This window comes from Apium graveolens, chromosome 4 (genome assembly GCF_009905375.1).
Source record: "Apium graveolens cultivar Ventura chromosome 4, ASM990537v1, whole genome shotgun sequence".
Classification (NCBI taxonomy): domain Eukaryota; kingdom Viridiplantae; phylum Streptophyta; class Magnoliopsida; order Apiales; family Apiaceae; genus Apium; species Apium graveolens.
In genome coordinates, this window is record NC_133650.1 from 310,447,513 (window position 1) to 310,519,601 (window position 72,089).

General features: G+C 32.6%; 6 protein-coding genes across 7 annotated transcripts; 3 read left to right on the plus strand and 3 right to left on the minus strand.

Moving 5' to 3' along the window:
* Positions 1-5,317: 5,317 nt before the first annotated feature.
* Positions 5,318-12,048, plus strand: LOC141721737 (putative protein phosphatase 2C 12). Its single transcript, XM_074524801.1, has 10 exons — positions 5,318-5,436; positions 5,743-6,017; positions 6,929-7,100; positions 8,718-8,871; positions 8,987-9,050; positions 9,480-9,587; positions 10,559-10,684; positions 10,785-11,023; positions 11,198-11,400; positions 11,478-12,048. The coding sequence occupies exons 2-10, from the start codon at positions 5,817-5,819 to the stop codon at positions 11,504-11,506; spliced, it is 1,296 nt and encodes a 431-aa protein (XP_074380902.1). The 5' UTR covers positions 5,318-5,436; positions 5,743-5,816; the 3' UTR covers positions 11,507-12,048.
* A 2,197-nt stretch (positions 12,049-14,245) lies between these two features.
* Positions 14,246-23,993, plus strand: LOC141721738 (phosphatidate phosphatase PAH2-like). The gene is made up of 11 exons (XM_074524802.1): positions 14,246-14,334; positions 14,843-16,789; positions 17,528-17,877; positions 17,982-18,055; positions 18,928-19,012; positions 19,933-20,019; positions 20,156-20,228; positions 21,953-21,996; positions 22,668-22,796; positions 23,125-23,220; positions 23,723-23,993. Exons 2-11 carry the CDS (start codon positions 14,992-14,994, stop codon positions 23,777-23,779), a joined length of 2,793 nt encoding a protein of 930 aa, XP_074380903.1. The 5' UTR covers positions 14,246-14,334; positions 14,843-14,991; the 3' UTR covers positions 23,780-23,993.
* Positions 23,994-33,667: 9,674 nt separating this feature from the next.
* On the plus strand, positions 33,668-37,250 carry LOC141721739 (protein WEAK CHLOROPLAST MOVEMENT UNDER BLUE LIGHT 1-like). Its single transcript, XM_074524803.1, has 3 exons — positions 33,668-34,036; positions 34,651-35,223; positions 35,335-37,250. The coding sequence occupies exons 2-3, from the start codon at positions 34,873-34,875 to the stop codon at positions 37,036-37,038; spliced, it is 2,055 nt and encodes a 684-aa protein (XP_074380904.1). The 5' UTR covers positions 33,668-34,036; positions 34,651-34,872; the 3' UTR covers positions 37,039-37,250.
* A 1,159-nt stretch (positions 37,251-38,409) lies between these two features.
* LOC141721740 (uncharacterized) lies at positions 38,410-47,653 on the minus strand. Its single transcript, XM_074524804.1, has 12 exons — positions 47,233-47,653; positions 44,673-44,847; positions 43,749-43,832; positions 43,377-43,618; positions 41,917-42,133; positions 41,627-41,791; positions 41,262-41,393; positions 40,947-41,057; positions 40,613-40,660; positions 39,462-39,540; positions 38,941-38,997; positions 38,410-38,744 (listed from the first exon to the last, which is right to left on the minus strand). The coding sequence occupies exons 1-12, from the start codon at positions 47,418-47,420 to the stop codon at positions 38,674-38,676; spliced, it is 1,569 nt and encodes a 522-aa protein (XP_074380905.1). The 5' UTR covers positions 47,421-47,653; the 3' UTR covers positions 38,410-38,673.
* A 3,986-nt stretch (positions 47,654-51,639) lies between these two features.
* Positions 51,640-56,907, minus strand: LOC141721741 (putative pentatricopeptide repeat-containing protein At5g09950). Of its 2 annotated transcripts, XM_074524806.1 has the most exons (4): positions 53,622-56,907; positions 52,795-53,007; positions 52,391-52,664; positions 51,640-52,292 (listed from the first exon to the last, which is right to left on the minus strand). In XM_074524806.1, the coding sequence occupies exon 1, from the start codon at positions 56,862-56,864 to the stop codon at positions 53,664-53,666; it is 3,201 nt and encodes a 1,066-aa protein (XP_074380907.1). In that variant the 5' UTR covers positions 56,865-56,907; the 3' UTR covers positions 51,640-52,292; positions 52,391-52,664; positions 52,795-53,007; positions 53,622-53,663. The 2 variants fall into 2 exon arrangements, with proteins under 2 accessions (XP_074380907.1, XP_074380906.1); XM_074524805.1 differs by having other exon boundaries at positions 52,391-53,007.
* Positions 56,908-65,023: 8,116 nt separating this feature from the next.
* LOC141720130 (secreted RxLR effector protein 161-like) lies at positions 65,024-65,689 on the minus strand. The gene has a single exon (XM_074522484.1). The coding sequence runs from the start codon at positions 65,687-65,689 to the stop codon at positions 65,024-65,026; it is 666 nt and encodes a 221-aa protein (XP_074378585.1).
* Positions 65,690-72,089: the final 6,400 nt, after the last annotated feature.

Sequence of the window (72,089 nt, forward strand, 5' to 3'; positions counted from 1 at the left end):
ATTTTCTTTATCAAATAGTGGAATTTTAACGGTTCTAACTTTTTGTGAAATCATTATGAATTTTTGAATAAATAAAAATTCAAGGAGTTGAAAAATCACAAAAGTCTAGGATCTTGATTTGTTCATTAATCAGAAGGCTCTGATACCAATTGTTAGGTCCCAATATATTTGTAGAAGGGGGGGTTGAATACAAACTATACCGTTTAATAGAATTTAATGCGGAATAAAAAAGTGAAACAAAATTCAAGTTAAATAAAACTATTATTAAACTTGAAAGGTGTTACAACAACGGTATCGATTACAAGAGATTAATCTCAAATTAATTATCACAAATCTAGAATAAATTCGACATGAACTTTTTCTATTTTTACAATAAAAAGATCAAATGCTAGAAGCAATTTGAGATTAAGTTCTAGGGATTTTGATCCACTAGATAGTTACACAAGAACAAGAGAATGATTTCTAGTGGTTTGGATTTAACTTTAGTTACTAGAAATTATTGATCTTGAATGCAGTTGAGAGATGAAATATTTTGCTGCTGCTGCTTTTCTTTTGTTCTTGAAGTGGTTTAGTTGTTATGTATGTCTGTTGAATTGTCAAGTCTCTTATGTCTGCTGCTCTCGTCTTTAAATTTAATCAACAGAACTCACTAGAACTGGCAAGACAATCGGTATGACAATTGCTTGAACTGGCATGACAATCGGCATGACAATCTGTTGAACTAGCAAGACAATCGGTATGACAATCTGTTGAACTAGCAAGACAATTCCATAGCTGGTAGAACTTTCGGTATGACAATCCATTTGAACTAGTATGACTTTCGGTATGACAATTGATTGTCATACTGGTTCAATTGATTGTCATGCTTAATTAATATTGTATATAAATCCAAAATTAATTCTGAAAATTCATAATATTAATTTAGAATTAATTAATCAATTAATTCAATTAATCAATAAATTAATCTTTGCAGATATAATTTATTTTCTTAATTAAATTATATGACTTAATTAATTAATATAGAATTAATACTACTCTTGAACATCAATCATTCTTCTGAAAATCTTCTTGAAATCACTGACAATTATGAATCAATTCCACCACTTCAATGTTGATACTCGATGTACTGTCTGGTTCATGAGTGACTAACTTCCGTGACATTTCTTCATGTCTTGACTTTGATAACATGATTTTCTTCAAATTAAATCCATATAATTATCTGATACCCTGACAAGATCTCTGTCACTTGATTAAATCCATAATCTTGATTTATATCACTGAGGCTTGATCAATTTCTTGAACTTCTTCCAGTGAATTAATTCCTCAAGTCTGTAGATGAACATTGTTTCTGAATCCTTTGACAGATGTTACTTTGAGAGATCTCTTTGACAATAGATCCACTATTTACTTGTTACATTCTTATTTGAGTTGAGTTAAATCCTCGAATAAACAAATAGGCTATGACATATACCTTTCACATCTTGTGAGCGTTATTGATACACAGAAGCAAGAATAGAGATTCAGTGAAGAAAGAACAGAAATGCAACAATCAAGCGGAAGAACATGAAGATATAGATGAATCGATGAGTATAAGCTCTGATACCATGTTACAAAGATAAATGTATGTATATGTGTGTAAACAATCAAGAAGATGATATGAATAATGAAGAAGAAGAGTAACTGTATATTTAATAACTAACTAATTCTCTTGAGTTGTCATCTAGCTGGTATTGACCTGAGCTGTCATTGACCTGAGTTGTCTTGTTTAGTATCAGATGGACTTATATATCTAACATTAACCATACAAGATAATTTAGCCATAAAATGAGCTGCCATTTTTACTTGTCTATTAACATGGCAAATAGAAAGGTCTGATCGGTTCTTAAACTTCTCCTTACATTCTTCCAGGACGTGTCCAAGCTCAACCTGATATGTCTCCTTCTTCTGCAAAGCATGTACTACCAACTCAGAATCACATTCAATATTCACTTGCCGCAATCTTGTTTCTTCCGGCCAAAGCACAGCCTCATAGATCCCTCTAACTTCTGCTTCCATCACTGAGACTTCCCCTGTTATATATCTTCATAATCTTTTCTTTGACAAATTGGCCTTTATCATTGTGAATTATCATACCCAATGCATATGTCCTTTCACTGTTCTGCATTGAAGCATCCACATTACACCTTAAAAACTTCCGAAGGTTGCCACTTTACTTGATCAACTACGTTCGTGTTGCTCGTACCTGCATTACAATAAACTTTACGTTTATTAGCATCATTCCACTCTACCACAAATTTGCTACTATTCTCCATAGTAATAACATGTGATAAGATCTTATTTTCCCACACTTTTTTATTTCTGGAAAATTATATACCAGACAAAAACAGTAGCCACCACTTCCAACTTTCATGCATCTTCCTTACTTATTATATCTAGCATCCAATCCGAAGCTAATTCAACATGTTCCCATATATATCAATATTCAATTTGGATCGCTGCCAACAATCTTTAGCAAATTTACATTCACAGAACAGATGACGTACATGTTCGACGTCAACTTCACATATTGGACATAAAATTGGCGTTGTAACCCCTTTTCCTCTTAGAAGAATTCTAACTGGCACATTGTTCTTGAAAAACCTCCAAAAAACATTCTGAGTTTGTGAGGTAACTAGAGGTTCTATAAACTGCTCCACCCCTTATCGTTTGACCCTTCCTCTTCACTTGTGTGGTGAGAAACCCAATACTGATATGTTGTTTTCACAGTATATGTCCCCATATTGGAACAATCCAAGCTATCATATTCATAACTGAAATTTGAATGACTCTTGTCTGGAGAACAAGTTGGTTATCAACGTCTATAAAATGTTATCAGAATGGAAGTATTGACAAATATTTTCATCTCTATTGATATTCAAGTGAGTGTCCTCCACACAAAAATAATTTTACCTTGTAGCCAAGGATCTTTAACAAAATTTATATCTTTCTCATCTCCTAACACCCACATGAAACCCTTCCAGATAAAATTTCTTTCACCTCCTAAATACCTTTCCAGATAAAACTTGAGTCAGTCTCCTTGTTTACTTGCAACACATGTTGTCGTGGAAAGTAACGAGTTTTGAACATACGAGCCACTAGGGAATTTGATTTTTGACAAAAGTTCCAAATTTGCTTGTCGAGAAAAGATATATTGAACCTATGCATGTCACAAAATCCAAGACCACCTCTACTCTTTGCAGCGGCCATTTTTTCCATCCTTACCATCTGATTCCCTTACTATTATTTTTTCCAGAACCCCACCAGTAACCATTCATTAGCCTCTCCATTTCAACGCACAAAGATTTAGGGATTGCAAAGCAGGACATGGCATAAGTTAGGATAGTTTGAGCTACATTTTTAACCATAACTGTCTTTCCTGCTCTTGAAAGTAATCTCTTGCTCCAGTCCTGCACAATCCTCCAGACTCGTTCCTTAATAATATTGAACACTGATTTTTTTTGACCTACCAATGAGAGATGGCAAGCCTAAGTATTTGCTATTCTCAATCTCATTATGAACTTCTAAAATCTCCTTGATCTCCTGCTGTTTATCTCTCCTAACATTCATACTAAAAAAGACCCCAGACTTTTGATCATTAATCACTTGTCCTGACTTACAACCGTATTCATTTAACAGCACTTTAATAGTCCTAGCTTCATTAAGATTAGCTTTGTCTTCTTTTCTATATCAAGAATTAAATTTTTACAACAAGTGTGTTATCTGAGGAGCATCTGGGCATATTTCACAGCCTGTTATCCTACCTTCATTAGCTGCTCTTGACAGAGAATATGATAATCCTTCCACACAAAAAAAAGAAACAGAAGAAGCGATAGTGGATCTCCATGTCTCGGTGCACAACTCGGATAAATTGGCCCAGCATAATTGCCATTAAACACCACCCTATAACTGAATGTGAAGACATACAACATGATCCATTTCCTATTAAAGCCCATAATTTGCATATTTTTCCCAAATAGTATCAATCCACGCGATCGTAGGTCTTTGAAATATCAGGTTTTAAGGCCACCTCTCTATCTTGACCTCTATCTTTCTTCTCCATATGGTGGAGAAGAACTTTAAAAGCCATCAACACATTGTTTGAAATATTTCTCCCGATGACGAATGCAGACTGATTTCCAGAAACTACATTAGGAAGAATTTCTTTGAGCCTATTAGCAAGTACTTTCGCTAAAATCTTATATAAAACGTTACACAAGGCAATGGGACGCAAATCTGTCATCCTTTCTGCATTGTCTTTTTTGTATAAGAACTAGAGTTGTGTCATTTAAATTTGCGGGAAACGCACATTCAGATAATCACTCTTTGCATCATTTAAAAAAAAATCACCAATTAATTCCAAAAAATGTTGGGAAACTTTTATAATTAATTGATTGAGTAAAATATTTTGACTAACAGATTAAACTTAAGTATTTTTCTTTTCCTTTTTTTGTCAGGAGAAACTTCATGTAAATAGATTTTTTAATTAAGTTTTTATGTTTTAATTAGACATATGAGAAAATTCTCCATATTTAAAACCCTTCGAAATACCTTTTTAAAATTAGTGAATTAAATTCAATCTGCTCTTTTAATCTACTAATTACCAAACACTAATATAAAATGTTTTTTAAATAATAGAAAACTAATCTATTCATGAAAAGATGTAATAATCAAGCAAAGTCGAGGTGAGACAAGCTCAAACCGGATTCAAATAAATTTTCTTATTTTTAAACTTGAATATGAGTAAATTGAAAAGAATACTTTTCACGTTTGAACTTGAATCAAGGCAAAATCTTAAGATCAATTTAAATCAAATTATATTTTTCAAAACTTGAATTGAAAATTTTCATACTTAATTTTTTTATTGAAATTTGATAATACTCGTAAATTTATCACAATATGTGTCAAACTCGAATAAGTGAGCTCCCATTACACCTCGGTGTTACAGATTTCGGAAATCGGAATTATTCGGTTGAGGTACTGATTTACGATTTATCGGACGATTTTTAAAAAATCGGATGATTTATCGGCGATTTATCGGGAATCGGTTAAATCAGATCAATATTTTTGACCGATTTTTGACCGATTTATCGGAGATTTTTGAAAAATCGACCGATTTCTATAACATAAGCTTACACGTGAGTCGTGACTCGTGAGTATGCTGCGCCGAACCTCAAAACGCAGCGTTTTGCAGAGAGTACAGATCACATCCACCACATGACAGCCAAAACAGCAATAACAAATTTGACCAAATATAAATTAAAATATTTGTTATTTTACATTTTAATATTAAAAAGGAAAATTAGCTCTATTTCCATCTCTCTCCTCTCTCTCTCCAAAATCTCTCTCTCTCTCTGAAAATTATGCTGTGAAACCGCCTCGATCTTCACGCACTTTCATGTAATCTCTCTCTCTCTCTCTCTAATCTCTCTCAGTTTCATAATCAAAATATGTGTATATATTGCAATTTCATGTATATTTATGCTTGATTTTTGTTAATTTACACCTAGTTATATATTGTTGAGTTGTTGACTGTTTTGATTTGTTAATTGTTAGCTATAATCAATTTAATTCATGTTAATTGTGATTTATATAATTCATATTTTGAATGTTATATGTATGTGATTTCGAATTAGATGATACTTTGATGATTTCAGGAATTAGGTTTTTGTGTGTGTAATGTGTGTTTAATTGTTGCGTGATTAGGTTTTGATTGGATTGGAATGGATAGATAAGAGGGAACACATTAGTGATTTGTCGATAGTGTGTGATTTCGAAGAATGACCTCTAGGGGTGATCATCATCAAACTGTTCCACTTTCGGTGTTGTTGAAACGGGAATTGGCGAGTGAGAAGGTTGAGAAACCGGAGATATCGCACGGTCAGGCTAATCAGAGTAAGAAGGGCGAAGACTTTACATTGGTTAAGACTGAATGTCAACGCGTGCTAGGTGATGATGTTACCACGTATCATGTTTTTGGGGTTAGTTTGTTTCCTGCTTCCTTTCGTTTTTGACGTGGTTTGATAGTGCTTGCGAGAATTTGTTAGTTCTTTAATTGTTAGTCCTACTTATTAAAATTTGTTGTAGGATTGATTTGAAGTTGTGTGAGTTGGATCATATTTGTACTGCAAAAATGTTTAAAACTATAAACCAAATTTGTATGTTAAATCATGAAGTGTGGTGGGCTTACCGTTAAGTCATAGTGTATTTACCTTGTGTTGTTATGTGAACAAGTATAGGAATAGGATAGATATTTCGGAGCAAGTATATGGGTACATTTTCTGCTTTCTTACTTTCTCCTGCTTTACCCAATCATCTGAATATTACACTTCATTTTTGTTCTCCTTTCATTTGATAGAATCAACTTCCTAGTTTATTTGTCTACTTTTTGACAGTCCGACTTCATATGATAGACTTTGGTCTAGGTTTTCCCTATGCACCCGTACATTTTCTCAAGTAATGTTGAAAGTGAAGCTACTTCTGTATCTGTCATGGTATTGCTTGAATAAAAATCACTTGAGAAGTCATTTGGAAGTAAGAAAACGTTAAAAATAAATTTGTGGAATGTGCGCTAGTTGATTTACAAGCTTACTGTTGGATTTGTGATCCATTTGTCTCTCAAAGGTATTCAATGTCGACTCATTCCGCATCCGAAACTTAACAAATTTTTCTTCTTATCTGCTAATGTTAATTTTTTTATGGAATTTAATTTTTTACAACCCATTTTCTTTGTTGTATCTCATTTTTTGCCTTCTCAAATGTCTTATGTACCTATTTAATTGGAAAAGAAAGTCCATGATCATTGTTTAATGCAATTAATAATACTGTTCATATTCTTTATTTAGTACCCCCCCCCCCCAAATGCCCATTCTTACAAAGCAATTATTTGCAGCTATTTGATGGCCACAATGGGTCTGCAGCTGCTATTTACAGCAAGGAAAATCTTCTAAATAATGTTTTGGGTGCTATTCCACCAGATCTTAATAGGGATGAATGGATTGCGGCACTGCCAAGGGCCTTGGTTGCAGGGTTTGTGAAAACAGATAAGGATTTGCAAGAAAGAGGTATCATGATCCATGTGCATATCTATAGTAATATGATATATTAACAGTACAAGATCTTTTAGATGATGGAAAAAAGTAGGAAAAGCAGGGCTTCTGTGGAACACGATTTTAAAATCTTTGAAGTTTGAAGGGAATATAGAGGATTATGTGCATACTATGTAGAGCATTTATAATCATGCTCTTGATATGATGATAGGATAGCTGTACGAAAAATTTGCATACAAATTGACTTGAATGCTTATGTAGTGATAATCCTTAAAGAACCTCGAAATTAGTACTTACCCTGTCATCTAAAAGTTGTTATGAAATACTGGTTTAATGGTTTTGACTTAAAAGTGCTTGTTTATTGTTACTTTTTTTCCTATATGCATCACATATCCTTGTAGTGATCAGACACGTAACTTCTATAACCGTATAATTTTTTGAAAATTGGTTAAGCTATAAGAAAACTTAATGATCTGTCTTTTATAACAGAACCCTCCTAAAAGATAGTTGATTACTTGTATGATGTATATTTTTAGGGAATTATTTCCCTATAGAAGATATGTTAATCAATTCTACAACTTTTTTCCTGATGTCCATGACAACTTCCAGTAGTTCAAGTCTCTTAATATACTTAAAGGTGGAATAAGATATATGCATTTGACTATATTTAGAATCCCTTTTGCATCTGTACTTTTTCAGGATCCTTTTATTGACATCTACTTCTCATATCACATTTTTAAGGGAAATGTTATTTCCAGAGCGATTTTATTATTTCCAGAGCAAAGAAAGAGGGAAAAGACAAAACTACCCCCCTGCATACATAATAAACATCCCTTGAAAATGATTAATGCAAGGGTAATTTTTTAAGAGAAATGATTAATGCAAGATGAAAAAGTACTTGCAAGCAATTGCATTTCTTTTAGATATATCATGTCTTGCTACTTGCATGTGCTGGACACTTAACACCCATACATGCTGGATGGATACTTAAAACTACATTTGAGGAGAATTTCCAGAATCTTTAAAGTATTGCCAGCCTGGCATTTGGACACATCAATATTTCCAGGTGAGTCGGGATAGCATAGTAGCTCTAAATACTTATACAAGACTGACCTAGGCATTCGACCAGCTCACTTGTTGAAGTTAAAAACTCGATCTTGTAATGCTTTGGCTACTGTGTAGGGAGATACTAAGTGCCTGTATTGTGCCTCTGCTACTTAGGCTCAGATTTAAATATTTAATAGATTAATGCCTACCTACCTACTTTACACTTAACAGAATCAAAAGCGAAGTTTGTATTCCTAAGTCTCCACACTCCACACACACACACACACAGATATATACACTACACACAAACACACACATATATAAATGTATTACACTGCTTATTAATAATGTATATAGTTATTACGGTAATCTATATTAGTATAATCTTGTAGCTGTCACCCAAGGATTCTTATGAATTTCCGTGTTACTTTAAGATGCCTGTCCAGGTTTTACTTGTTGCATTTTAAATTCAAATTTAAATTTATGTTTTTTAGTAATGGTTTATTGTAGTTTCCTGTCCATTTGTGTGTATATGTTTTAAGTATGTTTACATGGGTACTTATCTATTCTATTGTTGAATTTCAGCGCGAACTTCAGGAACAACTGTTACCTTTGTGTTAATCGAAGGACTGGTCGTAACTGTAGCATCAGTTGGTGATTCCCGGTGCATCCTTGAATCTTCTGAAGGAGAAATCTATTATCTGTCAGCAGATCATAGACTTGAAACCAATGAAGAAGAGTAAGCTGACAGACTTTCAGTTTGGATGTTTTTATCTTCTTCTTTTGCTTGGTAGATCAGTTTATTGTCTAATGGTTTTATATGTAATTAGTTATCTTGTATGAAAATTAACCAGGAGGGAACGTATCACTGCAAGTGGTGGCGAGGTTGGTCGACTTAATACTGGCGGCGGTACGCAGGTACATTTGTTTTTCACTATTATTGTTGTAGTTTTGTCTTGATATTAATTTTGAGGCTATCTTTATTTACTCTGTTTACATTAAATAAAGTGCTTGGTGTCCATATATTAGAACTATATGTCGAATTTTTTTATAATTTACATTGTTGCTGCATGTCGTTAGCAAGAAATTTTTTCCCAATTTTATCTGTATAGATGTAACATTGTTGTCATTGTTGCAACTCTAATTTGGGGTACCATTCTGAATTGGTCATGCCCATGCAAATTAAATATAGATGCACATTTAGCAATTTAGTGAGGGGTGAATCCAAAGCAATCATTGAATTTCCCAATCACTTCTTTTGTCTAACATGAATAGGTCATTTCACAATTCACACGCTTCACGCACACACACATGACGGTATTGGTTGATTTAATATTTCTATCGCAGATTGGTCCTTTGAGATGTTGGCCTGGTGGGTTGTGCCTATCGCGATCTATTGGAGATATGGATGTTGGCGAGTACATTGTCCCTGTTCCTCATGTGAAACAAGTGAAGGTTTGTTACCCTTCATGTTGCTTTATAGACCCTATTTAATTGTCTCACACTAATGGCTTCAAGCATAAACTAGTCGGTACTGTTACTAATTCCTCTGTTTAAGATAATTTTTTTATTCCTTCGTACATTATTGGTACCTCCCAGTTATCCTCTTGACTTGCTACCTATTATTTAGACAATGATAAATTGATGGTAAACTGAAGAGCGGGATTAATCTGATACAAGACTGAGTGGAAGACCAAAGAGGAAATCTTTTTTATCTGCCTTTGATGAAGATCAATGAGTTGGCAGATTTATAGTAAATAAATTTCACCATTTGACTAGAAGTACATTACATTCGATATCAAATTATGGTAAGAACGCTGACTAAAAGTGTAATACAAGTATAATTAGACCTTGTGTCATTATATGTTCGAATGTGACACTTGGAGACCCTCCAACTGCTGAACAATTATATTTTGAAGTTAGAACTTTGACTTTAATAATTTGCACAAATTGAACCCTAATGGCAGCTAAGGTTCTGACATTTATAAATTTTAAAGAGTAATCTTTTGGATGCCGAGATCCCAATTTTATTTACACGTGTAAGCCCCTGGCTTCAATTTTTCTGCCTCGGAATAATTTTTGTGAGACTTTAATTTTTAGTATCAATCAAACTAGGTCTACCTTCCTACAATCTTATACAAGAAAAAGCTTTGTCATTTTAATTATAGAAGAATAATTTTTCGTGATGTTTATGTGAATTTTTTTTTGACTCTGAGTTACCCCTTACAAACCCCTCTGCAATCTTGTAGTGCATCAACCCTACCCACAATTTATTGGCATGAAGTTTATTTAATATTGTACCGGTTCTGGCATGAGTTCAAGAGTTTTACTTATATGCAACTTGCAAGTATTGTCCAGTAGTGCATAGTTATAATTAAATTTGTAAATGTTCTTTACTGTAAAATTGTAAATGTTTTCTTGTGTAGCTCTCCTCGAGTGGTGGCAGACTTGTTATATCAAGTGATGGTGTCTGGGATGCTTTAAGTGCCGAAACGGCATTCGAGTGTTGTCGTGGAATGTCACCAGATGCCGCAGCTTCACAAATAGTTAAAGTATATGCTTTTAAATGCTTTCTCGAGTCAGCAACTTTGTTATTCTTTTTTTTTCAATCAGTTGGACATGCTGTTTTAATTTATTTTCTCCTATACGCAGGAAGCTGTAGGGTTTAAAGGACTTAGAGATGACACAACCTGCATTGTGGTAGATTTACAACCCCCGGAAAAGTCTAGTCCTCCATTGCCGGCACCACCAAAGAAGCAAGGGATGGGAGTTTTCAAGTCTATGTTTAAAAAGAAGAGTTCTGAGCCAGCTTCAGCTTCTGAAAAGGAGTACAGTGAACCAGATGTGGTTGAGGAATTAGTAGAAGAAGGATCTGCATATCTTTCGGAAAGGTCTGTAACTTTGATTATTGATATCATTTCAATATTTTTCTTTTTTATGCTTCTTAATGATTGGTTGCTTTGTATCGGAAATGACAAATATTTGTTTCATAATTTACCCGCATTTGAGGATCATAAATTTGCTGGCTAGGTCTTTGTTCTCTGATGTGTTTCTGTGATTTGCAGGCTGGATACAAAATACCCGATATGCAACATGTTTAAATTGTTCATATGTGCTGTTTGTCAAGTGGAGATGAAACCTGGAGAGGGAGTTTCAATACACTCAGGACCTGAAAATAGCAAAAAATTACGCCCCTGGGATGGTCCTTTTCTTTGCTCAAGTTGCCAAGAGAAGAAAGAAGCCATGGAAGGGAGAAGAACTTCTGCAGGTATATTCTAATCATATGTACTTTATGTTACATTCTACCGATGTGAAACGTGACACATTTCTCTGCCATGTTTTCAGATTCTACATACAGTAGTGGAAGTGAATAGCCAAACTTGACTGCATGTGCATTACACAAAGAACTAACCATTGTTTGGATCTAAATCGTAAATGGTAAGGCGTATTAGAAAGATGAATCCCAACCATGTTTCTTGCAAGGAATTTCAATTTTGAGTTCATTAAAGGAAACAACGGGGACTAGTGAGGATCTTTCCCTTTGCTTTGGTACCTGTAAGTCGGAGATCAGAATTAGGATTGCATATTGTAGTTAGAGTAATCCTGTCCGCTGTTGAAATATCAAGTATCCCCATCTCAATTTGGGAATACGAGGCTCACTAAAGTAAACACGAAAATACAAGTTGAAAGTGAAACATAAAATTTTCTTCTCTCAATCTGTTTGATAGCATACTGGCCCTTCACCACATAATTCAATACTGTAACTCAATTCTTGGTGTCCTATTGTTAGGAAGTTTGACAAGAGCTCTTAATTTGCCATTAGATTTTTCAATGTAACATTATAATGTACAAACTACGAAGACAATTCTTCAGAATAGAGAAATCATTGATTTTTATAAATATAGTTGTTCTTTTACTGGAACTCGGCTTTTCTGTAGTATCAAGTAACAACTTTTGGTTAAAAAGCAGTGTTAGAGTTTTTGCTTTTATTTGCAACTTTAATTTGGTTTTGTGGTGGTGATGGTTGATGGTGTGACATAGTGCTTCATTTTATATCTGCGGTAATTGGTTTTCCTCTTCCTTTTTTTTTAGTGTAAAGAAAGCCTTAGCCGAAAATAATGTGATAGTTCTTCACACCGTGTTAATTGTCTAGCTACTATTCTCCAATTAAAGTCCAACACCCAGAATGCTAGCAAATATAAGCTTAAAATTTTCCGGCTGATCTGCAGTCGGTTTATGAATCTTCATTTTTTGTCATGAGTTATGCAAGTTGTTAAGTACAAGAACAGGGTAGAAGTTTTAACAAAAGTTAGCTCACCCAGCTTGGGTTGATATGCAAGTTTGGTTAAAGTTGAACTTAGAAATAGGCTTATAAAAGCAACTTAAAGGGCTGCTTGAAGACAACATACGCTCCTAACAATGAGAAAAGATTTGGAGTTATTCAATTTTTAGGGAGGGTTTAAGAGTATATTGGAGTTCATTTTTGTCTTAATTTTGTTAAAATTTGACTTAGGAGCATATATAGAGTGCCCATTAGAGTTGCTCTAAGAGTTTGATTTTTGACTTTTGAAGTCCCGGTAAATTGGTTTTTGAAACTGAATGTTTAGAAGAGTCAAATTTTATGGAGACAACGTTTTCGTTGAAGACCATGGAAACCACTAATGTTCTGAAATTAAAATCTTGTATAAAAACATTGCAAAACGTATTGTTTTGCGAATAATGTTGTAAAAAGATCATTATTTTATTCAAAATCTTGAACATTATACATGTACTGCATGCTGCAGAACATTACAAAATGTTTTATTCAACGAAACATGTTTAGTTTGTGGAAAATTTGTTCAAATTGCAGAATATACATATTATACTTATTAAACTTAGATGTTTTTCAACAAATTTAATGAATTAGTAATATTCATAAAATATACTTTACAAAATAATATATTATTTTGATTGTAGAATAAAAATGATCTCTAAGATGTCAGAATTTCTATCATGTTTGGAAATGTTGGATAAACAACCGGATATGTGTAATGTAAACCATGAAAGCTACTACTCCCAAACTTTGTTTTGGAACATAACATGTTTTATTCGTACGATTTAGAATTTTTTCGTTGTTTGTTAATGAAAAAATTGTTTTATTCTGAAAACTGAATAAAAAGAAAAATCCGAAAATTAATTTTCGAACTTTAAGTTCTTCCACAACCCGGTTCTTATTAAAAAAATTTAAAAATGTTAATGCATATTCTGTGAACATTTTGGGCGGAACGTAAAAAATGTGTATTTTTGACATTTTTTTCTTTAATGTCTTTATTAAATTTGGCTCATTTAATTTGAATAATTTTTATGCTTATATGAGCTCACCATCATTTATATTTATTAGTAAAAAGCCAATGAAATTTTGACAACCAATGAAAAACTGTTAAAAAATTGTATCTTAAATTATTTAAATTTTCTTTTCTGAAAATTTATGTATATAAAAATTAAATTTTATTTTTTAAAATAAACACCAAAAATTTTAGTTATTTTTTGTCAAAAAACAGTATAGTAATTTTATTGGACAAAAATCAACGTGTAAAAAAGTTGGTACAAGTACCAAAACATCCACGTTGTTGTGTTGCATCTCATGTGTCTCCCCACCCACACATCCCCACCTCATGCAAATCTTTTTCTCCATCTATGACTTTACTTTTTCGTGTTTATAAAAATTGGTCGATTTTTAAAAAATTATTGATAAGTTACTAAAAAAATTTTCAAAAATATTTATTCAGTTTAATTAAATCTCGATAAATTTCTGATAAATTATCTGATTTCTAAAATTATCGGATCAATTATAAATTGATATCTCAACCGAGAATTCGGAATTCTCTAATACGTAACCATGCTCCCCGTACTTGTAATTTAGAAAAATAATCTAAAAACCAATTAAATATCCTATCTTTCTAATATGTGCCCAATAACACGTATTAGTCACTAACACCAATAAAAATAGACATTTTTTATTAATAATATTGATGTGAATACAAAGAGCATTAACATTTATTATTTAACCATCATTAAGAAGAAGAATTCATTGTGTGTCATTGGGCCAACATAGAAAATTCCTTAAATATAAATTAAAATCATACTTTAAATGATCATCAACAACTTCAAATCAACTTGGCGATTCTTGTTTTTCCACAAAAACTAGCTTTCTATTTTCCAGGTTAGTTTTTACTTCACTTATATATGTATGTAATTGTGTATGTATAAATTTAAGTTGCGTGTTTGAATATTTAAAGCTATTGAAATGGGTCAATCATTAATTTATCTAGCACATTCGATAATCTAATAAGGAATATGCTCTTGACACTGACTATTCTATAAAAATTTAGACTTTTTTTTGGTTTTTTGTGAGATTTCTGCATATGGGCTTTTGTTTTTCTTGATATTTTATGTTAAAAATTGAATCTTGGAAGTTCTTGAAGTCTTTTTTATTGAAATAAAGAATTTGAAGTTTTTGGGTTGTTATAAAGATTGGTTTTGGTTAGTTTGTGTGTGATTTGGTTCTGGTGGATTTTTAATGTGATCTCTTGGGTTCTTGAATTGTGAGGTTTGATTAAAGAATATTGTGATTTGGGTGCTTTTTTGATTGTGATTCTGGTGAAGAACTGAAGCAATTAACTGGGTTTTGTGTCATTGTGTGTGTGTTTGTGTGTGTGGAATTTGGGTAGTTTGCGAAAATTCTGTTGGTTTAGTATTGTTGATATTAGGATGGATGTGTGTTAGTAGAGCTAGTAAGTGGACTTGATGTTTGGTGGGGGGATGGATTCGGATTTTTAAGTAGTGGAGTAGTTTAGTTGTGTGGGTTGTTTTTAGGAGGATGTATGCGGTGGGGAGGCTAGGTAGCTATATTTCACGAGGGGTGTACACGGTTTCTGCACCATTTCATCCGTTTGGTGGTGCTGTTGATATTGTTGTGGTTGAGCAGCAAGATGGTACTTTTAAGTCATCACCTTGGTATGTGCGATTTGGGAAATTTCAAGGGGTTTTGAAGGCAAGGGAGAAGATTGTTGACATTAATGTTAATGGTGAGGATGCAAATTTTCGTATGTTTTTGGATCATACAGGTGGTGCTTATTTTCTGAGGGAGGTAGATGCAGAAGATGGCGATTTATTATTATCATGTGCATCTTCATGTGAAGAATTGGATGAGCTGGAAAGGAGACCACCGAAGTGTAAAAGTTGGAATGAAGGTATTGATTCGTCTGATGCAGCTACTCGGCTTGAAGTAAGCAATGGTACAGTTGTTGCTAGGTCTGGATCACGTGGTGCTGGGTTCCTGGGACTTTTCGGGAGGAAGTCAGTTGAAGAGAGTACATCTGAGATGGACAAGAATGCTGCTGAAATTGTTAGGGCGGAGTCTTTAGAGCGTGCTGAGATTGCTGCGGATCTGTTGGAGGTGAAGTGGTCGACCAATCTTGCCTCTGGCAGGAAAGACAAAGATAGTAATTCAGAATTAACTGCACCAGACATTTTAGATGGTGTAGCAAGTACAAATTCTTTAATAGATAAGGATGCTGGTTTGTTAGAAGGTGGTGTAACCAATGTGGAATATAAAACATTTCAACGCCAATCAACAGTTTATTATGAAATAGACTCCTCGGATATGGATCTAGATGATTATGATAAAAAAGACAATGATACAATATGTGTGAAATCTGGCGGAGTCATTATGCCGGCCAAAACTCCTCCTGCTCCAAAAGCAAATACTGAGGTTAGTTCAGAAATAGAAACTCTTTATGTTCCTGCAAGACTAGGTGATAGCACTTTTAGTAACGGGAAGATGCATGATGAAAGTAATGAAACAAATTCACAAAACAATAGAGTTCTAACAGAAACCTCTACTCAGCCTGTTACTGTTGATCAAATAGACGATTCAGCCAAAGAAGTCAATTTGCATAGCACACATTCTAGTACCATTGAACCAATATCTTCAACTAATGGCGAGACAAGTGTTCAAAAAGAATGTGATGGGAAGAGGCTCCAACCACTTGCTAAATCTTTCTTTGATTCTGAAGAAGTATGTAGTGAATTTGTTCGAAGTGAGGAGATGGATAACTCCGCATCAGTATGTTTAGACGAAGAACAGTTCCTTTTTAGTGATCTTGACAACTCCGAAGTTAGACATGTAAAATGCATGGAGTTGATTCCTACTAATCAGGTAGACAAAGGAAATGATTCATCTCTTATATTGGAAGACAGTGTATCAGTGAACGGGTCTTCTCTTTCACAATTTGAGTCACCCGTCAAGTTTAGGGAAGAAGACTTTCTAGTTGATGGTAAAGAGTCAAGAGAAGAGGCGACTGAAATATCAAGTCGCATTAAGATACCTAGAAATAATCAAGTTGCAGGTCAGGAGTTAGGAGGAATGGTCGAGTCTCTACCTAACATGCGGTCACCATTTGTTGAACTGGATGAAGTTAATGTTTGTCATACTTTGGGCCATTCCTTAGATCTGAATCCCAAATTATCAAAGTGGGCATTGGTAAGGAAAAATTTAAAAACTAGCATAAATTCAGATGCGGAAAGCTCAAAGAATTTATCGGATTCACAGCTTACAACTAAGGATGCATTGGTTTTGGAGGAACTGAAAGCTGCAGACACCAGCCCTGCAATTGGTAGGAAATCTTTTACAAGTTATTCATTCATATAGAGCTTAAAATTGTTATCTGTTCAAAGCATTAAATTGTATTATTTTATTTGTTTAATAGAAAGAAATAATACTGTTTTCATATAAGGAGTTTGGACTATTTAGTCTGATAGGTTTGCATGTGGTTTTTCACAAAACATAAACTGTAGTTCTGAATTGTATTTTTTTAAAACTGTGGCCAGTAATATGTGCAATTATGATTTTTTAAAATATATATTAATATGACATTGTATACATAATATAGACCTGAAAAGAAATACCGTTTATTGGATTTTAATTCAACTCCTGCTACCCCATTATTGCATCATTAGTTTGGTGTGATTACATTATGTTATATATTTATTTTAATACTGAGTTGACATGATTAATAGCTGTGAGTCTGTAATGTTTTACACATGTAAGCATCGAGGCAAGTAAATCCACAATATATTAGGTTCTACCTCAGTGTCTGAAAACTTTTTGAAGAGACGAAGTGTATGCTCTTCAACAAGGTTAGATAATTATATGTTTCTATAGAATGGTTCAATCTTAAAAACATTCATAGGAAAGAAGTTGGACTAAACTAAGAGTTGTAGACTTGTATCAGGTAGACTTGTCAGGGTTATGATACAATGCCTGTTTTTAATGGATTTATATATGTAGAAGCAATTATGCAGATTGTATATAAATGTTGCATCTACTGGTTAGACTGATATAATTCTTACAGGGGATTCTTCTAAAACTGTTGAACACTCGTCGAGTGGAAGCTGGGGTCAATGGCTATTTAAAAGATCCAGGAGCATGAAAGATGCACCATCGTCTCTTGATCACAAAAGAAGCATTGATGCTGAAATTTCTTTGGCAAGCCCTAGTGGCATGGATGAAGGGAAAGAAGTGCCTGATGACGAAAATTCTGATAAAGAATTTTCAAGCAAAGAAGTTCCTAAACCCAAGGCAAATAAGAAGAGAATTAGGGTAGTTTACCCAACATCTGAAGAGCTGGCATCTTTAAATCTGAAGGAAGGCAGGAACAGTGTAACCTTCACCTTTTCAACTTCCATGTTGGGGAAGCAGCAGGTACTTCATTCATCTATTGCATGGCTCAATTTGGTTTCTTATTGTCCATTGTCATGATTTATATGTTCTGAAACTGTGTGCTTACTTGAACGAGTGTATTACAGGTTGATGCTAGAATATACTTGTGGAGGTGGGATGCTCGTATTGTTATCACAGACGTGGATGGGACAATAACCAAGTAAGTCTACGAGATCTGCAAGAGATATTGAATCAAACATATGAATCTATCTGTAATATTCAAGCAACCTAATTGTTAGTTAAATTAGAAGTAATTTAAATAATCTCTGAAAAAAGTTTATTTGTTATACTCTCTATAATTATGCACATCTTTTTTATCAGTCCTCATCATTCTACTGCTCAAGATTCCGCTCTCCTATACTTTTCGGCATTTTATACCGAATATGTACTGCTCTAGATTCCGCTCTCCTATACTTTTTGGCATTTTATACCGAATATTGTATTGTTAGTCTTAGGGTAAATATTTTTCTGATTTATTGCCTGGGTATTTCAGAAGTCTTTATATATCACAGAGATCGATAGCCACAACGTTTCCAAGTTCCCTTCCTGTTTGCTTCACAAATTATTATAACTTCATACAATCGCTTGTTTATTGAGTGTGAAGACGGAGTTCATGCATGATGTTGAACAGGAAATAATTTTTTTTTTTTTTTATTTTTTAAATATAAGTGTATTTGTAGTAATGCCACTTACAAACATTCTTGTATTTATAGTAATGCCACTTACATGCCCTTAAAAGATAATTACTATTTTCTTTTGCACAAGAATGTTTGTGGAATTATTTACTGTTTAGGATGACATGTCTTTAACAATGTAAATTATTAGGAGTAGATTCGAAAATCTCTGCTGATTAAATTCATCATGGCACTCGCACTTCGGAAGTATTAAATGACAGTTGTCTTCCACCAACTAGATCTAGTTATCTTATATACTAATAAAAGAACAAAGTCCACCATGTATCAGTACTTAGACTTCATTACTAGTAACATTTTCGATTGAGGTCATGACAAAATAATATTTTTTGTATTACAGATCTGATGTACTAGGCCAGTTCATGCCTTTAGTCGGAAAAGATTGGTCACAGACAGGGGTTGCACATCTCTTTACAGCTATTAAGGTTTGCTCCCTGTTGCTTTATTGTACATCTAGTTTTTTTTGCTAAATAACAGAGTGCAATTTTGATATATTCAATTAGTCCCAGTTGAACAGTTGCTACTACTTTACAAAAACATTATTGCAACCAAGATTTGGATTAGAACTCTGTGCAGTCATGTAATATGACCAGAATTGTCCGAAGAGTGAATTTAATTAGTTCAGTTTACGGTAATTATTGAGGTTATTTAAATCGATGATTCTAATGAATGTTTGTGATACCCAGGTGCAAAAACATTTAGGTGAATTTATTGTATTTCTTGGAAACAACGATAGCACTAACTTATATTTTTTAGTGCACGAAATTTCCATATGATTCAGAAGTAATATATCTGATAAAGATACTATAAATGATCTATGATTCATGTGGAGAAAATGTAATGAATAATTTAGTGACATTTTAGGCACTTTTGTGAGGCAAGTGAGAATTGGGCCTTTATGAGTGAATTTCACATGAAGGTGAAGTGCTTGTTTATTAACTTGAATGATGAGAATTGCAATTCACTATACATCCAAATGAAATTTCAAATAGAATGAATAATATAATATCATATGAACGAAGGGTTATTTTCTAGGTTTAAAGTAGTAGTCCTTACAATTAACTGACCTTTATTCTAATTAAGAACACTTTTTTACTTCTAATATGATAATGTGCTATGTCAATAAATAGGAAGCATATGTAGTTTAAAGCTTTTTCACCTGAATGTAACAAGTGATGGAACCATATGCTTACTAAAGTTAGTTTTTTGTTTGCCATTCTCTGTAAATATTTCCTTCTATTTTTCTTTTTTTTGCTGATGTGAAATTGTGAATAGCTTTAGATGAGTACATATTCTTATACCTTGACAAGGAAATACACTTCCTTTTCTTTCTTTCCTTTTGCAGGAAAATGGTTATCAATTGCTTTTTTTAAGTGCAAGAGCGATTTCTCAAGCTGGGCTTACCAGACAATTTCTGTTTAATCTTAAGCAGGTACTTCAATACTTTCTTGCATTTCTTTTGCATCACAGAAGAGTTTAATGTTAAAAAGGGTTATTGGTAATTATTCTAGATTTCATTACATTCATGTATTTGTGTATCGGTTTCCTCATACACAAGTTCTGTGCAGAATGGAAAGGGATTACCAGATGGGCCTGTTGTTATTTCCCCCGATGGACTCTTTCCTTCCTTGTTTAGAGAAGGTGGGTCTGATTATGTTCTGAAATTCATTAGTCCTAGCATCTCTTTTTGTAGTTGCTATTCTGCAAATTATTTTCTTGCAAATTAACCTGTGATGGTTACAAGTAGATCGAGTTTTCTTGTTGTTTAACTCTACCGACCTGTTTGATTTATATAAAAAATATATTATGCCAGGAACTGAAGTTTTGGACTTCTATATATTTGTATGTTTTTGGTGTTTTCAATATATAACTGCAGTAGAACAGATAAATGGACAGCAAAGTAGAAATATAGAGAGATTTAGGGTAGACAATTAGAGAGATGTAGAGAGACAGAGTTTAGAGAGAGATAGAAAGATTGCAGAGAAATAAAGCTTAGAGAAGAAGTTAGTTATAACTACAGAAATAGTTGAGATAGAAGTAGAGCAAGAAAGAGAAGTGGTGGAAATATATTTCCAATTTCTGAACATTCAACATAATGAAAGTTTACAAAGACCTCTATCATTTCCAGACTCCAAATATAATTACTAAGTTTATAATGACTCAATCACCCCTGACTTATAATGCTATTAATGCTAATCCTGGATTGCTAATAGCTAGTTCCTGAAATATGAGCTCTGATTTCAGTTCTTCCCTCTCTATTATACTACCTCCGTAGGTGACAGCTTTATTAGTAAATTGTGTTGTACATTTGCATATAGTTTTGCTTGCAGTTACATCTTGGATATAATCAAGTATTTTTTGAACGACTATTTCTCCTCACTCACAGATGTTGCTCTCTTCCGACCCTTTATTGTTAAAATGTATTAGCCCATTATATTCCTCTACTTCTGTATGCAATATTCATATTCTTCTCGATGTCATTTTCTTCTCACGTAATCCTACACAAACTTCTGTCCTATTCCCTTTTATGAGGCAAAGGCGTGGAGTTGTAACTTGTAAGACAAAGGTGAGGAATCTAATACAACGTAATAGTTAAAGTTAAAGCTGTAAAGAAAGTGAAATAAAACTTTTATGAATTAACATACATGGTATGAAGGAGATGTAAGGCACTGCTAATTAAATGAACAAACAGAGGAAAAGAAATAAACCGCAAGTAGTTTTAGCAAAATTGAACAAGAGTTATTTTTAATTACCAAACAAAAACATATATAGCTAGTTTTTCCCACTCATAATTAGGGTTTTAGGGGGGGGGGTGATGTACTCAAACCTCACCTAGTAGAGGTTGTTCTGCAGAGACCCCCTGACTGAACATCATATATCTTTAATTGAACGCAAATACGCTATGGTAATTGTTGATTTCTTTTACCTAATTTTGATTGCTTTTCCTTTCTGATTAACTGTTGTTATGAAGTGAAAGAAAGCCACTTTCAGACTTGTACAGCTTGAATTTTTGTTGCTAGAACAATATTAAAAACTTCAACCATAGAAAGAAATTTTGACAATATAAATACATTTGAGGTCTTATGTTGTCATTTTATTGGTTGTGAATTTGTAATTTTGTACACAAATCTTGCAAGAAGAATTCAGTGAATATATTTGTTTATGCATGAAAATTATAGTTGGTGACAGCAGAAACACAACTCAATTAATAACGGAAAGAGCATATATATATATGCTACAAGCTACTTGTATTGCACATATGCATTGAATAAAGTAGTCTTTTATCCTCAGTCATGCAATTATTCCAATTATATTGAGATAGAATTACTCATCTCTGTATTCTCTAACTGTTGCTTTTTATGCAGTTATAAGAAGAGCTCCTCATGAATTTAAAATTGCTTGCTTGGAGGTAGTTTCATGTTACTCCTAGAATTTATGATTGCCTCTGATAAGCTTGTAACTTGTCTTCTTGTCCTCTTGTCACCAACCTATATATGCAAATCTGTTGCTGATTTTAAAAGCGTTTAAATGTTCTGATGCAAACAATATGCAATGAGCAGGATCCTGGTTATGATCGAGGACCTACTATGTTACATGGAGTGCTAAGATATAGATTAGTTTCTGGTGTCAGATTAGTCATTGAGTTACGCCAACTGTGTGTGACGAATTATGAAGGATATAGAAGAAAAATAGTGTGCAACTGAAAGATGGGTAATGTGTACCAACTACCAATATAATGAAATAGTATGATGCATAAGACAGCATTTTTATCTAAATGGCTTGGGAGAAATTTATTATGGCAGCAATAATACACTTAGATACGCAATGGTGTTCAACCATTTGCTTGCTAGCGCAAACAACTAGAGACTTACCTATACGGACATCTTAATATGGGATGGATTTCTTTTTTCTTGCAAGTAACGCACATATTATATGCAATCTGGAAACCTATCACATTTTGCAAGAGAAATTCTTTAGATGTTAAAAAAAAAAAGGAATTAAAGGTGGTGCATGCCTGGGGCACTTTTAAGACTAAATTACTCAACAGATTTGATCCGGTGTGGTTCTCTTTATTTGCAGGATATAAAGGCGTGCTTTCCATCTGACAGAAAACCATTTTATGCTGGTTTTGGAAACAGGGATACTGACGAGTTTAGCTACCTTAAAGTGGGGATTCCAATAGGAAAAATCTTTATAATTAATCCTAAGGTACTAATATTATATAGAAAATATATAGATAAAAAATTTACTGTGCAACTTTACTACTACCTCCGTCCCGTTGATTTCTTTACGTTTGCTTTTTGCACGCATTTCAATGTTCAAATATCGTATAGTTACATAGTATCTTTTTGAAATTTTTTTTTCTGAATAAAAGTTTAATGTTTAAATTTTTATTCAGAAAAAAAAAATCAAAAAAATATTATACAACTATATAATATTTAAACATTGAAAAGCGTGCCAAAAAGTTATGTAGAGAATTCAATGGGACAAAGGGAGTATCATATTATGTACTTATAGTTTATCCTGAATTTCTTAGGGTGAGGTTGTTGTGAATCGATGTGATAACAAATCATATACTTCCCTACATGATCTTGTAAATGGCATGTTTCCTCCAAGACTCTCGTCTGAACAGGTATTTGACTCTAAACTTTCATGATTTTATATCGGTTATATTTTTAGGAAATTAATCTCATGGGAAAATGTGTAACTTCACTACAAATTAGCCGGATATTGTTTTGTAATCTAGGATACTGGCACAGTGTAGCCCCCCTTCACTTTCAACGTACGTTTGTTGTGTAGTATGCTATCAACTTTACCAGGTTCTTATATTACATCTTAGTGTATTATCTCACTTAGCCGTGCCAGTACTTGAGCCAATCTTAGCTATCAAGTCTGTAATATTCGTTTGCCCCTGCCTGCCTGATGTTCTACAGTTAAATCTCTTTAAAGTAATAGGGTTGGACCTAGAAAAAATATTACTTCAGTGAGTTTATTACTTTATCGGGAGTAAAAATACACTGTGTACGTTATGTTGGGACCGGAAAAAAATATTATTTTAACGAGGTTATTACTTTAACGATTATTACTTAATCAAGGTTCAACTGTATTAAGTAAATTCTTCCACGTGGTTGCAGGAAGATTTTAACTCGTGGAACTTTTGGAAATTGCCGCCTCCTCTTATTGATTTGTAAAGGTGTCAGCATATTTTTCTTCGACTTTTCAAACAGGAGGATGCTTACTGCCAGTCATGTAGTACAATTTTGTAATTAAATTAGTTGAGAAATACACTGTATAGTTAAAATATCTATGTAGAATTATAATGCTGTAAAAAAATTCTAATGTTTAATGTACAGACCAGACATTGTTCCTAGAAAGTTTAACATATTAAAATTCTTTGTTAGTCAAGAGAGTGTTTTTCTTTAGCTGCAAGACTTGGGAAATGAAATTTAAAGTTTTCGAATCATTTTTCTTCATGGATAATGTACTTGGACCTGGCAATACTGGTATACGATACGTGAACAGGGTACAAAACGACACGAATAATTAGTGTTTGTGTTCGAAAATTTGTGTTACGTGTAAGTTGGACAAATTTAATTTTCTTACATTAAGTTTTTATACCATAAATTTCTTTACATATTCAAATTTGCAGAAATCTAATGTGAACCTGAAGTTAAAATGTTACTATAGAAGAAGGAAAGCACACCGTGAGATAAATATATATAGTACATATACACAAGGAAATCACATTATAAAAACATAATAATATGGAGAATATTTTCAAAGTTGCCTCCTCAAACCCTAAAAAAAGCTCTCTCAGCCTTTCTTTTTTTCTAGCCGCCATTCGGGGCTTCCATCGGTTTTCACCGGTGGAAAGCCTCAAATAATCTATTTTTCTTTTGTTTGTGTTTTTCAATAATACTCCTCCCCGGATAAGGATTTTTATCGTTCAAGATTGTATTTTTGTTTGATAAAATCTTTGTTGGGTGAGATTTGTTCCCAATTTATTTGGGTTTTGTTTAATCTCTCCTTGTGAGAGCTTGGTGTGTTTTTTGGTGTGATTTGGTGTGATTCGATGTCCAGGACGTTAGATTTTCCGGATTTTCAGAGGTTTGATTCAGTGATAAAGATTTATATGGGATTGCAATTATGATCGATAGCTCAAACTGGTTTTGGTGAAGGCGATACATGTGTATGTATCAATTTCAACAAATCGCTTGATTGTGTCTTCATAAAGACTAAATTAATCAGCGATATGATCTGTTTTATGTTTATTTGACTCGATTGTTCTTGTAGATGCCGTATGGCTTTTCATTATTGAATTAATTCTGATTTTTTTTCAAAAAAAAACATAATAATATGAGAGTATTTATAAAGAGTCATCACTGATACTCCCTCTGTCCCAACCATTTCTTTACAATTTCCTTTTTGGGATGTCTCATCCAATTATTTATATTCAAAATTTACCAAAAATAGTAAATGAGTCCCACCACTTTTCCCATTTTTTCTCCCTTTTCACAATACTTTTATACCACTATTTCCCTTTCATATATTAAAAATTAATGGGTCCCACCACTTCACCCACTTTTATTTCTCTTTTTCACTATTTTATACATTTTTTTAATCTACGTGTCCAAACCAAATATAAAGAATTGGCCGGGACGGAGGGAGCATATGCTCTTCGTTCTATGCTCCAGCATCCTAAGAACAAGTTCGAGATAATAATTATATGAAGTCCTAAATCAAAATTTAGGTTAATTGAAAAAACATATATCTCAAACTAGGTCAATTTTAGTGAGCTTTATTTCACTTTTAATGATAAAAAAAAAGTATTGTTACATCTTTTTCCACCCTTATATTCTCTTCCCTCCATTATTATATTAACAATAAAAATAATAAAAAAGTCAAAAATAACTTTCTGACCGATTTAAACATAATGTAAATGCAAATGCAAACATGTAAAATTTGAACTTCTAAAAATCTGTTGTTGAGTCTTTATTAAGGGAAGTTTTTTAATCACCCAAGGAAGGAAGTAAAAGGTCGGAGTATTCAAACATCATTGACAAAGGCAATTTTATTTACTATTAGTGTCAGATATCCTACACATCTTCCTCAAAAATTTTACCAAATAATGTGGCTGGCATGTGGCTGATTTTGATTCGTGGACGCATATAAATACCCGCGGAGTCCCATATTATTATTAGAAAGGTTGTCAACCATTTATGTAACACATCATATTTGGGAAAAAATTTGGGTTAAAAATTTGGGATATTTAGCATTTTGCTTTATTTTAAATCATCATTGAGAAGGTCAACACTTACTGAAATTTCAACAATTTCATTTTAAAACAATGACCCGAAAATTAATAAATCTTTTTAATGTAGTTATGTGTTTTTACTCCTTACGATTATATTTTCGGATGAGTGAGAGACGAAACCAAAACCTTGATGCTTAAATGATCCTCCCTCCGTCCCTCCCAAATGTTTACATCTGGGTTGGACACGGAGTTTAAAAAAAAATGATAAAGTAGTGGAGTAAAGTTAAAAAAGTGAGTAAAGTAGTGAGACCGATTAATATTATATGTATAAAATGGGTATAGTAGAGAGAAGTAGTGTATATAATTATTTTAAAAATTATAAAAAAATTACTATTTTTGAAAAAATTTGAATTATAAAGACATCCCATAAAGAAAATTGTAAAAGAGATGCTGAGGGAGTAATTTTTTTCTCTCTCAAATTACGATTGCTCTTCAAACTGTGGGTTAAAAAGTGAACAAATCATAATTTGGAACCCAAAGTCTTACATATCACTTATCAATGTGTCTTTTGAAAACGCTGCTCATCATTTCATTAACGATGAGGTTGATGAAGAGTTTAAACTGATCAATTCAGATTCACTAAACTTGATGGGAAAAAAAGTACTTTCTCCCTCCCGTCCCGTCCAAAGTACACGTTTTTTTGACTTTTTAAGCATATTTTAAGATGAATAAAAATGATAGTTCAACAAATTATTTTTCAAATTTTCTTTTCTGAAAACAAGTAAACATATTAAATTTTAATTCAATTAAAAGAAATTTTAGAAAAAATACGTTGAGTTATGACTTTTATACATCTCGAAGTACAGACACTTATATTTTGGGACGGAGGGATTAGCACTTGTTATCTAAACAACAAACATACATCCAAAATACACCATCAATGATTTTCATGCTTTGATTTTAACACCCAGCTCTGCTTCCCACCTGCAAAACCAACCTCCGTTTGCACGAACAGCTTCTCGCAGCTCAGCTTTGCTTATTCTACCATCTCTGTCACAATAAAATCTCTGCATCCATCGTTTCAACTCTTCTATAGTCATCTCACGTTTGTCGTCTCTGTTCGGAATTGATGGAACACATTTGAACGCCATTCTAGGCTAAGGCCAACTCCGAGAGTGGCATAAAGATCCAAATTTGGACCGATTTCGGTCCAAATTCACCTAACAGTGGCCTAAATCTCGGTCCAAATTTGGACCGAGATTAAAATAATAGTTTTTAATGTATTTCTTTTAATTTATTACATAAAGTTTTGATTTCGGGTATTTATAAATGCAATTTAACCGATATTAAGATGATATTATTATTTATTTAAATAATAATTTAAATTAAAAAATATTTAAACGCAATTAAATAAATATCATTGCATTTTTTGAATTCAAATTACGAATACATTCAAATATTAAAATAAAGATTACAACACATAAAACTTAATTTGAAACACAACATAAATGAAAATACGATGAGAACTAAATTATTAATTTAGTACGATAAATGAAATCGATTTCCTGCAAGATAGTCAAAATATTGTCCGTAACTATTATTCATTTATTAACAATTTTAAAATAAAACAAGTAATTAATAATAAAAAAAAATATAAAGATAATATCTTACATCATACAAAAATAATATATTTATTATTATAAGACCTTAAAATAATTAAATAAATATTTTGAAATTTGGATCAAAATTAAGACCAAATTACAAAATCCTTAAGATCCCGATTTATCGGTCGATAAAAGCTCTACTGATAGAGTAGATGATAATGAAATTCATTGAGTACTCAATCTTGTTTATATAGCAATAAGGCTTAGTTATAACTTAAGTCTTAAAGTTTCACATATTGTACACATAAATCCCTAAAAAAATGTTATATATTTTAACTCTTAAAGTATAAGATTTGTTCAGTTTAACCCTTTTTTCAAAATTTCTTCTAATACTGTCATTAACCTCAAGGGCAATCATAAATTTCAAGAGTAATATTGTTCGTCAATCATTTTCTTATCATTTTTATTTATTAAATAATATAATATAAATAAATGTATAATATACGAATTAACTATGTATTATTATATCTAGTTTACTTTCAGTAAATATTACTAGAATTATAAATTTCACTTATAGAAAAACTTGCAAAATTATAATATACTATTAATATCTTATAATATATGTAATTATAACCAATATAAATTAAAATTTATTTGATTGTATAAACTAATTAATATGATAAATAATATTATTAAAAAAACTAGATATAATTAATTTTAAATATTTTTTTGCAAGAATAAAAAAAAGTATATGGAAACTGATTAAAGGGTTAAAATGTACAAAATTTATAGTTTAGAGGCTGAAATATACAACCTTTAAGGGCAATATCGGAAAAGAAATTCAGTAAAAGGGTTGAAGTGTACACAACATATAGTTAAGGGGTCAAAATGTATACTTTTTTTGTTGAAGGGTTCATATGTATATCATGTTATACTTTAAGGATTAAATTATAATTAAGTCTAGTAATAATGAGGTAATGGAGTTCTCTTATTGTGGACTCCGTCCAAATTTATCTGTTATGTTTGATTTTTTACGGTCAAATTAAAATTTGACTGAAAATTTTATATAATATATAATTGAAAATATTTATAAAAAATATATCACTAGAAAGTACATTTAATCTATTTTGATATATAATTTTCAATTTTTTAAAATAATAAATAATAAGTTTTTATTTACGGTCAAAGTTAAGTTAATTTGACCATAAAAAATCAAATAGATAAATTTGGACGAAGGGCGTATAAAATTTTACAAAACTTATTAAACTATACATGATTATGGGCATGGCTAATTAATGTGTTGCTTGCTTTAATATTTTTAATCAAGGGCATAATAATGTGAAGAATAAAGTGGTCTCATATTATGTGCTTAATTTGAGTTTATTGGTTTAGCTATTACTCTAAGAAAGTGGTCTTAACAAGGTTTGTTCTGTACCGTCCATTGACCGAGAAAAGAAATATAAAGCCCTACTTTATGAAATTCTAATGGAACTTAATTGTAAAATTTCAGTTTCTAGTGCAAGTTGTAACAGCCTAGATGGATTATTTTTTTTTATCATTCTAAAATTAAACGAGTCTGCTCACCCGACTCATATTAAAATCGGTTCGCTTAGTTAAACGAGCGGACTCAATTCGACTCGTAAAAATAAACGATTGAAATTCGGGTAGAGATTTAGGTTTGTTTTGTTAAACGAGTTGACTCGATTCATCCAATTAAATTGAACTCAAATTATGTCTGATTCGAAACTCGGCTCGTCCAGACTGAATTACAGCCCTATTGTTGTCACTTTGAGAGTACATGCATGTAGGGGATACCTCCAAAAGAAAAAAAGTAGATAATCATAAAAAAATCTTAATGAGGCAAAGAGTAAAATCTTAATTAGGCAAAGAGTACTTTTAAGGCATATAATGTGTTGATACTACTTTAGTCTCTACCTAACTGAGCAAATTCTTGATTTTACGTTAGAATTTTTTTGATTACTAATTCATTACATTTATATGCTTGTACTATTGAAATTAGGCAATGATCCATAACATATACTATATATATCAACTGATTACAAGAACCACTAACAAATCATGTTTTAAGGCGTCAAATTTTTTATGAGCCGAACTCGAGTAGCTCACGAACAATTTGGCTCGTTTACATCTCTACCAGTGATCACACAAATTATTCAAACTCTTATCAACGGAACTCTGATTCTCTTATGTTACTATTAACATAAATTATCAACTTTATATAAACATCCGAAACACGTACAGAATCATCGAATATTGTTACGCTCTTATTGTAACACCGAATTCAGCTTGTGCAAACTCCACGAGATTTTTCATTTCGCTCTCATCGACAAATCCATCGTTGTTGTTATCTGCATTTCTAATCCCCTGACGCCCCTTCCAGCGAGAAAACCAGCCTCCGTTTGCACGAACAGCTTCCCGGAGCTCGGATTTGCTTATCCGGCCATCTCTGTCGCTATCGAATCTCTTTAACCACCGTTTGAACTGTTCTACTGTCATCTCTCGTCTGCTATCTCTGGTGGAAGTTGTTTGAACACATTTGAATGCCATGCTAGCACTGTAATAGTAAGTTAATTGTTGATACTAATGGAGCTTATAATGTAGTTTGTTGCTAGTGTGCAAGTTTGAATGAGATTAACATAACTCTATTTGTCTAATTTATATACAACTTACTCCGTCCCTTATAACATTTCATATTTTGACTTCGTACACTGTTCATGATAAGATAAGTGATTAACTACTAATTTACGTTTATAGATAAGAGGAAATATAGTCGTGTGATCATGTTGGATTCGTATTTTTGAGTATTTTAATACAATAAAGTTTTTATATTTAATACTAATAAAAAATTAAAGATATTAACAATTAAAAGTGTGTATTGACAAACGCGTCCAACACAAATAGGAAACGTTTTAAGAGACGGAGGGAGTAACAAGGAGCTAGTGGTGTATTCTTTTTTAATCTTATAATACTATGAACGATTTACCATGTGCTGGTAGTGGTTAGTGTTTTTGTTAGAATATAATATAAATATCCGGACTTTTCTTTGACTGGTTTAAGATGAATTAATTTCTTTAGTTTTGACCGAAGAGTCTCAAATTCGATTTTTTGTTACTGCGGCACGGTCATGTCAAGATGGACATGTCATGACGTCAATTAGCCATGTCTTTTCATGATTTGACATGTTTTTTTACTATTTTTTTTTTATTTTTTAATAATTATTTTAACATTAAAAATATCCAGAAATAATAAATATAATTCTAAAATATTTACATATATTTGAATATCTAAAAAGTTACTAATATAAATGAGTATTATGATGGTATTCGGTTGTTACTATACTAACTTTAATTTTATATTTAAGTTCACTGTATATAAACATAAAAATTATGTTTTAAATATTATTATATTTAATTGATAAATGGTATGTCATTTGGGCATGCCTTTTGGCCAAAAACATGTTTATAGATATTCCTTCTGGGAGTCTCCTGACAAGTAAACTACACGTGAAGGCAATTTATTGTACCAACAATCGGCGCCGGCCAGTTCTGAATTTATTATTCCAAAATTTAGTGTTGATGATCCATTTTTCGATTAATAAATAGGTTTTCGAGTACGAGTCTTGGCCACTGGTTCCTCTATTAGTGTTACATGCTTCAATATTTTAGCAAGGGTTTAATCTTAGGAATATAGAATAAAGTGGTCACATATAGACTAGCTTTGATTTTAAAGATTAATTAAGTGGATTAAATAAGCCTAAGTGAGTTTAATTGGGAAAAAAGTGAGTTTTATTGGTACTTTAGGGGAATCTTAAGGAAAACCTAATTTCTAGATATGTAGGGTTTATATACATGCACGTTTGATTAACTAACTCCCTTTTACTTTAATTTACTACAAAATATAGACTTTTTATATTTAAAATAGCAAACTTGATATTCGATGTAATAGTGGTTTTTGAAAAATGAAATTAAAGTTTTAGTTAGGCAAGAATGTACTGTAATACCATCCAATACACATACGTCTTCTTGTAGTCTTCCAGAAGTGACAACGGTTAGGCCGAACATTCGGTCGGTTCGGTCGTCGGTTAGGATAATTTACTCGATTGCATTAATTACTAATATCGCTTATAATTGAGTTGTTTATGTGAGTAATTATAAAATATGGGTGAACTACTAACTAAAATTAATTTACTCGATTGCACTAATCACTAATATCGCTTATAATCGAGTTATTTATGTGAATAATTACAAAATATGGTTGAACTACTAACTAAAATTACAAAAAAAAACTGTATATTCTTGAATTATATTCGAATTTAATTTAAAATAATCGTAAAAGTCGAATCGCAAACACAGAACGTAAAATAAATATTTTAGCTGGGAACTAAGAGTGACCTGTGCAAGGTAGGGGTGTTCATGAGTTCGTCAACCCGATCAAACCGACCCAACTCAACCCTATTTTAGACCGACTAACTTGTTTTAAAAAAACCCGATTCATGGTTGGGTTAAAAAAATTTCAAATCGCATTAAATGGGTTGGGTACAGGTTCAAGATTTTTTCGGCCAACCCAACCCGATTAAACTTAAGCCTCGTTCGATAATTTAAATATAATCTATATATTATATGCAATTGTACATTATACAATATAAATATTTTTATTTATAGTTACATTTTGTGTATGTATATGATTTATGACATGATATACATTATTAAAATTTCAATTTAATCAGATTTAAAATATAGTACTATAATCGTAAGTTCTACTATTCGAAATTAGCAATTATATATAATATTAAAATATATATATATATATATATATATAATTATTCAATCCATTCAAACCAACCCAAACCGATGTATGACGGGTAGGGTTAGGTTACGATTTTATATTTTACGGGTTGGGTCGAAAAATTTCAAACCGATTTAATTGAATTGGGTCGTAAAAATACCTCTAATCCGGTCAACCCGACCCATGAACACCCCTAGTGCAAGGGACGTCTGGCTGTTATTTTTGAAACCAAAAAAAAAAAGGGTGGTCCAGGAGTTAACTATCTATTTCAAGTGCTATATAGCTTGGTGGGATTTTTGTGGCGACAAAGCAGTCATAAGGTGATGTGTTATTACTGGTGTGTATTTGTGTAACATATAGTCCTAGAACACAAGATAAAGCCAATCCATACACAAGCATTTTTCATTAGTAGCCCTTATTAGCTTTCATGTATGCTGCCAACATTGCGACTAGGGCTGAGCATTCGGTTACCGGACCGAATCAAATAGACCGAAAATTGAAATGTCATTTTTTTGGATTAGGCTAGACCGAAATTAAGTCATGAACCAGAACGAACTGAATTATTTTGTGTCATGGACCAGGCCGAACCGAATCGGAATAATTTGGTTCATTCCGGTTTAAACCGAACCGCATTAACACGGTTCAGTTTGGTTTTCCGATTTCAGTTAGATTTTGCTCAGCCCTATCTGGCACCATGGTAACCAAACTAATTTACAAATAAGTTTTAAATCTTTTTATTAGGGTTGTCAAAAAAATCGAAAAATCCGATATTCATCCGAAAAATCCGCATCCGAGAAAAAGCGAATATTATCCGTATTCGAGAAAAAGCGGATATTATCCGTATCCGAATTCGGAGTATTCGAATCCGAAACTAAATACATATATGATATTTAAATTATATAAATATAAATTATATATAATTTAAAATTTATTTTTTTAGTTTATAGTGTGTGTAAATGTATTAAATAATATGTTTATACAAATTATATATATTGTACACTTACTTTATACATATATAAATATATTATGTGTATTTAATCGTAGAAAATGTTCTATAATCATCGTCAAAACAGTAGGGGTGACAAAAAAAATTCAAAAAATCCGATATTCGTCCGAAATATCCACATTCGTATCCGAGAAAAAGCGGATATTATCCGTATCCGAAATAAAGCGGATATTATCCGTATTCGAATCCGATGATTGCGGACGCGATATCCGTATCTGAATTATCCGTTTGACAGCCCTACTTTTTATACTACTACATTAAAATTCGAATCCAAATATAGATCAATTTAATTAAATTGATTTAAATACAAGTTGCGCGCTTCTAATAAATTTCGCGATATCCACAAAGCAGAGGAATGGCAGAGACTCGACAGAGAACAGGACTGGTGAAGGCTCCAGTCACGTGTTACGCTCCCTTCCTCTTACACTACACATTGTAATTCCCATACTTTTTTTAGGCTAACTTATTACTAGCTAATAATTAGTACGATACGAGAATCGAACCCATGACCTGACCACCCGCTTTGTTACATCCTCACATGCATGTATTTCTCGTACTCATTCTTAAAATTCTAGGTACCTGATTCAATATGTTTGTTTTCACATGCTATTTTTAGCAGTGAATATCCACCTTCTGATTTTTCAGTGCTACAATTAAGGACTATTACTTCTCATTGCAAACCATTCCTCTTTCTTTCATTCCTGTCTTTCCCCTTCAATTCTTTCAACACTCAATGTTTGATTATGCATGTTCTGGGCTGGTTTTGTTATGAACCCAGGTAATTTTTCGATATTCATAGATTCTTCGATTAATTTTGTAAATGCTTGTTTTTGTTTATAATCTTATAAGTCATACATGGTTTTGTAATGTAAGTTGCTTTAGAGATTGGAACAATGCACATTCTCTGCATAGTTTACGATTTTTTTATCGTAGTGAATCTGCAGCCGCTACCCACATAGTTTACGTTTTTTGCATATGAATAACTTAAATTTCTTATTTATTGGCTTGTTCTTGATGTATCTGGATCCTATCATCTACTACAGAATTCTTGAGGTCATTAGAATAAATATTTATCATATCGCATTCAAGGGCAGTGTCGATAGGATGAGATTTACGCAGATGTTATCCCAGAATCATCCCAACCTTCTGAAATGTTTATTGAAATATCGAAAAATGTAGAAATCCTCAAGATTTTCGGATTTATGATATAATTTTTGGCCTATTGTCTGCAAAAACATGAACATTGTGAATTTAACTAATGTTGATTATGGTTGGCTAACAATCATCTGTTCTGATTATCAGATTTCGTGTTTTAGTTATTTGGTCTCGTGTAATTTGCCACCGTTTGATCTGAATGTTCTTGACCTTGGTTTTTCGCGACTTGGATTCCAGATATACTGCGTTGATTGTGACAGAAGGAAATCGAAATTGCGAGGCTCTGGATGATAAAACTGCTGTAAATTCTGATATCAAAGTTTCTAAGGGAAAGCAAAGCTTTATTTTCGATATATAGGAGTCTAAATCAGCTGATTCACAAAGGTCAGTCACTGCATATCCTGCAGTGTGAAGTTCCAACAGACAAAACTGCTGCAAATTCTAGGATCAAAGTTTCTAATGGAAGGAAAAGCTTCGTTATCATCGGATAATAGTGTGCAATCAGATGATTCACAAGAGTCAGTCACGGCATATCCTGCGCTTAAGGTAAAACAAGAACCTGCAAAATCAAGTGATGGACCTCCAGTTGCGCAGAAAGGCTCAGCTCAGCTGACAAAGTCTGCAAGTCATGTACCTAAGAAGTCGGCTAGTGAAGTTCCTCGCGACTTTCAACAGAGGAAGTCATTTAATGATGCTTCTGCAGCATCGGCTGCTGAGAAAGCAGCAGTGCCAACTGGATCTGTCAAAGATGCTGTGTCTAAGTTTGGGGGAATTACAAACTGGAAAGCCCACAAAGTCCGTTCTTTGGAGGTACAATGTTTCATGAACTCGTTTAAGTTGCTTTCTTAACTTTCGCGGAAAATTGTATTAGTTACAAGGAATTGAATTATATTCCAATGATATTTCCCTGTGTTCCTGCAGAGACAAAAGACAATAGAAGACGAACTTAAGAAAGTGGAGGAGGAGATACCGGATGTTAAGAAAGAGGCGGAAGCAGCTGAGGAATCAAAGAACCAAGTACTAAAGGAGCTAGATAACACAAAGAGACTTGTAGAAGAATTTAAACTCAACCTGGAGAGAGCACAGAAGGAAGAGCAGCAAGCGAAACAGGACTCTGAACTTGCCAAACTCAGGTTGGAGGAGGTAGAAAAAGGGATTGTTAGTGAGGGTAGTGTTGCAGCTAAGAAAGAACTTGAGGTCGCCAAGGCTAGGCATTTAGCGGCTGTATCAGATTTAGACTCTTTGAAAAAAGAGTTGGAGACAGTACGCAAGGATTATGCTTCACTGATGGATGCTAGACATACAGCTGTAATGAAGGCCGAGGAGGCTGTTGTTGCTTCTAAGGCAGTTGAGAAGACGGTTGAGAATTTGACTGTTGAGCTGATGTCGACAAAACAATTCTTGGAGTCTGCACATGCTTCTCATTTGGAGGCCGAGGAACAAAGAAGTGGAGCGGCCAAGGCACAAGAACAGGATGTTCAGGATCAAGAGAAGGAATTGAAACAGGCAGAAGAAGATCTGGAGAAACTAAACCAGAAAGTCTTGTCAGGAAAGGATGTCAAGTCGAAATTAGACACTGCATCAGCTATGTTAAAGGACTTGAAAGCTGAATATGCTGCATATTTGGAATCAAAACAGAAGGCAGAAAATGGTGAAATTGCAAGCGGAAGCCTTGAGGGACATGACATCAACACTGACGATGGCCTACATGCAGCGCTTGCTTCAACCACAAAGAGTCTCGATGAATTAACACTCTATGCAGGGAAAGAACTTAATGAAGTTAATAAGTTAAAAGCAGCTTTAGCATCATTACAGACAAATTTAGAAACTGAAAAGTCAGAACAAGAAACCATGAGGCAGAGAGAGAAAACGGCCTCTGAGACGGTTGCTTCTCTTGAAGCTGAGCTTGAAAGGACCAAGAAAGAGATTTCTCTTATTCAGGTGAAAGGGAGAGAGGAGAAAGAGGAGCTGGTGGAGCTACCTAAGAAACTGCAGAAAGCGGATGAAGAGGCAGATCAAGCAAAATCACTCGCTAAAGCTGCTCTTGAAGAGCTCGTGAAGGCAAAGGAGGAAGGTAATCAATCAAAGGCAAGAATCAGCACCACTGAGAGTAGACTCCTTGCTGTTAAAAAGGAAATAGAGGCTACAAGGGCAGCAGAGAGGCTCGCTCTAAAAGCCATCGAGGCACTACAAAGAACACAAACTCATAGCGATGAGGATCTACCAGATGCCATTACGCTTTCTCTGACAGAGTACTACCAGATTAACAAGCAGGCTCATGATGCAGAGACGCGAGGAAATGATCAAGTGACTGAATCTCTCTCTCTTATCGAGGCAGCCAAGGAATCAGAAGCAACAAGCTTAAAAAAGCTGGAGAAACTTACTACTGAGTTGGCCGCGATGAAGGCAGAACTGGAGAAAGCAAAACAGAAAGGTGAAAAGGCTAATGAGGCCAAGTCAAGTGCAGAACAGCAGTTGAGAGAGTTGAAGGGTGAGCCTGAACCACAACAAAAAACCGAGCCAACTGAAGGCAAGAAGAAGAAAAAAAGATCGATACTGCCAAAGCTTTTCATGTTCATGGGCAAAAAGAAGTCTCATTCGCATTCTCATTCCAAAGGACACTGACCTTCTGCTCAAACTTGGAGCTAATGTTGCTGCTGTGCCTTTCATCATTAGTAGGAATTTCACAAGAACGTCTGTATCTTGTACATATGAACCATAGCGTTATACGACGACAGTATTTATTCAGTAATAGGTGTTCAAAGAGTGATATTATTCATTTGTAATGTATACTGCTGCTAATGCTAATTTGTAATGTATGCTCCAACTTTTGTTAATCCAACTCTTAATAACAGTACTTCTCAGACAGATTATTCTTTAGAAGCTTATCGAACCCAGATTATCAAGAGTCTTGTTTCTCATAGTTGAACTTATGAACTCTTAAAGAGCGCAAGGTACTGTCAGGATCAATATCTATCCCGATTTGAGTAATTCGAAACAACTATATACTAGTCCTGAATTTTTAATCGAATTTTCTACTGTGTGCCTATGGGCAGCGGGGAATCTTATAATTTTACTTCATAACTATTAATAATAGTGGGCTTCATGCATACACAAATTTCCACAGATCAAAATAAACTAAACTTATAAGATTATGCGCTTAGCATGTATCAATAAGCACGCACTAGAAAAACCCTATTTTAATATGTACAAATAAGGTTCACGTCTTCACGAGACTATTGTTTTTCTTATTTATAATCATAAAGGTTCACGTCTTCACAAGACTATTGTTTTTCTTATTTATAGTCATAAAGCTGAGACTGTACAAACAAATACCGTACAAAGTTTATACTCCCTCTGTCCCGTTGATTTACCTACGTTTACTATTTGCATGCATTTCGAGACTTCTATAAAATATAGTTTCGTAATATTTTTTTCTAATTTTTTTTAATAAAAGTTTAAACATAAAAGTTTTATTCAAAAAAAAAATAATGAAGCTATACTTTAAAAAAGTATTAAAAAACGTGTCAAAAAATGATGTAAAGAATTCAATAGGACAGAGACAGAATATCAGTTTTATCTTACGAAAAATTCTGTTCTTCGTAAAAATGTGAACATACTAAGAGGCAAGGATCTAAAATGTTCTTGTTTGATCAATTCAACCAAGATTCCAATCTTATTCCCAAAACTCTAATGTCTTTGACATAAAAAATTAAAAAGAGAATACCAATATAACAGAATCCTACAATAAAAATTAAGCAACACTACTGCCTAATTCTTAATTTATTTGCATACATTAAAGCAAAATTAGTAGAAATTTAGCGTATAATATTTACTTTATTTTGCTCATCTAAGCAAATGCACTTCTATTAGGTAGTTAAATCCTCCATTATAATAGATTTGAATACTTTTTTGCTCTTTACTTTTTTGAAAAAGTAAATTTACTTGTAGACCAGTATAACAATACTTATAAGAACCAAATTTACATTGTAAAAATATACCAACTACTAAACTTTATTAATCTTCATACTCTCCTCTCTTCATTTCGTTGCTAGATGATCTTCCATACATATGCACATACAACAAAACACTAGTGACCATCCACACAAATTTACCCAAAAGTGGTTTGTATACTGATTAACTAGAAATTATATTAATGGAACCGAAAAATAATTAAGAAAATAAAATCTGCAAAATCATGTGATCTTTGGAGTTGATCTTCATGCCCATTCCATCTGCAGGGTCCTTAACCAAATAATGTCAAGGCTTGCATAAGTTTTTACCCTCCTGATCATCCTCTGCCATTGCAGTTTCTTGTATCTTTACTTCACCTGCAAGAAAGGAACTTTTAGCGCTAAACCCAAATTATAGAGGGAATTGTTGTTTACAATAGGTGTTCGTGATTACATGGTCACAAGCACTGAAGATGGTAATTGCGTAGAGATGAGCTGTGCTTAACATAAATAAACTTAAAAAACAGATGCAAAATTAAAATGTGCTTGTGGGGGGGGGGGAATGAGATCATACCAAACAAGGATACAAGAGATGGGGGTTTTGACGCGCCGTTTGCCTTCTTAATTGTGCCTGTTTAACATGCATAACAAGGGATTGCAACGATAAGTACACCAGAAAATATGTGACGCTACAATCTAATTTAATGTTAATTAGGAACTACCTCGCGTTTAAAAATTACCATAGCCATCAAAAATTACCATAGACATCTGGAGCACAGTCAACTTCTACTATATACAATGTTTAAATGTTAAATTTTAGGTAAAAGGTGCAAACAGCAATTTCTTTAAACCTTCCAAGGATAACATTAAAAATTCTGCCAGCTCATAAAACCGTGATTTCTCTTATTATAAATCTTCAACATGATAATGGTATGACTCCCTCAGTTTCAAAGAAAATCAATTCTATAGCTTCCTGTTTGCTACTTCTAATTAATACATTTCAAATTTAGCTCATTCTAAACATTAAAATGGTTGCAAGTGTAATAGCACTATACTATTTAGCAAAAAAAAAACACAATACTGTATGCAGCATACCTGAACTTCCAACAGATTTTAGCATATCTGATTTCTTAAAAGTATATCCTATGAAGTTGGAATCTTTTGATGTCAACATCTGCAACATGGAGATGAATCCATTTTTAATAGCAGCCATATTAGGACATTACAAAAACATGGAAGTTCAGACGAAATCATTCTATGTATCACCACAAAACATCACTCTCATTTTCATGTCGCAACAGATCATACTATCCTAATATTATCAGGCCAGAAAAAAATTCTTTGATATGACATTCTTTCACTTTTATCCAGTCCTGTTTTTTATTTACATTTTTCCTTTACTTTTGCTGCAGTGTGCTAAATGACCCTATTTGCTCTTTTCTCTTCCCTTGGGATCACAATTGACTTTACTTCCCTAATTCTGCTATAAAAAAGCTAAAAGCAGCTGCTATAAAAAAGCTAAAAGCAGCAACTGTATCTTATTTATGAATTTTAATTTCCGAGAAAGAGAAAACATGAGGTCAGTTAACCTTAAAATGTAAATTTATTAGTAAGTAAAAGAATGCAGATTGTTAACAGATATGTCATGGCCAGTGGCATAGAAAGATATGACTTCAGCAAAAAACATATATAAAAGCAACACAGCCACATAAAACAAAACGAACAGAAACACCAAATTATGTACCACTACAGAAGTCTAAAGTCACCAATATCGCACAGAACTTCAAAAAACAATTATCATAACATTGCAATTACACCTGAATTGGGTCTACCAATTTAATAGAGTTGATGAACCTTAAGAAAGAAATGCCACACACTAAGCCACACGCTGGTTTGATGATACATAACTGAGTTCCTAAGAGATTGTGCAAGTATTATATCTACTTTTCCAAAATAAGCATAAAAAACATTCAACCTAATTCAATTTCGGTAGAATGAGCAATACTGGATATCTTGTTCACTTCTTGCATGCCACAAGTTCATAATGTGATTCATGATCAGGTTTTTGAGAGAGAATACACTATCTGAAAACTAATTTTGCATTGATAAGCAGGAAAAAAAAACATGCACAAAATCCATATTACGTAAAGGGAGTAACATTACATATCTTGTTCACTTGTCATGTCTTGCATTAGACATGCCACTCAAGGAGACAAAAAGAAAAACATATCAATCACACAGCTTACCTTTCTCCAGGGTCCGACTCGTGGTCCAGAAGATGGAGGGCCTTCTACCTATAAAAAAAAGACTTGTAAGAATCACCGCAGCCACATAGCAAAGAAAGGTAGAAACTTGAGATTTATAGGGAATTTATTATGATTAGACTCATAATTTGCAAGACGGATGCAAATAATCATAAAACAGAGAAATAGTGCAGGATCAGATTGTAAGAGATAACATGAAGATATGACTTTACATACAGTTACTGTATTGGACATTTTAAAAATATAATCAAGGGACAGAATTATTAATTTTATGGTAGAAACCTCATAATGTAATGCATAAGAGCAATGTACTTGCCGTAAACTTTTCAAAATTTTGCGTGTCCAGGTCTCCACTGACAGTAGGCTTATACGCAGCTTCACTTTCGTACAACTTGTCCCAGTTAACACCGTGAAACCATGGATGTTCCTGGAGACACATGAGGATTTATATCATTCACAGAAATTGCAATCTGAAAGTAGGATTTTGTAGCATATTCACAGACTGGCTTGAAAACAATATTTAAGTTCACTTCATCATCAAATGGTGTGGCCATATCATTTTTACTGAACAGAAGTTCAAACATATTATTTGAATAATAAGTGAATGAAACACTAATATATGGTTTGTTACCTTTATTTCTTCAACTCCTCCTGTTCCCAGTCTTGTTTCAACATTACACAGCAAACGGCATATCAAATCTTTAGCTGTATTTGGAACCTTTGGTTCGTCAGGGAACTTTAAGCATGTTCTCCAGTTAATTATCTGTTACATATATAAATAAATGTTATATAACATGAAAATTAGGTTTATTACTAAATTGTGAAGTAGGCTTGAGCTGAGAGATAACTGGAAAGACAAACAAGTAAGAAAAAACACAATATGGGGACATATTTTCTAGATGAGACCATTTTTAGCCTACCTCGTTCTCATCATCAAAAATAATTAAAATTCATATCACGAAACAGGATTAAGATCTATAATTAGCAGAAGAATACCTTTCGACATGTAATCCTCGGATCCTCTGAACAAAAGGGAGGATAGCCTACTAGCATTTCATACATGATTGCCCCCAAAGACCACCAATCACACTCCATACCGTAACCTTTCTTAAGAAGAACTTCAGGTGCCATATAATCAAGAGTTCCAACAGTAGAGTAAGCCTGAAGAAAAATGTGTTTATAATTTATGATCTAATATATTGGAAAGCTACAGGTGAAATATATTACTGGTGAGTACTGGTGCACAGTACAATTTCACAAAGGAGCATAAGTAGACAAGGATATACCAGCGCCCGTCGATTTCGTTTCCACTGTTCTAACTTTTCCTTCGGCATTAACCAAGTGGGATCCCCTTCACCATCACCTAAAGACCCCTGAGTTGAAAAGTCTTCGTCTTCCAACATTATAGATGAAAATTTATTGTCCAAGGGCTTACACAAGCCAAAATCGGAGAGTTTCAAATGACCATTTCTGTCCAGTATCAAGTTATCGGGTTTTATGTCCCTGAAAACAGGTATTTTTACACATCTTAGCATAAAGTTCAAACTACATCTGTACATATATTAAAGAAAGAGGAAGCAGAAAATTTATAACATTATATAGAAAACAACAACAATTTCAAATTTCAGACCACCTTCCATGAAGATGGTGATGCCATCTTTCGGTCTACCTATGATGTAGGACAAGATAAATACACTAAATAAATATAAACTAATTAATAGCATACATATTAATTCTTTATTCTCGTTCCTCATCAACCTATTTAACCATAATTTGTTGCTTGGGTTGTAACTTCAGAGAGAGTTTTTTTTTAATCTTATAAGTTCCAAAAGGATTCTGTTCTATCCAAATCTAGAATAATTATTGCATGTGATATACCAAAGCATTTGGTGAAACGGTAGACATGAATATATGTGTGTGTGTGTGTACTTATACTTGAGTTTAAAATGTCCAGACAGCTATACCCAAGTGTAGAAACAATTACACACAAATAAATCAGCTTGTAAATATGTTTACATATAAGCAGAGGACAGCTAAACTGAAAAAGAAATATAACGCTAGAAAAAGTAACTACGATAATCTTATAAAGTGTGACAGAGCACATATAAGCAACTTGTAAATATGTTTACATAAAAGCAGAGGACAGCTAAACTGAAAAAAAAATATAAGGCAAGAAAAAGTAGCTACGTTAATCTTATCAAGTGTGACAGAGCACGTTGGACAGGTTCAATTTATGACGGATTGGGTGTAAAGCAAATCATTAGCTGCACCGTCAAATATATTAACTTGGGATCTAGAGCAAAGTCAAATTAGAGTGCCTGATAGGTACTAGTACTGTGGAAGTAAATCCTTTGTTTTACTTAATGCTTTAAGAATAGATAAAAACAAACATTAGGCAGCTGGAAGATTATCACAGAAGACTTTCAAACAGGCTGGCAAGGACATTCGTAAATAACGTCAGAAGTAGCCAATTCTACTAAATATGTAATTATGAAAGTGCAACTACAGGTAGCCTCATATAGTGCAACTACAGGTAGCCTCATATAGTGCAACTACAGGTAGCCTCATATAGACTATATATCTTCAACATAGTATAGTCAGATAAGCTATAAGTTGGTGTGCAAGCATTGGAAGAAATGAACTCCATAATTTTTTTTAAACTAACTCACCCACTAAAGCACCTCATTTACATAGATAATTAACACCTTTGGATAAGCAAATCGATGTGAAAGCTTGGATAAAATACCTGTGTATGTAGTTGTGTTGGTGGACAGAATGGATAGCCAAAACACTTTCCGCAATGTAGAATTTTGCAACATCTTCAGAAAGAATATCCTCTCTCATAAGTAAAGTCATAATGTCACCACCAGGTAAGTATTCCATAATAAGGTACAAGAATTCAGAATCTTGAAAAGAACAGAAAAGTTTTACTATGCACCGACTATCAACTTCAACAAGCAAATTTCTCTCAGATCGAACATGCTCGACCTAAAACCAATTCCAAATATGTTAGTAAATTATAGAGGAAAAGATATATAATAAATGTGGCTCTAAAGCTATAATTCTTCTTTATAGTATATACAAGGTATTCATCCAAGATCATTGTGTTGCTTATCACCTGTCCACGGCTAAGCATGTCAGATTTCTTTAATTTCTTTAGTGCGAAAATTTCCCCAGTACTTTTAGCACGGCATAACCTAACCTGAAAAAAGAAGTACCATCATAAATATAATATATTTAAATGTAGGTTTGGATAAATCTCTGTTCATCTACCTGACTGTTTATATGAGTGTGTCTGGAACAATATGATGCACTACCATGTAATAACAATAGGATGCCTTATTATGTAACTACAATTCCATATAAGCTTTAAGCTATACTTGCTGAACCAAAAGCAACACTGCCTATGTTTTGAAAAAAAGGGTAAGACTGCCAACAATAACAGAGAGAGGAAAGTAAACAGTCAATAAATCAGAGAAGGAAAAGAAGAAGAAGAAACTTTTAGCAAGAATATAAAGTCAGCAATGAGAAAATAACTATCAGAATCAATTATATGAGCATCAGCCGTTAAGTGAAAGCACGTACAAATAGTTATTTTACAAAGAATAGACATTCAAATATTACATTTAGATATATAAATATTGACTGTCAGCAAACGTATATATACTGTCAGCAAACATATTATATATATATATATAATATATAATATAACAATCATGCTCAAAGTTGTAGATATTACTAATCCATTATCTAGCAACACTTTAAATGCTAAACCTTCGGATCTATGAACATTTTTGCGAAACAAGAAAGAAGAAAATTTTGTAATTCTCGAATCACAACATATACAATGCATTAAAAGAAATAAGATCTAACTGAGCTGGTCTATTTACTATTGAACAGAAAATGCAAATAAAATTGAACGGCAGTGACAATGCTATTTACCCAAATCAAAATTAAAAGCAAATGCTAATCAATTAGTCATTAAGAAAACTTACAATCGTAATAAAAATCTAAAACAAGAAATAGTTGAAATGAACTGTACCTCGCCAAATGCACCTTTACCAATGACAGTCAACTGCTCGAAATCATCAATTCCCATCTTATGCCTCTGCAACCTCATATACTCTGTCTCTTTCCTTTCCAAATTTTTCATCATCTGCTCTTCTTCTTCACTAGACACTTGTGCTTCCTGCGCCTTCATCTGCAACGCTCGTCTCCTAACAAAACAACCACAATTAGAACTCACATATATAAAGCATTCCCATATATGTATATAGGGGCCTACTCCAATATAAACTAATTTAAAATATAAACTAGAAACTAGCTTGACCCACTTAAATTCTAACAACCTAACACAACACCCAACCCATTAAATCAGTCCAAATCAGTCCATTTACACATCAAAATTATACATACACTCAGCTTTACAGCATCACCAACAGTACAATCGCTAGCACCTTCTCCATCATCTGTTACCCACTTACACCTTCTACATCTTCCATTAAATCCAGTCAATTACCATATCAAATCATCCACCATATCTATAATTACCCTGTCATCTTTGATCTATTTCCGCCATAATTTCCAATCTCTAACCATCTCTCACATCACCTACCATAAAGCTTTCAGCTTCCATTCATCTTCCGACGACGACTTCTTTTTCTTCCGCTTTAATATTCATTTATTTCACTTAGTAAATTCAATTATGTTTACAAGTTACCAATTCATGTATAAAATCACTAAATTATAAAACGATAATCATTAATTAATATTACAAAAATCACTGTCTGTATTATAAAAATCACTAATTCAAATTATCGTTGATGTTTGAAGGAGTAATAGCGGGAGTAGTGGGTGATTACAAATAACGATGATGTGTGAATAGGGGGTGATGAAATTATACATACATATATATGTATAATGATGTTTGGTTAGGATAAGGAGACAATTTGTGTTAATCAAAGGCAGGGGTAATGGTGTGAATCACTGTTACAGGACTAGTGTGAATCATATTATGTTTGTTTGAAACGACGGTGAGGATTTTTTGGAACAATTGTGAGATGCGAAGATTATGAATTTGAATATAGTATTCCTGGGAGTTGGGAAGTACGGGTAACGGGAGGGATGAGAAAGAATTAAAGATGAGATGATATTTGTGTGGTCCAAATTTAATGTAGTTTGGAATAATAAGTGGATGAGATTAGTTTCTAGTTTCTATTTTTAAATTGGTTTGTATTTGATCATCCCCCTATGTATATATACATCGACATTTAATAAGTAGCAAAATATCTTATTCTATCCTCAACGAATCTAATATAACTCATTATCACTCGCACATTCACTAACACAACCTCATTACATACAAACACAACATCTCAACATCAACAAAAACAAACACATTTTCACAATTCCTCAATTCCTGAACAATGTCCGCTTCAACTCTTGACTTTCGACACACACAATATTAATTTTCCGCACTAAAACCTAAATTAAGTATCACTTCGTAGCCTAAAGAGACACACACTACTATGAAACATACAACCACAAAATAAAACACCTATATATAGATATATACATTGACATTTAATTAGTAGTAAAATATCTATTACTTTATCAAATATCAATGAATCTGATTACAACTTATAATCACTCAGACATTCACTAACACAACCTCATTACGCACAACCACTATTATCTCTATATCAACAATTATAACAAACATCATTATATACATCACAATTCCTCGATTCCTAAACATTATCCGATCCATCCCTTGACTTTCGACACGCATAAATTCATTTTCCGCGCTAAAACCTAAATCAACTATCAACAGTAACCGACAGAGTACACACACTAACCACCAAACACACACAGACACATACATTTTCACATACATCACAATTCCTCGATTCCTAAACATTATCCACTCCATCCCTTGACTTTCGACACGCATAAATTCATTTTCCACGCTAAAACCTAAATCAACTATCAACCGTAACCAACAGAGTACACACACTAACTACCAAACACACACACACATTTTCACATACATCACACTTCCTCGATATATCCACTTCATCACTTGACTTTCCACAAACACGCTATCAATTTTCCGCATTAACACGTAAATCAACTATAACTTCATAACTGACAGAGTACACACACTAACTACCAAACACACACGCACAGACACATTTTCACATACATCACACTTCCTCGATTCTTAAACAATATCCACTTCATCACTTGATTTTCGACAAACACACTATCAATTTCCCGCACTAACACGTAAATCACCTATAACTTCATAACCGACAAACCTATCCTCCAGACGCATCTCCTAAAACAACTAAACACACTCAAAACACACACACAAAAAACTTAGCAATTAAACTATCACTTCGTAACCGACACAGTACACACACAAACAAATCCTCCAAATGCATCTCCTAAAACAAAAAAACAAACTAAAACCTCACACAAAAAAACTTCTCGATCAATCTCGCAATAAAACTGTTCTCACCTGAGCACTCGCCACCGCTTACACAAACAAACAACAAAACACACTTGACAAAAACAAAAAAATTCAAAAAAAAACGCACCGCTCTTTACGATCCTGCAATCCTTGAAGATAATTCTTATAATGATTCTCAATAAACTCCTTCGCCGCCGCGGCTTTCTGTTTCGTCACCGGCGACGACACCGACACATCCGGCTCCGAGTTAAAACACCGATCAATCGGTCTCATATTGATCGTGCCGAGCTTAACCGTTCCATCTCCACCGTCCATCGCTCTGATCAGATCTAATCGTAACAATTTGTCAACTGTTAGTTCAGTTTATAAGTTGAATTGAGCTGTCATGAAGAGTATTATATGAATGAATTTAATTTATGAATTTAAGTTTAATTATGTGAAGAAGCTGGATTTGGTAAGAGATGAACTGTCAGTTGAGATTATAGATACAGATTGTTTGTGTGTATAGGTGAAGGATGGGTGGATCTGTGATGGGAGTTGTGAGCTGGGTGTGGTAAATTTTGGGAAGTTATTTTATTCATTTTTTTTAATGTGTGGGACCCAGAAAATATTCCAATATTTTCCAATTTTTTATTAGATCATTATTTATAAAAATCGGTAACCGACACTAATTATCTGAGTGACATTCCTTAAATATCAACTTATTTAGGTTTTACTCCTGAGTTTTTATTAGGGAATAAAATAACTGATAGAGAGGTAAAGTAATAAAGTAACTGATAGGGAGGTAAAGTAATTTCATCCCAAAAATAGGATGAAAGTTTTGGAGGTAAATTATGTAAAATTTACGTTAATGACCACTTGATTTCGTTTTTTTAGAAACTCGAGGGCACGATTAGAAATGAAATTGAAACAATTTTACTTAACTTGCACTTATTTTTCACCTTTTTTTAAATTCGAGAGTAAGGGGTTAAAGAGAGTTAATAACTGGACTATTGAACTTACTCTAATTACAAATTAATCGGTAAGTCGTGAATTAATTGTTGAGATTAATTCTTACAAAAAAATTGTAGAGATTAATCAGAATAAAAATTTGATTGAATTTTAATATTTGACATTTTTTAATATAATTTTATTTATAATAAAATAAACAATTCAAAAGCTAAACGGATTTCAAAGTCAAATATGTTAAACTAATCGGAGTTCTTTAATAAATTGAGAATTTTAGTTAATTGATCACGATTATTGAATTTATTATAATAATAACAATGTTTCTAATATATGTCCAAGATCATACAATAAGAACTAAATTTAATAAATTTGGTGCATTTATCATTAATTATCTTGTCGTGAATGCTGGGGTTCCATCAATATTTATGATTTAAAGATCAATTAAAATACATCAAATTCATAAAAATAAGTGTTTATTATGTATTATTGAGCACACATTAGAAAAAACGTAATAATAAAAACGTCGCCTATATGTTAAATAATAATAAAAACTTATTTATTACATGAGTTTAATACTCCTAAGTACGTATTCACGTAATTTAGATGAGTACAAGTTTTTTAATAAAAATATACAATAATATTATTATGATTACTTAATTTATTTAAAAATTATAATTTTTTCATGAAAAACATACTAGAATAGCATCGTAAATATGTATTTTGGGGCATTTTTCTCCGTTATTTACCCGTAACAAAATTTTTGTATACAATTTTGCATGTCGAATGTGGAGCATTGCTTTTTAGTTTGTGTCCTTGGGAATTGAGTGTGATTGACGGCATTGTTTTCATCGGATTTGCTTTTTTACCTTTTTATTACTGTTTCCATCTTTTTGGTTGTCTCTCTGGCCTGCTAATTTTTTTTTATTACTACAACTCTATATATAAGGCTTCTTTTACGGGTCTCTAACAGTGTTACAGATTTCGGAAATCGGAATTATTTGATTGAGATACTGATTTACGAATTATCGGACGATTTTTAAAAAATCGGATGATTTATCGGCAATTTATCGGGAATCGGTCAAATCGGATTAATATTTTTGACCGATTTTTAAGCGATTTATCGGCGATTTTCGAAAAATCGGCCGATTTCTATAACAGAAGTCTCTGGGAGGCAACAAAAAGAAGTGATTTATGGTAATAAAATTGAATTTGTTTTGAAAATTGCATAGTTGTACGACGAAATCTAGTACTCCCTCCATCTTATTTTAATAGTCACATTTGATTTTGACCCGGTCAACTAAAATTTGACCGAAATTTATTAATATTTTATAATTGAACAAAATAAAAAAGTTACATCATCGAAAAGTAGAATCAACTTTAATATATAATTTTTAGTTTTTTTGAAATAATATAATAGCAATGTTTAATTTTTGATCAAAAATTGGTTAATTTGACTTTTATAAAATAAAATGTGACAAGTAAAATGTAATGGAGGGAGTATTTAAGTATTTTATAAATACCAAATCTGTAAAATTTCAAAAAAAAAAAAAGAATTTGTTTTCGATGTATGTACGAGAAGTGGAAAGTGGGGTAATTTAAAGGTAAAAGCTTATTTTTATTCAATTCAATATCTTGAATTTAATTCTCACTCTGCAAACAATTTTTTTAAAAATAGTTATTTGGATGTATTCGCGTAAATAAAAACTGTCATGACTGATATGAAATATACAAAATTTAATTTTTTTTTAAAAAATAATATGTTTATTAGAAATAATTGGGAGGAAAATGGTATGTGATTATATTGCCGCAATATCATTTTTACAGTAACCAATAAGCATTACATAATTTATCGTTTTTGTTAACTGAGATTACACATTTAACATTATACGAATAATATATCTAATTGTACAAAAAATTATATTAGTCATAACTGTACCTAATACTCTCTCCATTCCAAATTAGTTATCTCATTTAACTTTTGTACGTAATTTAAGTTGTCTTGATGGCGTATTTCTGTTAATTATTTTTCAAAGTTTCTTCTATGAATAAAAGTTTAATATTTAAATTTTTATTCACAAAAAAAATTATAAATAATAAAAAAGAGATGCTATCAGTTTATCTTAAAATACCGTAAAAGTCAAAGTGAAAAAATAATTTGATATGGAGGGAGTATTAAATTAGGTCTGATTTGAATATTTAACTATTTGTATTATTATATGTACCTCAACATTAAAAAATTATAAATATAATTACATTGGATTTTTTTAGATTCCGTAAAATTTTAAATCTCAAATTATTCGTACTTGTTTTAACTCAACACGAGACAGAGTGGTGGCTGAAATTAGGGAATGATGATCAATTTCATGTGCACGGGCACGTTTCTAATCTCACAAATTTAGTTGACTATATTTAATTAAGATTTTTCATATCTAATCATTTTATAGTATTTTTTTCTGTAACCGGTACAGTTAAATCTCTTTAAAATAATAGAATCGGGATAAAAAAAATATTATTTTAACGAATTTATTACTTTACCGTGAGTAAAAATAAACTGTGTATATTATATTGACATCGGAAAAAAATATTATTTTAACGTAAGTTAACCTTAAATAAATTATTACTTGTACAACTAGCCTACTTTGATACTTAGTTGCTTGTACGTTACAAGTAAACATAGTAGTATTAATTTGTCTATTTGACTTACCAAACCGGCAGTCCGGCAGTATATCTTTTTTTTTTAATATTTTATTAATTTAATTTGAATTAATTTAATATTTAATATTTCTCTTATTAATATAATATGCGTGTTTCCGGTACTTTGACTAATCTAATGGTAATGTGCATATGTTATAGTGCATATATTATACATTCGATTCCCTTCTTGACCAAAAAGAATTTGTACCGTTTTTATAATTTATACCGTTCTTATGAATAATCATTTAAGTCAACAAAAATAAGAAATTTATCGTTAACATGGATCTTCAAAATTTATATATAAGGACTAAAATAAACAATATTCCTTTTGTCCTATTCATTTCTATATACTTTTGTTTTTTGGATGTCTCACTCAATTCTATACATTCCAAATCTTACCCAAAATAGAAAAATTTAAAAATTAACCCCATCCACTTACATCCACTCATTTCTTCCACTACACCCACAATCCCTAAAAATATTTCCTATTTGTGTTAGACATGTTTGCCGGTGCAGACTTTTGATTGTTAATATCATTAATTTCATATTAGTATCAAATATATAAAAAAAAAAATTGCCGGATCAAATATAAAATCTTCATTGTATTAAAGTATTCATAAATACAAATTTAACAAGATCACTCATGATTATATTTGATTTTATAGATTAGACGTAAATTAATAGTCAATCGCTTAGTGTCAGAAGTCAAAATAGGAAAAGGAAACGTATAATCGGGACGGACGGAGTATTAAATATTGACTGAACCTACTAATTTACCCACTATTTTTACTTTTTTTTACTAAATTACACATTTTCTTAATTTCCGTGCCCAAACGATTTGTATTGGGACGGAGTATCGGATAAATGGGACGGAGTATCAAATAGACATAAGAATACACAATATCCGAATGCTTTGCCGAGATTCCGCAAAGGCATGTTTATAGACATACTTTTTGTCAAAATACATGCCCAAATGGTATAATAAAATTTAAAACATATTTATTATACTAATATACATATACAGTGAACTTGAATGTAAAATTAAATTTAGTTGATAGTAACAACCAAATACCATCATAATACTCATTTACATTACTAATTTTTTAGATACTCAAATATATGTAAATATTTTATAATTATATTTATTATTTCTGGATATTTCTAATATTAAAATAATTATTAAAAAAAATAGTAAAAAGGTAAGTCAAATCATGAAAAAGCATGTCTGACTAATTGACGTATCTTGACATGCCCGTGCCGTTGTGACATGCATCCTAGAGGTCATAGACATTAATGGCTCCAACTCCCAGGGACTTGCATGTAATTAGCCCGTTGGTGATGCAATAGATTACCAAGGCAATGATCGGTGGCTGGCTCAAGAGAATTATCAGCTACACCACACTGGGACTGGGACACGGCCCAAACACCTACGGGAGTTGGTAGTGGAGAAATGAGAATTTCAGGCAATGGACAAAATCCTGCCGGAGCAATGTCATGTGAAGGTAGAAGGCCGGCGGATCATGAACTTCTTTTCTCACACTCAATCTATGGAAAAAAGAACAAAATTGGTAAATGGCGGGATCTATCCACTGCTGCAATCATGCTGAATAGACACGGTTACAAAAATGATAAAAGAAGTTCACCATCCAGTGTTGCCATGAATCATCATATAAACATGAATTATGTGTCCTGCAAGAGTAAACCCATGGATCTTTTTTCCTCGTCCAGATATTGGCCCTTGAGAATCACGTGTGACCGATTGAAGTAATAGGCAGCTAATACGACATCCAGTTCTGCTGGTTCCTCTCCAGTGAACCAACCTTAATCTCGACACAATTCACTATTGCAAGCTCTTGCTAGATGCTCTGAGATCTATCCCACGTCAACTAAGATGCTTGTCACCCCCCACTTCTGCACCTGGATATATGACAGTTTACTCTCAGATTATAAAGGTAAATACATTTACGATTTTGTAAATAGCAAAACCTTCATGCAGCACAATAACAATCATTGCAACTTTCAAGCAAAAGAAACAAGACAGGTATACCACATCAGTGTTTGTAAATGGCAAAACCTTCATGCAGCGCAGCACAGCACAATAACAATCATTGCAACTTTCAAGCAAAAGAAACAAGACAGATTTACCACATCAGTGTTCTAATCCTCATCATTGTAAAAAAACATAACTTGAGTGGCACAGTAATTAGCAGGTCAATTGTTTACAATGCTCTGCCTTGTGTGTCCAGCTAGAGTGAATTTCCTGCAAAAACGCAAGGAAACATATCATGGACATTTTTAAGTGCATCGTATTGCAATGCTGGAGAATATTCATGGACTTGCCCTTTGTCCTGTAGAAATCAACTAGTCTATACCAGCTACCCTTAACTAGGTGTTAGTAGTCTTCAAAGGAAACCCGAAGAAGATCGGATGCCGACAAGCGCAATACACAACATATGAAAACAAGATTCTAGTTTCCTGTTAGTATTACTCAAAAATGATGCCATACTGAAATAAATTAAAAAAAACTTATACTGGTGTTTGTTTACACTCTTGGTCATCTCCACGGCATTTGCCCTAGTATGCTATACCTTTCTTTGTTAGGTTAGTACAGTTATTACTTCACAAAAAATAAGAAAAAGAAACCAAAAGGTAGACCCTATAGAACTACAAATAATATACATGTAACAGAATTATGGATGGTGTCCACTGTCCAGATTATCGTTAATTATAAGATCCATTTTAGTGGCTTTCCCCGGCACCTTAGGTTTGGGGAGAGATGGCAGTCATTCAGGCACTTCCTCATCCTTTCTCAATATATACTGAACTATGTGGAAATGAACACAGATTGTAAACAAACATGTAATAGGCACCTACCAAATAAACACTTCACATGTACTGCAGTTCACATTATTTCCATCACCAGTAATCTCCACATGAACACTTTCCATCAACAAAATGATGAAATCTACTTGAGTCTCGTAAGACTATTTGCCGACCAACAATCTTCGATATATAATTGAAGGCAGAGTGACAATCCCCACAAACTCGAAGATTCTTGATTATCCTTATAGGCAATTGTGATTTGCGAGTAAGAACAAAAGCAACTGCAAGCCTCTCACTGTGATAGCTCAGAAGTTCTTCTATGTTCTCTGAATCGAGATCATAAAGAGAAAATTTTGTTTGAGGCACATATCCTGCATCTCTCATTTTTGTCTGAAGTTCCTTGAGTTTTTCATATATTGCATCTTTATCTGGATGTAATTTGTCTCCAGCAACAAAAACATGAACCCCATCCTTCATAGTGACCCAACTACATCCAGCTTCTTTCTTTATTGCTGCTTTACTCATAGCACTTCGAGTCTTTTCCATATCTTCCCACTTTCCTCCGAATGCATACATATTAGAAAGCAGCACATAGTTGGCAGAGTTGTGGGGTTCTAGCTGCAACAGCATGTCAGCAGCCCTCCTCCCCAAGTCATTCTTCCGACCATTTGCCCTGCAACAAGCCCCAAGCACTGTTCTCCATACAAGATCATTTGGACTCATTGGCATTCTGTTTACAAAGTCCTCTAACTTATCAAACTCTCCAGCACGCCCTAGGAGATCAACCATACAAGAAAAGTGTTCCATCCGAGGAGTCAGTCTATACAATGTATTCATAGATTGAAAATGTTTAAACGCTTCATTGACCAACCCTACATGACTACATGCTGACAAGACACCAACGAAGGTAACATGATCTGGCATAGGGCCATGTTGCTTCATCTTTGTAAATATCTCTAAAGCCTTGTTTCCAAGGCCATGCCGTGCATAGCCTGATATCATTGAATTCCACGAATAAACATTCCTTACAGGCATCAGCTCAAAAAACCGAGAAGCATAATCAATTCTTCCACACTTGGAATACATGTCAACAAGCGCGCTACCAATTACAACATCGGATTGCATACACGATCTGATTCCACAAGCATGAACTTCCATGCCATGCTCTAAAGTTGCAACCGAGGCGCACGCACTAAGAACAGATGCAAACGTGAAGCAATCTAATTTCTTACCACTCTGCAACATAAGTCGAACCAGATCCATGGCCTTGGGTAACATCTCATTATGTATATATCCACAAATCATGGAATTCCAACTCGTATCATCCCTCCTGTCAAACATTCCAGAAAAAATATTTTCACATTCCGCCATTGCACCACACTTCCCATAAAAAGAAAGAAAAGCATTCTCAATGGCAATGTCATTCATGAGTGCACACTTAACTACTAATGCATGGATTTGTTTTCCCAGTTCACAAGAAGTAAGAGATGATACTGATGCAAGGGTGTTTATAAAGGTAATATCATTAGGCCTCCATCCATCTTGCATCATTTCTTTAAAATAGCTTGTAATGTCAGCAATTGTTCCGTCAGAATTAGAATATGCCCCAATCATCGAATTCCAGGATATTCGATCATGGTCCGGCATAGAGGAGAAAACTTTCTTGCATTCTGTAATACATCCAGACTCTGCATATACAGAAAGAAGAGCATTTGAAACAGAAACATCTAAATCAAGTCCTAACTTAAGCCCTTCGCAATGTATTTGTTCTCCCATTCTAATCCAACCCAAACTGGCACATGAACTCAAAGCACTGATCAAGGTAAAATTTGAGGGTACCAATGCACTTCTCCTCATATCATGAAAGGTCATTATTGCATCTCTAAAACATTCATTCTGGTCTAGAGCAGAAATCAAAGAATTCCATGAAACTGAATTTTTGTTTCTCATAAGCTTGAATGAAGAGCAAGCTTCATCAATTGCATCACATTTTGCATACATATTGATCAGACCATTCCCAATTTCCGCCTTATAATCACATAAGCCAGTTCGAATAACATAGCCATGAATCACCTTACCTTTGCTTCTTCCTTCATCGGGAAATTTGAATTCCGCCAAAGCACTCAAGAGAACTACATAGGAATCAGAATTGATTTTAACCAAATTATTCATCTCCTTGAAAATATTAACTGCTTCTTCTCCTCTCTTCTGGCTCACCAATCCAACCATCAGTCCATTCAAAGTTACAGCATTCCTCGCACCCATCTGCTTAAAAATCTCTGTAGCTATATCCAGCAGACCAAATCTTGCAAAACCGCTTACCAAAGCACTACCCACATAAAGGTCTTCCAGAAATCCTAATCGTTCAACTTTGGCCAAAATCTGCTTAAGCAAACACAACCCACACTCAAAAGAAGAACATGCTGCAGCAATCAAGCTGCCAAACGTATACTCACTCGGTCTCAAACTAAATCCAAATCCCTCTTTCTGCATGTCAGAAAACAACTCAAAAACAGCACCCTCATCGCCTCTTTTAGAATAAACGGAAATAATAGAATTCCACGACACCGAATTCTTCACACAAATCTCACCAAAAACACGAAACGCACTATCCGAACACTCCATACACCCCCCATAAAGCGAAATTAACACATTACAAACAACAACATCAAACGCATACACCGTTTTCGAAACCAACCCATGAACTTGCAATCCAAGTCCAACACCGCTACTTCCAAGCTTATAACACCCTCTCAAAACACTCCCAATAGCATAACTATTCGGAACAAACCCCTCACGAACCATCCCTCGAAAAACACCAAAAGCCTCCTCAGAAAACTCATTCTGAACATACCCAGAAACCAAACAAGCCCAAGACACCATATTTCTCTCAGACATTTCATCAAACACCAACCTTGCACAACCCAAATCACCCAATTTAACATACAAATTAATAAGGGTATTCGACAAAAACACATCCCTAAACAACCCATCTTTAATCACACACAAATGAATCTTTTTAGCATGTTCAATATTACAACAATTGTTGCACTGAAAAACAAGATTTTCTATTTTTTGTGAAGTTTGGAGTAAAAAGTTCGGATCTTTTTGTGATGGTTTGTATTGGTTAACTAAGTTTTTAATTGGAGTGAAGTAAAGTGAAAATGAGTTAAGTCGGTTAGTGCAATTTTGTGAGAAATGAGTTGACGAGGTAGTGAAGTAGATGGCAGAATAATTGTTGTTTGGACATGAGAGGAGGGCTTTGTGTTTTGTTAAGAATTTCCCGCGCAACATTTCATTTTCTTGGTATCATGTATCATCCCGTGACAGTTGCAGAATTTAGCAACATTACATTTAAGAAACAGGGTTTCGAATCATTAATTTCATTTTAAATTCAGAATTTCAGTTAGAAAGTGTTTATAAACTTACATTTTATATGAGGGATTTCAAATAATATTATTTAAGTTCTCATTTCAAATTCTCATATTTATAATAATATTTAAATGTCAATCCAAATCCAAATTACCAAACAACTTATTTAATCAAATCCAGAATTTCAATTGAAATCCAGTTTTTCAAACGGGTCATTATAGAATTTGAAATCCAGAAATTTAATTTCAAATATTTTGTTTGGATATTCAAGAAATTGAATTTTAAAATTTTGTTTTTAGGATTTTTTGAAAACTTGAAATACATTATTTTTTTGTCGGAGAATTGAAATATTAATTTTATTTAAATATATTTCACGATAAATTACCAAAATACAATCCTTGAAAAAAATTTCCGAGAAACTTTTTGTTGAAAAAGTTCCTATAAAACATTCCCCCGGAATTTTTTCGTTCTAAAAAATTCTTCTCGTAAACATTTTCATCCGGTAAAAGTTTTCACAAAAAAAATTCTAGAAAATATTTATCGGGAAAAATTTTCCGAAAAAAAGTTCTAGAGAAAAGTTTTTCGGAAAAAATTTCCCGAGAAAAAGTTTTTCGGGAAAAGGTTCACATGGAAATTTCTCGAAAAATGTTTCTTGGGAAAAAAATTACAAAAAAAATTATTGGGTAAAAGTCACAAGAAAAAATTCTTGGGAAAAATTTTTACCGAAAAAACGTTCTCTGTTTCTTGGGAAAAAAATTTCCCGAAAAAAATATTCCCAATAAATATTTCTCCGGAAAAATTCTAAGGAAAAATTTACCCAAAATAAATTCCAGAGAAAAATTTCTCGGGAAAGAAAACCATGAGAAAAAAATTTCATAAAAAATTTCTTCAGAAAAAATTTTCTGGAAAAAGTTTTTCGAAACAAAAGTTCTTGTGAAAAATTTCCGAGAAAAGTTTTCCGGGGAAAAAAATTCTGAGAAAAAATTATCGGGAAAAAAATTTCCCGAGAAAAGTTTCTCAGAAAAATTTTCCTCCCGATCATGAGAAAAAAATTTCGGCAGAAAAATTCTAGAAATAATTTTTTTTTAAAAAAAATTCTAAGGAGATTTTCTCGGGAAAATTTCCTGAAAAAGAATTCTCGAAAATTTATATGGAAAATAAAAGTTGTAAAAAAAAATTAGGAAAAAATTCTTTTGAAATGACTTGTATTTTGCTAATATTTCAAATTCTAATTTTTAAACTTATTCTTTAATTGTGTTGGAATTAAATAAATTCCAAATCCAAATTCTGGTATTTGCCAAACAAGTGGTTCGATCAAATCAAGTATTTGAAATGAAATCTATGTACCCTAATGGGGCATAAGGGATTTTTGCATAAATACCCAAGTTGTAAAAAATATTTGCAAGAATACGGACCAATCTCATCTGCAACCACATATGTAACTGTTTCAACCTTATATATGATATGTTACTCTGACTCGGGTATGGAGTGTCGGACACCACACATATCCGAGTGTCGGATTTGAGAAGACTAAAGAACAATATGACATATTTTTATTGATAAATAAGTGTATTAAGTTAGACATCTTAAAATTAAGTAACAATATGACTACGATTAAACTTGATTTTCTAAACAACACTGCGAATTTAGTATCTTCCCTACTTTTATCTCATTCCCGCTTCTTTTTTCTTCTTAAATATATAATTTGAATATTAAGTGTGACTAGTATTTGATCTATAAATTGGTCAAAGTGTCCATATTTCAGTCAAAGGATCTGACACACAATAAGTGTCGTGTCCGAATCTCCAAGTGTCCGACACGGGTACAGTAACTTAAACAGAAGAGTCGGAGTAACATTGCTCATATGCAATCACATATGCAAGCCGCACCCGTATTTTTGTAAATATTTTCATAAAAGTGATATTTTTTGTAAATTCTCATTTCACGGTCAATATTAAAGTTTTTTTTAGTTGGTCAGTATTGAAGTTCAAATTTAATTTTTAAATTTAGTTTAAGACGACAAGTATAAAATTGACCATCATATTGAGTCTCAAATTAACCAATTTGTACATAAATTTTTTAATTCTCGGTGATAAATTTGAGACGTCGTTAGCTTATGAACGACTTGAAAAGTGATTAATTTGAATCCCCTGACTTTAAAGTGGACAATTTGAGATCCCTTATTTATCGACTATAAATTTAAAATTTTCCTAATTATACAATGATCAAACTTGATAATTAATCCTTTTAAATATTTTTTGCTGATGATTTTCTTCTGTTTAATAATCACCTGTAAGGTTTTTCTTAATGAATAGAGAAAGTCGGTGCAGAATAATTATTTTTTCTTAACTTAATATAAATTTTATTATAAATAATTAGCCTTATATGTCTTACGAGTATCAGTAATTTTACATAATCTCAGAGATAATCTTTTTTTTTTCAAATAATTTTGTATCTCAAAATATGTGAAGAAATCTCAAAAAAAAATATTGGGCTTCCTGCCTTCAGAAGGAACAATAGTGGGCTTCCTTGTTGGCGTACTTCCTTGTTAAAGTTTTAAGGTTACTGGATTTACATTTGATTTTAGGCCTGGGCTATTTATTTATTTTTTATAGCACTATCACCTGCACATCACAGTACTCAGTCTCCTATTTGTAACTGAGATTTGAACGTACATATTTAGGAAATCGGAACTCTTTGGTTGAGATACCGATTTATGATATATCGGACATTTTTTTAAAAATGAGATGATTAGCGGTCAAGTAACAACAAAGATCTTGTTTTTTAAATAACTAGGTATTTAAACTGTGTTTCGCGCGGTTCAAAAATAATATTCTAAAAATATTGGAAAAAATCATACATGAAAAATTATACTCCCTCTATTTTTTAATATATGTCGTTTGACTTTTTGATACACATATTTAGGAGGGTTGACCACATAATTAGAGTTATTATTTAAAAAAAAAATCTTTTTTTGAATAAAAACATGAGATCAAAATTTTTATTCACAAAAAGAAATTTTTGAAAAAAATAATTTTAACTATATGATCAAATCCGTCAAACATGTGTGCCAGAAAGTCAAATATCATTAGGGCTGAGCATTCGGTCGGTTCGGTCCAAAACCGGACCAAACCGAATAGACCGAAAAACCGAATTATCAAATTTTCTTGGACCGAACCGGACCGAAATTTTATTATGGACCGGACTGGATCGAACCGAAATAATTCGGTTCGGTCCGGTTTTGGACCGAATGGACCGAATTTTTTGAAAAAAATAAAATTTTAATAAAATTTTAAATCAAAAATTATAAAATCTAAAATATAACTAAAGTAAGGTGATATGTAGAGTTCTAAGAGTGTATAAATATAATTATAAATTAAAATTTATGATTAAAATTTTTAAGATATATGTAAAAGATATAATATAAAATTATGATATTTATGATTTGGACTATTCGGTCTATTCGGTCCGGACCGAAATATTTTTTACAAGAACCGGACCGAACCGAATTTTATTTCGGTCTATTCGGTCCGGACCGAATAGACCGAATTTTCTGAAAAATCAGGACCGAACCGAACCGAATTAGCACGGTTCGGTTCAGTTTTTCGGTTTCGGTTCGGTTTTGCTCAGCCCTAAATATCATATATTAAAAAATATAGGGGTTAGGCTAGAAGAAGATAACAATAGTCAAAAAGATATTTTAGCTTTCAAAAAAACATTTTCTTTGAGATTGTCAATAAATCATATACATTTACAAAATTTAAATTTTAATATTATTTGTCAAATCTAACCGCACTCCATATTCACTAAATAGTACGCTCCAGCCTCGAAATCAAAACCTGTATTATAACCACACTTTGAATAATAGTATTTGAGAGAACTCCAGCCATTGGAATAACACATCTGCTAATTACCCTTCCTAATTGAGTATATATTTTGCTGCATTACTCATAAATATAGATCGTCAAGAAATTGTAAGAACTTGAAGTGCTAAAATAGAAGATGATTAAAAGAATTAAGAAAGAGAATTGGGAGTGTTTAAGATCGCATGGCTGCCTTACATAACTTCCTTTCTCCATATAAATATGCATAGATTGTTAAAGTTTATCTATTAATACAAAATATTAAGCCATAAAATCTTATGATAGTAGTTATATCAATTCACAAAAAGAAATTCTAGGTTGGTGACAATAGAGTTAAAGACATGAATTATGCTTTAAACAGTCAATTTTAAATTGAACGAAGAATGAGGGAAAATAGATAGTTACCTGGGAGAGTTTTAGGCTTTAAATCCTTATTTATAGATTTACTTGGAACATCTGCACTGCAGCAAAAAAAAATCATTTTTTGTTAAATAAACCAAAAAATAAATAAAACACCTAGATATATATAAGTTGTCTCATTACCAGCTTGACATATTTAACAAAAAAATATATGAAATACTCTACCATTAAGCCTGCTTCAAACTTTGAAAAAATTATGCGACTCCGACAAACAACCTTCTAGCTTTTAGGGTATCACCTATGAGTCTCCTGAAATTCTCCCGCATAGAACATAACCACGTATCTGAACCGAGAGACATAACGGGATAACTTGGAGAGGGCCAAAAAACCAAAACAAATACATACAAGAATTTCGAAAGCAAATACCTACCAAAACTTTCAACATATTGTTCCACGTGCTCGTGCAGTTCATACAAATATATGTACATAGCTCTACAAAACGGAATTGAGCGGAAACAAATCTGGGCAAATCACTGTGAATTCTTTTTTTATCAGTTCAGCTTTCAGGGAGGCTTGATTATATGTACATCTTTATAATTCTTTTTTTATCAGTTCAGCTTTCAGGGAGGCTTGATTATATGTACATCTTTATATACCTCTGGCACTTGAGATGAGATGTGAGATGAAAAGTTCGAAACTGATTGATATAGTAAGACAGAAAGCCCAAAATCGATTATTTTCCAAAAATAGCCCAAAATTGAGAAGAAATCAAAAATGAAAGAAAAATGAAACAATTGCTTCTACCCCAGATAGAGTGTGCCTGTTATTTTTACCCCAGATATATTGTACAACATCCTAGAAGACCTTACTCAAAAATTCTCAAAAGCTTCCCGGATAAATATATGTACGCGAACATTGAATAATTACATATAAGAAAAAACACAACAAAGGTAATCATAACTACTATCCTCATAATACAACATCTGAATAACCTTATAGATAAATAGGCCTAAAAGTATTAATTGCGTAGATTTGTGTCCAGGTTTCACCTATATTCTTTGTTAACCCTCACAAATTTCTTAAAGAAAAAAAATACTAAATCAAGATGATTGAAATCTTAGTTTTTGTTCCAACTGCAGGTTCTCTATGCAATCCAGTCTGATTAGGTAGATTCTTGACGAGTTAGCATCAATAGAAAAATCGAACAAAAATTCAAAATGTAGTAGAAGTAGTGAAGTACTCACTACAAGAAAACAATATAAAGAGTCATAAAAAGAAAATTCACAAGTCTACTCCAATGCTTGCCAAAAGTACATAAGAAAAGTAAATTAAAAATGAAGAGTACTTAAGCCTATAGTCGATAAATATCTTGAGCTCATCTTTTATCTTAGCAACTTGTACATAAATGACAAATACATTATAATTTTTAAAGCAGGTACCTATCAAAGTTTTTGATCCGAAAGTAACAACACTTTGGATTAGTCTTTAATGTTTAATGTACAGGGAGAAAATAATACGCATTGTAACATTGCTTTGTTATGATGTGACCATTGATGGAATTAGCTATAACTGGAGTACAACAATTAGAAAATAATGAACTAAAGGCACAATTTGTTAAATATAATCGATACGTTATATGTGCAGAAGAAATTATCTAATCATTTATATAAACTCATGCAATCATGGAATCGTGCGTATCATACAATATATGCACACAATTCAAGAAAATCAAATTAAAATTTACCATAACGAACCCGGGTAATTGATTATGAATTCTTTCTTCATCCGGCGTTGTCATTGGGAGTGTTTAAGATCGCATGTCTGCCTTACATAATTTCTTTATATATATATGCATTGATTGTTAAAGTTTATCTGTTAATACAAAATATTAAGCCATAAAATTTTATGATTGTAGTTACATCAATTCATAAAAAGAAATTCTAGGTTGCTGACAGTAAAGTTAAAGACATGAATTATGCTTTAAACAGTCAATTTTAAAATGAACGGAGAATGAAGGAAAATAGATAGCTACCTGGGAGAGTTATTGGCTTTAAATCCTTATTTATAGATTTACTTGGAACATCTGCAGCAAAAAATCATTTTCTTGTTAGATAAACCAAAAAATAAATAAAATACCTAGATATATATAAGTTGCCTCTTTGTCAGCTTGACATATGTATAAACAAAATATGAAATACTCTACCATTAAGCCTGCTTCAAACATTAAAAAAATTACGTGACTCCGAAAAATAACTTTCTAGCTTTTAGGGTATCACCTATGAGTCTCCTGAAATTCTCCAGCATAGAACATAACCATTTATCTGAACCGAGAGACATAACTGGATAACTTGGAGAGGGCCAAAAAACTAAAGCAAATACTTACAAGAATTTTTAAAGTAAATACGTACCAAAACTTTCAACATATTGTTCCACGTGCTCGTATAGTTCATACAAATATATGTACATAACTCTACAAAACGGAATTGAGCGGAAACAAACCTGGGCAAATTATTGTGAATCCTTTTTTCATCAGTTCAGTTATCAGGGGGCTTGATTATATGTACATCTATATATATCTCTGGCACTTGAGATGAGATGTCAGATGAGAAGTTTGAAACTGATTGATATAGGAAGACAGAAAGCCCAAAATTGATTATTTTCACAAAAAAATAGCCCAAAATTGAGAAGAAATCAGAATGAAAGAAAAATGAAACAGTTGCTTCTGCCCCAGATAGATTGTGCCTGTTATTTTTACCCCAGATAGATTGTACAACATTCTAGTAGACCTTACTCAAAAATTCTCAAAAACTTCCCGGATAAATTATAGGGAGTATAAGTAAAAGGAGTACCTTAAATCAGCAAATCGATAATACAAATACCAAAAATTGTTCGAGTCACGTGAAAACCACGCTCTCCTTAAAACAGATTAGCCCCTTCCGTATGGTGCTTGAAGGTGTTGTGGCTTCCGTCTCCGAGGATACAACGAACAAAGGTAGTCTTAAGCACTTGAAGACTCGCTTTCCACGAACTGAACAAAAACTACTTTCTATCTCACAGATGCTGAACATAGGGCTCTAAGAGGAATGCAAGAAAATAATGAAAATTCTATAGTTTTTTTGATGTGTAAACCAATGATGCAAGAGTTCTATTTATTGGGGGAAATGATATGTAATTTACAAAAAATAATAAGTTTGTAACCTCCACAATAATGACCAAATTAATTCTATCTCATTAGTTTAGGAGTTAGAAAAAAAATCTCAAAAGTTACAAATCAAGCAAATAATGCCAATTAATTTTATTCGAATATTTTTCTAACAATCCCCCACATGAATAAAATTGACGTTGCAAAATGACATGTTTTGACACGGAGATAGAAAGTCACGGTAGAAACCAACATAGGATAGGTAGGCGTTACCCCTTGAACCTTCCCTTGTAAGAATATATTTACATTTCTAGAATTTCAGCAATCGCGTTGACCTTGAACTGCCTTTCTTTATTGTGAAATGATGATACATCCCAAACTGGAGTCTTTCCTATATTAATTCAGTTCTCACTGTTAAGCCCATTTTGATCCTGAGCTTTAGCCTGGTTCTGTGAGTTTTTTCCAGAATTAGCCCCCACAATTCCTTCTTGAAGCGACCCCACTTCACTCACATAGGTGATCTCTTAAACAATACAAAAGTATTATTTGTTCGACATATCGACACATAAGGATCATTAAAAGCATAGCTTAGCCTTTTCCATATTTTATCACTATTTTCATAATAGGAATGGACCCGGGAGTAAAATTCCCACACTGATCTCACTAAGTCTTTACAAGTAGGTTGTCCCATTGAACCAAAATCTTGGGATCTCCAGTCAACAAGGTTGGGTTTCCTTTGTATCAACTTTTGTTATGGGCTTTATCCCCATTTCTTTCGATGATTTTTCAACAAACTCTCTTGTTAACCCTTTGGTTAGCGGATCCGCAGTGTTATCCTTTGACTTGATGTAGTCAATAGTGATAACTCCAGTTAAGAGTAGTTGTCTAACGGAGTTGTGTCGACGACGAATATGCCTCGACATTCCGTTATATAGTACATGCTCGGTTGTACCAATTACAGCAGTGCTATCACAATGTATACAAAGTGGCGGCGCCGGCATCTCCCATCTTGAAATATCTTCTAAAAACTGGCGTAACCATTCGGCTTGTTCGCTTGCTTTATCCAAAGCAACAAACTCATCTTCTATTGTTGATTTGGTCATTACTGTTTGTTTCGAAGATTTCCACGAGATCGCTCCACCTGCTAGCGTAAATACATATCCGCTTGTGGATTTTGATCCTTTTACAACATTTATCCAGTTTGAGTCACTAATTCCTTCAAGTACAACTGGATATCTTGTGTAATGCAGTCCATAATCACGCGTATATCTCAAGTACCGAAGCACTTTAGTTATCGCTTTCCAGTGATCCATACCCGGATTACTCGTGTATCGGCTTAGCTTGCTGACAGTAAAAGCAATGTATGGTCGTGTACAATTCATTAAGTACATCAGACTCTCATCACTTTAGAATATTCTCCTTGAGAAACAGTCCCGCCTTTATCTCTTCTAATATATATAATAGGAGAACAAGGGTATAATTTCATGAGATTAAAAAGTCTCATTAAAAAGACTAAATTACCCCTGTTTTTAATATTTATATAAAAGATGTGGTTTGTGGGAATCGAACTCAAGTTATTTCATCCAACTATACAACCTCTTACCACTACACCATATTGTCACATGTGATTTTTATCATACACATAATATGTAAGTGTGTTAAATAAATATTTTATTTAACTTTAAGGATACTTGAATTTCACAAAAAAAAGGATAGTTAGTTGAATATTTGTACAATTAATTTTAAAGAATTGAATTCCATATATAAAATTAGGCGTAGTACATAAATGAATTATTATCTTATTTATTAATCATTTTTTAGTTTGAAAATATATCTCATATATTTTTTAAGATATTTTTTATTATAAAAAGTAACTAAAATGTACATAAATGAATCGCTTATATATAAATAATCTATATTGGTATTACATATTTAGATAAGTTCGAATTATAATGAATCAATGCATTTTAGAAATTGGCCCATTGTTCAAAAAATACTCGAAATTTGACCACATGACACGGCCGAAAAATATCGTCACATTCTACGTTTAGTAAATATAAATTACAAGCTCGGCGAGAATATCTTACCAATAATGTGAAATTTTTTAATATCTTATGTTAATATAAATTAATGTTTTTGAGATTTTTATAGGATCAAGTCAATTGATTATTTATATTAAAATTACTAATTTCACTGGTAACGCATTGTTATTTTTGGAATTTGTCCCAATTTTAAGAATATTTGAAATTTAAAATGAGATATCACTAGATTTGTTAAAACTACGATGATATATTAAATCAATTTATTTTTCATTTTTCACTTTAAAAAACTAACTTTTTAAAAAGAATTCTTTTAGATCAGCAATATTCATTGATCAAGATAATATTGCACAAATATTTTGAATTATTCAAATAAAAGTTATATCTATACTGTATTGTAGCATTTGATTCAATGTATTTTATATTATTTAAGGAAAAAATATATATTGTTCAATAATTTTAAGGAGTTAACCAGTTCAACTGATATTTATAAAACTTTATCGAACTAAAATTTTTTAATTTTAGTAGAATAGTATAAAATGTTATCAAATTATTATAAGAAGAAATATTAGAGTCGTAATGAAAGAAACTTAAAAACGGTTTAAATAACGATATAAATACAATTTTTCTTTCAAATTCTTGAAAAAAATCATGAATATCAATAATAAGTATTAAAAATATATAATTCACTTTTATGTTTCAACCATGATTGATACCCGGTTGCGTAAAAATAGGTATGGATTGTTTGTCAGTGATAATGTGAATACCATATATAAATTATAGTAATTTATTTATTACATAATTTTAATTTTTGAATAATTATAAATGCATGTTATTTAAATAATCAATTATCTCACTAGATATTAATAATGATTAGACATGTACATAAATCAGATATTTAGCATATAAATAATTGAAACCATTATAATTTACTAAGAGATGTAACATACAATAATTTACATGTTGACATACACATACATATAACTTAATCCTACTTTATTAACATTAGTGTAAATAAAAAACTAACATTTTCCCATAAATACATACGTTGAATTTCAAAAACTAATATTTTTCATTAAAATCAACTTTAATATTAACAATAATGTAAATTTTACATTATTGTATATTATGATTGCAAGTTATTCTGACTTCAGTTATGTATTTTTTATCTTTTTAAATTGAGTAAGTAAATTGTAAGTTAATAATGAACTCAGTAATAATATAGAGCAGTACATATAGTTTATTTAAATAAAATTCAAGATTTTGGTCAACTCTATATTCAACATATATGTTAATTTGTAGCTTTTTATTTGTAAACATACTAACGGCATTCTACATATTAAGTTTAATCGTTTCGTTTTAAACGTATACTTACTACTCTGTTTATATTCATTCATTAAATATAAAATAACGGGTAAGAAAAATATAATATAATAATAGTTGAGTGAATATTCACTCCTAAAAGTGAGGAAGCATTCAAAGCTCCTAATGTTATAGATGGGGTCATGGAACTTGTTCGAAAGAAATTTTATCTCCATTTCTTCAAAATTTGACTCAAGAGCCTATATAAGGATATTATTGGAGTTGCTCTACAACATTATAATTGCATGATGCATAAAAAAACTCTAAAAAATGATCTGTGCCTCACACGGGTTATTTTGCTAGTTTTTTTTATAGATGTAAAGTCGTATCAAAAGGAGTTCTTGACACACTAGAATCATCTTTACTAAATTTCTCAAGAATCTTATCAACGTAATGCGATTGATTTAGCATAAGTCCACTTGACGTTCTTAGTATCTTTATCCCTAGAATCACATCAGCTAAGCCCATATCTTTCCCGTGGAATCTTGAATGTAATATGTCTTTGGTAGATTTCACCATTTTGTTATTACTACCAACGATGAGCATATCATCAATGTAAAGATACAGGATCACATATTCCTCTATTGTATCTTTGACATATACACATTTGTCACATTCATTAATTTTAAATCCATTCGACAATATAACACTGTCAAATTTTTGATGCCAATCTCGAGGCGCTTGTTTTAAGCCATATATTGACTTAACCAGCTTTCAAACTTTATGTTCCAATCCTGGAACTACAAAACCCTCAGGTTGCTTAACGTAGATTTCTTCATGTAAATCTCTATTCAGAAAGGCCGTTTTTACATCCATTTGATGCACTTCAAGGTTTCGCAATGCTGCAATAGCAATTATCATCCTTATGGATGCCATTCTCGTCACTGGAAAATACATGTCAAAGTAATCAATGCCTTTCTTTTGGCGAAAACCTTGAATAAAAAGTCGGGCTTTGTACTTATCAGTGGACCCATCGGCTTTCATTTTTCTAGTGAAAATCCATTTGGATCCTAGTGGTTTACATCCCGGAGGAAGATCCACCAATTCCCATATATGATTTTGCATTATAGAATCAACTTCACTCTTAATGGCCTCTTTCCAAAATGGACCATCCGGATAATGCACAGCTTCAGAATAAGACCGTGGTTCGTTCTCGATCAAGTATGTCAAAAAATCCGGCCCGAAGGATTTTTCAACTCGAGCTCTTTTGCTTCGACGAGGTTCATCCTCTGTTTCAAGTTCATTCATATTTTCTTGTTCCTCCTCGTCACTATATTCATTTTCAAAATTAGTCTCACTTGTTCATTTCGATGAACTTGAACTTGCTTTGGACTTACGTGGAAATACATGTTCAAAAAACGAAATATTTATCAATTCCATTATAGTATTCTTGTGTATGTCCGGGATTTTTGACTCATGCACAAGAAACCTATATGCCGTACTATTAGGCACATATCCAATAAAAATACAATCTACTGTTTTAGGACCGATTTTCACCCTCTTTGGTTCTGGTACAAGAACCTTTGCAAGGCACCCCCATACTCGTAAGAATTTATAGGAAGGCTTCTTTTCTTTCCATAATTCATAGGGAGTTAGCTCTTGATTTTTTCGGGGTATCCTATTTAAAAGATAATTTGCTGACATGACAGCATCTCCCCACATATTCTCAGGTAACCCTGAACTTAGCAACATTGTATTGCACATTTCTTTCAAGGTCCTATTTTTCCGCTCAACAATCCCATTGGATTGAGGCGAATACGGTGCAGTGACTTCGTGAATAATTCCATATTTCGCACAGAATTCACCAAAAAAGGATCCATATTCACCACCTCGGTCACTTCTTATTACTTTTATTTTTCCTTTAAGTTATATTTTCAACTTCAGTTCTATAGAGCTCAAACTTCTCTATAGCTTCATCTTTGCTTTTAAGCAAGTAAACATAACAAAACCTTGGACTATCATCCACAAAAGTAATGAAGTACTTATAACCGTCCCTTGTTTGATTTGATTTTAAATCATACACATCACTGTGAATCAAATCCAAGGGTTTTGTATGCCTTTCAATTGTTTGAAATGATGATCTTGTTAATTTTGCCTCCACACCAATTTCACATTTGTGTTTCGAACTAATTTGGAATGTTGGTATATGGTTCAAGTTAATTAATCTACGTATTATTTCATAATTAACATGTCCTAGTCTACCATGCGATAAATTGGAAGACTCAAGCAAGTAAGCAGAAAAATTATTTTTATTAATACTCTTCACAGTCATTATATTGAGCATAAATAGCCCTTCAGTTACATAACCTTTTCCCACAAACATTCCCTTTTTAGACATAATAACAACTTATCTTGTAAAAACCAGAGACAACTTATACAACACAAAAACTCTGCCCCATGGATGGCTGATTAACCAAACTATCAACTAAAGCCAAAACATACAACTCGCCGAAATATTAAACACATGTGTTATTGCTAAAAAACCAGGTATAAACAAGCGAATAAACATATATATAACCAGAATGATCTAACAATATCATATGCCAAAACTAACATATAATTATCATACAATAAGAATGAGAATAGTAAGAACATCCGAAAAGAACCAAACAGAGCAGGCATATAAGACGAGCAATATATAGATTACTGTACTCCAAAAAAAAAAATCAAATAAATTAGATTAATCTGTTTTAAGCTTGTAGGGAGTATAAGTAAAATGAGTACCTTAAATCAGCAAATCGTTAATACAAATACCAAAAATTGTTCGAGTCACATGAAAACCACGCTCTCCTTAATAAAGCCCCTTCCGTATGGTGCTTGAAGGTATTGTGGCTTCCGTGTCCCAGGATACAACGAACAAATGTAGTATTAAGCACTTGAAGACTCGCCTTCTACGAACTGAACAAACACTACTTTCTATCTCAAAGAAACTGAACTTAGGGCTTCAAGAGGAATGCAAGAAAATAATGAAAATTCTATAGCTTTTTTGGTGTGCAAAACAATGATGCAAGAGTTCTATTTATAGGGGGAAATGATATGTAACTTACAAAAAATAATAACTTTGTAGCCTCCACAATAATGACCAAATTAATTCTAGCTCATTAGTTTAGGAGTTACAAAATCACAAATCTCATAAGTTACAAATCAAGCAAATAATGCCAATTAATTTTATTCAAATATTTTTCTAACATAAATATATGCACACACTGTTACATATATTTGTGATGTCATGGCTAATATGATTTATGTTTAGTTTTCAGATCTTACTTAACAAGACAAATCAGTACTTAACTGGAAATCAGCACTTATACTGAAGACAGAACTTAAGATATCATAAGATATTTATCAGGAGATAATATCAGGACTTAAGATGACTTTCAGATAAGGCAGGCGACTGATTGAAAGGAAAGAAGATCGAGACTAAGACAGGAAGAAATATGCATGAAGAAAGAATTCTATGAAGATTAGAATACTTGGAAAAAAAGATAACTAGTTGATATATTTTAGGAAGCAGAATTATATTCCATATCAATTAGAACATTATCTTGTAACTGTGTAGTATATAAACACAGGCATAGGGTTTACACAAAAAGTGTTATCATTATCGAAGTTATTATTCTTTGTAACCCTAGCAGCTCTCGTGATAATTTCTTCATCACTGAGAGAGGACAGTTCCATATTGTAACAGAGTTTATTGTGTTTAATAAAATCCGTGTTCTGTTACTTGAATTCTTTAATTCGATTTGATTGTAGTAAACACTGTATTCAACCCCCTTCTATAGTGTGTGTGACCTAACAAGTGGTATCAGAGCAGATATGTTAACACACATACAGTTTAAGATCCAAAAACAATCATGTCTGAAGAAGAAACTCCAACCAAGCCTACCAAAACTGAAGAACCTCCAAAAATTATAACCCATAGTCAATATGAGACTATAAGAGTTCCCATATTGATACCTTCTGAGTATTCCATATGGAAAGTGAAGATGGCTATGTTTCTGGAAGCTACGGATCCAGAATATCTCGACATGATTTATGAAGGACCACATATGCCATCCAAACTCTCTGTGGAAGTTACAGGTCAGCCAGCAAAGTCTGTACCAAAGGAGAAAAGTGATTACACTGCTGAAGATATCTCATCGATTGCAAAGGATGCAAAGGTAAGACACTTACTGCATAGTGCCATTGATAATGTCATGTCAAATAGGGTAATTCAATGCAAGACTGCAAAAGAGATATGAGATGCTTTGGAAACAAGGTGTCTGGGAACTGATTCAATCAAGAAGAACATGAAGACTATACTCACTCAAGAGTATAAGCACTTTGACTCAAAGCCTGATGAGTCATTAACTGATTTATATGACAGATTTGTCAAACTCTT

Excerpts from the sequence above, each read along its gene's own strand:
- LOC141721741 (XM_074524806.1), bottom strand. The coding sequence starts at position 56,864 with ATGTTGCGCGGGAAATTCTTAACAAAACACAAAGCCCTCCTCTCATGT.
- LOC141721737 (XM_074524801.1), top strand. The coding sequence starts at position 5,817 with ATGACCTCTAGGGGTGATCATCATCAAACTGTTCCACTTTCGGTGTTG. Across the intron at positions 9,051-9,479 it reads ATACTGGCGGCGGTACGCAG|ATTGGTCCTTTGAGATGTTG; the intron begins GTACATTTGTTT and ends TTTCTATCGCAG. Across the intron at positions 9,588-10,558 it reads CTCATGTGAAACAAGTGAAG|CTCTCCTCGAGTGGTGGCAG; the intron begins GTTTGTTACCCT and ends TTTCTTGTGTAG.
- LOC141721739 (XM_074524803.1), top strand. The coding sequence starts at position 34,873 with ATGGAAGGAAAAGCTTCGTTATCATCGGATAATAGTGTGCAATCAGAT. Across the intron at positions 35,224-35,334 it reads ACAAAGTCCGTTCTTTGGAG|AGACAAAAGACAATAGAAGA; the intron begins GTACAATGTTTC and ends GTGTTCCTGCAG.
- LOC141721740 (XM_074524804.1), bottom strand. The coding sequence starts at position 47,420 with ATGGACGGTGGAGATGGAACGGTTAAGCTCGGCACGATCAATATGAGA. Across the intron at positions 41,394-41,626 it reads CGAGGATTACATGTCGAAAG|ATAATTAACTGGAGAACATG; the intron begins GTATTCTTCTGC and ends TATATGTAACAG. Across the intron at positions 41,058-41,261 it reads GAGGAGTTGAAGAAATAAAG|GAACATCCATGGTTTCACGG; the intron begins GTAACAAACCAT and ends ATGTGTCTCCAG.
- LOC141720130 (XM_074522484.1), bottom strand. The coding sequence starts at position 65,689 with ATGAATTGTACACGACCATACATTGCTTTTACTGTCAGCAAGCTAAGC.
- LOC141721738 (XM_074524802.1), top strand. The coding sequence starts at position 14,992 with ATGTATGCGGTGGGGAGGCTAGGTAGCTATATTTCACGAGGGGTGTAC. Across the intron at positions 20,020-20,155 it reads TTCTGTTTAATCTTAAGCAG|AATGGAAAGGGATTACCAGA; the intron begins GTACTTCAATAC and ends AGTTCTGTGCAG. Across the intron at positions 20,229-21,952 it reads TCCTTCCTTGTTTAGAGAAG|TTATAAGAAGAGCTCCTCAT; the intron begins GTGGGTCTGATT and ends CTTTTTATGCAG.